This window comes from Amblyomma americanum, chromosome 6 (assembly GCF_052857255.1).
Source record: "Amblyomma americanum isolate KBUSLIRL-KWMA chromosome 6, ASM5285725v1, whole genome shotgun sequence".
Lineage (NCBI taxonomy): Eukaryota > Metazoa > Arthropoda > Arachnida > Ixodida > Ixodidae > Amblyomma > Amblyomma americanum.
Window position 1 is genome coordinate 125,239,186 of NC_135502.1, and position 72,089 is coordinate 125,311,274.

Below are 72,089 nucleotides of genomic sequence, written 5' to 3' on the forward strand. Positions count from 1 at the left end.
CTCCCATTACAGCGCGGTTCAGGTGTTCAACGATAGACGGGACAGATACTGCGCCATTTCTTTTCCCCAAAAATCAATTATTATTATTATTATTATGACGTTCCACGTCACACTACCGGTAATACAGGACGTTCTACGTCCACCGCTACGGACGAGTGGCGCTGGTGAACACTCTCAAAGTTCGCTTGCACCCAAAACATAAATACACACGAGAGCAGCAGGTTTGAGAACCGTCGCCGTAGCTAAGTTGGTAGAGCACCGGACGCGAAAGTTGGAGGCTGTGGGTTCGGATCCCACCGGTGGCATGGTTGTTTTTCCTGCTGCTTTACAGTTAGTTTCCTTTAAGCAACAGAATAATTGAACTGTTATTGTGATATATGTATATATATATATATATATATATATATATATGGTTGTTTTTCGACGAAGAAGGAGTGCCGACCAAAGAAAACAAAAAACAAAAACAGACGTTTCGGCTCCCGTACGGGAGCCTTGTTCACATTGAAATGAAGCAAGCAGCTCAGTAGCATTACATATGCTTGAAAAGGGGGCGCAGGGAGCGTGCGTAGATTGGGTTAAGATTTCCATCTTGCGGTTAGGGTGTGACTAGTAGTTTGGATGATTAATGATTATAAGTGCAGGCGAGAGTATAGCTTCTTTTCCGTTGAAGGCACGTGTGCCCGAACCCAGTCGATGTCATGGCCTGTAGATACTGCGTGCTCGGCGATAGCACTCGAATCCACTTTTTTGTTATGTACATCGTTACTATGTTCTTTTAGCCGCCTCTCGAAATTTCCGGTTTCGCCAATGTATGCGTAGTCACAGTCGGAACAAGGAACCTTGTACACTACGCCAGGATATTTTTCTTTGGGAAGGGGGTCTTTGACATTAACCAACGCATGGCGCAGTTTTCTTGTCGGAACGTGGGCGGTATGAACACCAAAGGTGCGCATGATGCGTGCTAAAGCCTCGCTTAGTCCGGGAGCATAGGGCACGGCAGCACGTTTCAAGGGTGACAGAGGAGTATCGCTTGCTGGGCGACATAACTGTTTTTCCACAGATTGCACAAATGAGGTCGGGTAGTTGTTGCTTGAAAGCTCTTGTCGTACAGTTTGAAAATCAATGGTCTGGTCTTCAAGGGAGCTGCAGACGCGTTGCGATCGTTTGAACAAGGACATAGCGACTGATTTCTTCTGTGTAGCAGGGTGAACCGAATTAAAGTTAAGGTATCTTCCGGTGTGGGTCGGTTTTCTATAAACGCTGAAACTAAGCTTATTGCTGTCCCGCCTTATCAATACATCCAGAAAGGGCAACGCACCATTCGCTTCTTCTTCGGTAGTGAAGTCTATTGCTCGTTCTATAGAATTCAAATGGTGCGAGAAGGCGGCTAAGTCAGAATTACGAATCAGGCAAAAGCAGTCGTCAACATATCTCAGGAAAATTCTCGGAGGTGATGCAAACGTTTCAAGGGCACGGCGCTCGACGGATTCCATACAGAGGTTAGCGACGGTCACTGATATAGGGGCACCCATTGGTGTGCCCTGAAGTTGACGGTAAAAGCGTCCTTGGAAGAAGAAATAAGTATTATCCAGGCAGAACTGCAGGAGTCTACGGAGATCCAGAACTTCAATGGGGGTTCGTTTAGGTAGAGACTTGTCAGCTTCGAGAGCAGCAGAGCAGACTTGTACGGCCAGCTCGACAGGAACGCATGTGAAAAGCGACTTGACGTCAAACGAGACCATGAGCTCGTCATCGTCCGGTGCTATGTCGCTTACCTTCTTGATGAAATCAGTCGAGTTGCGAACGTGCGTTGAGCCAAGGCCGACAAGAGGGGAGAGGATACGATGGAGGTAGCTGGATAGACTGTGAAGAGGGGACCGACTGTAGTCTACGATGGGGCGCATGGGCATACTAGGTTTGTGCACCTTCGGTAGACCATAGAGAGCAGGGGCTGAGCCGTTGGTGCACAGCAGAGTGAAGTAGAGTGGCTTGTAGGTCGGGGGAACGAAACGAAAGACGTCTGAAAGAAGTTACTGCAAGTCGCGCTGAACTTTCGAGGTTGGGTCTTGTCAAGACGGGAGTAGGTGCTTTCATCTTCCAGGAGGCTTTCCATTCTGCTTATGTCGTCAGTCCGGTTCAAGAGAACTGTGCTGTTTCCTTTATCAGCGGGGATTATAACGAGATCTTTGTTGTCTCGCAGGCTCTTCACGGCTTTTTGCTGTTCTGTGGTAAGCGGGGACAGGTGTTGTCCTGGGTGATACTTGGAGAGGACGCTGACTGCGCGAGTCCTTGCTTCATCGCGGCGCGACGCTTCCACCTGATTCACCGCGTTTTCCACAGCACAAACAAGTTTTTTGGGGTCAAGAGTAGGTCTAGTGTTGAAATTAAGGCCAAGGTTTAAAACAGAAATTTCAGCGCGGCTAGGTTTGTACGAGGAGAAGTTTTTGACGACGGTTGGGGGCGTAGCTTTTTCAGTTTTTGGGCATTGCGGAAGAAGGCGATGCAATTTGTTTTTGTGTGCAAGTTCAGCACACCGGGACTGTACAGCTGCTTTGTGATTGGCGTGCAGTTGAATGCTGGCCAATTCTTCAGGGTAGAGTGATTCCAAGCGACGTGGAGTGAAGAATGCCTCGTTTTCTAGAACTCTTAGCTTATCTTTGCATTCCAGCATCCTGGCCTGAAGGAGTGATCGTTCGGCTTTGGCGACAACGCTCAGACCAAAGCGTGTGCAGACTGGACGGATCAAACGGAGGGACCGTTGAATAACAGAAAAAGACTTGCATGTCAGGTTGAACTGAATATGGCCTTTGAACAAAGAGATGCGGGTGATCAGGGACACGTACCGGCGGATGCTTGTGACGATGGGTTGGCCGTACGCCCGGCGAAGATTGATGAAGTCGAGAGTTCGACGAAAACTCGTCTGGTCGGGGACAAACATGTTGACGAAGAAGAAGGAGCGCCGACCAAAAAAAACAAAAAACAAACAGACGTTGGACGTCGACGAGTGGCTGAAGCACTACGGAAGAGTGAGAAAATATAATCGCTGGAACGCTCCTACTAAGGTCTCTAACGTGGTGTTCTTCCTTGCGGCCACTGCCTTCGACCTGTTTGACAATCATGAGGATTCACTACGTACTTGGGCTACCTTTGCAAGCGAGATCAAGAACAATTTTGGGGACGAATCGGCAAAGAAGTGTGCGGAACAGACATTGCTTCACCGGGCGCAAGTACCCGCAGAAACTTGCACTGCATGCATCGAAGCTATATTAAAGTTGTGAGAGCTAGTGAATTACAGTATGCTTGAAGAAGACAAAGTCGGTCACCTCCTAAAAGGAACTGTTGAAGACGTTTATAATTTTCAAAGAGAGCCTTAGCACCACCGGCGACGTTGTAAAACATCGTGGAACATTTCAAGCTCCCAAGCTGCGTCGAATCACTCCTAAATTCAGAACACTGACCAATTTCACCTAAGTAGCCAGTGTTGAAGCCTGTCCTTCACATTCTATGGCCGATATGATACGAGAGATCGTGCGCGAGGAATTTTTCAAATCCAGGGACACCTTCTGTCGTGCATAATATCTCCGGAACAGTTTTACATTGCAGGCAGATGTCGCCGCCCTGCCCACTCCGCGGGCCCAACCTAGCGGCGCTTTGCATATGGATAGTCGGAGTAACTATGCCCAACCTTATGCCCACCAGCCGACGAGAAGGAGGCCTGCCTACCCTGAAGACGTGGTCCGTCAGCAGCGAGAGCTTGGCTACAACCAACGTCGCGAATGTGTTCGTCAGGACTCTTATGGCGATCGCTGGCGCTCTCAATCTTTGTGTTACCGAATTTGTTCGTCAGGACTCTTATGGCGATCACTGGCGCTCTCAATCTTTGTGTTACCGGTGTGGCATTGCATGGCATATGGCTAGATATTCCCGCCGCCGTTTCTCGACTGCTGAAGGCTACCGACCCCCGGCGAATATTCACGGACTACTGCAATCCAAACAGCAGCGACGCCCGACTATGTCCGCTTGGGAGACGTACCATTCGACACCAGATTTTGGAGCATTTCCGGTGGAGTCAAATACTATTGTACCAGCTTTATGTGCAGCATTCGTGTGGGTTTTCTCTATTCGCAATTTGTGCGAACCTTTTGAAGCTAGAGTAGAACCCACGACACTCGCCTGCTCTAAGAAGAGCATCCGCGTGCCACGTTGCGTCGTTCCCGTGGTCAGAGGCCGCACCGAGCTGTGGACAGTCAACCACTCTGAAGAAGCAGCTGTGTTGCTTCGGGGCCTAAAACTCGCCCGTTTCGAGAAAGGAGTGTCAGGTTCCGTCGCGCTGTTAACCAGCTGTGTCATTGAGAAGCCCGTGCAACGAGATATGGAGACCCGAGTTAAGGCGATGATTAATCAGTGTCTTTCTGCAACCGAGCGTCGCATTCTAGTGGAGCTACGTCTGAAGCACGTGATCGTGTTCGACTTTGCCAAGGACGACTCAACAACGTTGCCTACCATTCGTATTCATCACATAATCAACACCGGGTCCACACCTCCGATACGCCAGAAACCGTACCGAGTCTCGGCAACTGAACGTAAATTAATTTGATGACCAAGTTCAAGCGATGCTAAAGCGCGGCATTATTCAAGAATCTTCGAGTCCATGGGCAGCTCCAGTTATCCTTGTGAGGAAAAAAGATGTCACATGGAGGTTTGTGTCGACTACCGTCGCTTAATACAGCCACGAAGAAAGACGTCTACCCGCTTCCACTTATAGATGACGCAATTCACTCTCTGCACTCAGCTTCATACTTTTCTTCTATTGAATTGAGATCAGGCTACAGGAAAAGTCCCATGCACACTGAATATAAAGATAAAACAGCCTTCATAAAACCAGACGGCATTTATAAATTTAACGTTATGTCTTTTGGATTATGTAATGCGCCTGCAACAATAAAGCGGTTCATGGATACAATCCTGCGTGGACTGGAGTGGCAAATTTGGTTATTTTATTCGAACGACGTTGTAATTTTTTTCAAAATATTTCATGAGCACAACAGCCTGCTGGACTTGTCCTGAATTCAAAGATATGTCTTTTTGGGAAACGTGAAACAAATGTTCTTGGTCAGTTGATAAAGAAGGTGTTCGACCAGATTCCAAGAAAATTGAAGCTGTCAAAAGTTTTACTGTGCCCCAATCAGTAAAAGAGCCGGAGAGCTTTTTAGGGCTATGCTCGCACTTTCGAGGCTTTATACTAAGGATTGCTAACATCGCTTACCTACTCACGTGTCTGCTGCATAAAGATGCACCATTCAATTGGACCTGCAAATGTGACGCAGCTTTCCGTCATCTGAAATTTCTTTTGACCTCGGGCGCAATCACACGCCTCTTCCGCCCATCAGCACCAATTGAAGTACACACTGATTCAAGTGGTATCGGTTTCGGCGCGGTACTTGTGCTACGCCATGGCCTTTATCAGCACATGATAGCATATGCCAGCCGCTCGTTGAGTAAAGGCGAAAGGAATTACACGGTTACCGAGCAAGAATGTCTCGCCGTTGTTCTCGCTGTACAGCGCTTCTGCTCCTATCTGTACGGGCATGCTTTCACCGTCGTGACCGACCACCATTCGCTTTGGTGATTCGTGAGTCTTCTTGACCCCTGTGGACGGCTCGCTCGATGGGCTTTGAGGCTACAAGAATTTATTTTACTGTGGTGCATGTAAGCGGCCGTTAAATACTCAGATCCTGACTGTCATTCGCGTTTGCCGCTTCAAACGACTGATAACGACGCAGACAACTTTGATGAATACTTAGCTTCACTTTCACAAGCCTTCCCCGAACTTCAAAGTTTTCGCGCTGAGCAACAGAATAACCTAACATTAACCTCTTTGCTTGATGCCGCATAAGATTCTGTAAAGAAAATTTTTTCATTCGCGATGGATTGCTTTATAAGAAGAATTTCGCTTCAGGGGGAGCCCGCATGCTTCTTATCGTGCCAAGAAGCCTACGCATCACATTTCTTCAAATGGTGCACGACGACGCCACGTCTGATCACTTGGTAGGGGCCCGAACACTGCACCGCACACAGCAATCATTTTTCTGGCCTAAGATGCCTTCAACTATCCAACGCTATGTAACCATGCAGCTGTGTGCAATGCCAGCGCCATTAGCTGCTTCAAGTCCACCGGGGAAACGGCCGCCAGTCACACCTCCAACAGGCCCGTTTGAAAAATAGACATTGACCTTCTTGGACCTTTCCCACGGACCTCCATAGGGAACCGGTGGATTCTTGCGTGCGTAGATTACTTAACCCGTTATTGTGAGACAGCCGCGATATCAGCCGCTACTGCGTCTGAAGTATCTCATTTCCTACTTCGATTCGTCATTCTTCGCCACAGCCCTTCTACAGTTTCCATTAGTGACCCTGGACACCAGTTCACTGCGGACGTTGTCAAAAAATGTTCGCTACTTGACGCCATATCATCCCCAAACGAACGGTGTGGTATAACGCACTAATCCGGCTCTCACCACCATGCTGGCTGTGTACGTCGCTGCAGATCATAAGGGCTGGGATGACATCCTCCCGCTCATTACTCACGCATACAACAGAGCGCAACATGGGGCAACTGGCACAGCCCGTTCAACATGCTCTATGCTCGCTCCCCTCACTGTGGCCTCGACACCATACTTCCATTATTCATTCATGATGACCATTCTCTTCCAACCACACAGTGCAGAGCCGGTGGTGGTGGTGGTGGTAAAAACATTTATTAATTATAGAGAGAGGTGTTGGGGTCCGTGACCTGAAGGGTCACGCCTTACAACCACTAGGTGGGGATGCCTAGTCAGGCACCCCATTGGCGGTTGCCGCAGCCCGGGCACGCTGCGTTAAGGCCCTTTGGGCCTGGAGGGTGCAGCAGCCGGACAGGGTCGCCTCCCAGTCCTCTCGGGTGGGGTTTGGGATAGGGGGTAGGGATGGGGTCTGCTGGCAGGCCCACACCATGTGGTAGGTGTCCGACACCTCCCCACAGTGTGAGCACCGCCCGTCGAATTGAGGATGGAAATGCTTTAGAGTTGCCGGGCACAGCATCGTGTTAGTGAGCAGGCGCAGGAGTACCCGCTAGTTGGCCTTCCCCAGCCCTTTGCAAGGATTGGGAAGAGTTTGGTGGGTGGATTTGTAGTAATCGCATATTTCCTTAAAAGTGTAAATCGGATTGAAATCGGAGTCCTGCTCATCGTCGGGTCCCGAGGGAAACGCCCGGAGAGAGAGCGCGCGGGCGGCGGCGTCGGCTGCTTCGTTTCCGTGGAGGCCTTGGTGACCTGGAGCCCAAATAATAGATCGGTGCGCAGGATTGGAGTCTCTGCTACAATTTTGATAGATGCGATAAGCCAGGGGAGTAGCCCACCCTTGCTCGACGTTTCGACAAGCCCCTCGCGAGTCGGTGATTATGTATTTGGAGGAGGAGTCGGAGGCTGCCAGGGCGATGGCGACCTCTTCTGCGTGAATTGCTGACTGGGCCTTGAAAGTAAGGGCGTCTACTGTTTTGCCCTCGTGGACGACCGTGGCCGTATACCATCCCTTGGGGTCCGGGCCGGAGGCGTCCACGTAGAAGACTCCTGGTTTATTCCCAAAATGGCGGTCCAAGGCTTCCCCCCGCGCCTGGCGCCTGCCATTATGGTCCTCTTTGGACATGTTGGTGGGGAGAGGCCGCACGTGGAGGGCGCGTCTCCAGTGTACGGGAAGGCGGCATCTCTCCTCTGTGAATTGGGTGTGCTGGATGTGAAGTCGGGCTAGAAGGCGGCGACCCGACCCTGTCTTTGTGAGACGAGTGTATTGGTTGGTGAGCTGGGCCTCCCGAAGCTCCCTGAAAGTGTTCACCATCCCCAGTCCCATGAGGTGGCTGGTAGAGGTAGAGACCTGGAGGTCCAGCGCGCGTTTCATAATTTTGCGGAGGATGACCTCGAGAGCATCCTCTTCCTGTTTCCGCAGGTGGAAGTAGGGAGTCGAATACAAGATTCGACTGGTCACGAATGCGTTCGCCAGCCGTAAGGCGTCTTTGCATCGTAACCCACCGCGCTTGTTGGAAACCCGGCGGACCATGCGGCCCACCTGGTCCCCCACCTGCCGGAGCTTGGCGAGTGTTGTGTCGCAACGTCGCTGGTTGTGTATGAAGAGTCCGAGGACTCTGATTTCCTTGGATTCGTTAATGGGGCCGCTTTGCAGGGAGAGATTGATTTGTGTCGAGCATGTGCGCGAGGGGCGCAGATGCACGAATTCCGATTTCTGCGGGGAGCATTGCAGACCACAGTCCCGGGCATAGCGGTTCACTATGCTGGCGGCCGTTTGCAGGCTGGTCTTCATGTCCCCTGGGCATCCTTGCGTATCCCAGAGGGTGATGTCGTCGGCGTACAGCGCGTGCTGGACCCCTTCGACGGCACCCAGCAGGGCAGGTAGGCGCATCATGGCTATGTTGAATAGCAGAGGGGACAGCACCGCGCCTTGTGGAGTCCCCCTCGTGCCGAGCAGGAAAGGTCCATGCTCTTGGCCCTGTACTTTGATGTATGCTAGTCTGTCCGTGAGAAATTGCTTCACGTAATTGAAGGTATTGATGTCGCAGTGAGTTTGACTCAAGTGTGTGAGTATGACCTCGTGAGTTACATTGTCGAACGCTCCTTTCAGGTCGAGCGCGAGGACAATTTTGTCTTTTTGGGGATATGTGATGGGGTTCAAGATTTCGCGGTCGAGTTGGAGCAGGACATCCTGTGCGGATCTGTGTGGGCGAAATCCAAACATGGTGTCCGCGAAGGTGTTGTGTTGTTCGAGGTATTCGGACAGCCGATCCCGTACCATCGTCTCCATCAATTTGCCCACACATGAGGTGAGAGAGATAGGGCGGAGGTTGTCCGTGTCGATTGGTTTCCCGGCCTTTGGGAAGAAGGTGACAAGGGCCGTCTTCCAGTCAATGGGGAGGGGGGTTTCCCGCGTCCAGATCGCATTATGTATTCTAGAAGGCACTGGTACGCGGAATCAGGAAGGTTCGCCAAAAGTTTGACGGTAACCTTGTCCCGGCCCGGCGCGGTGCCCCTCTTCATTCTGGCCAGACTGGCCCGCAGATCGTGAAACTGGAAAGGCTTGTCCAACTCCGAGTTTTCCCTGCCCGCGTAGGAAAAGGCCGATGTGCGGCCGTCCTGAGTTATGCACAGGTAGCGATCCCGGAGTGCCTGTGCCAACTGCGTTGTGTTTCCTTGGAATGAGTGCATGGGTTTGTGTAGTTGCTTGTGCGTTTCTGTGCGGGTCTGCGTTGGGTTGATGAGGGCTCGGAAGAGCCGCCATGTGTTGCGGCTCGACATTTGCCTAGCCGCCGTGCAGAGCTGAAGAAGTTCGTCATCTTGCTCGCGTTCAAATTTTATCTACGCAAGAGCGCTCCAAGAACCGCTACGACGCCCAACGCCAACAAGTTTCTTATATTCATGGTGACATTTTGTGGTTGTGGACACCTCTAGGCAAGCGTGGACTTTGTCAAAAACTGATGTCACACTTTGCTTTACCGTTTGTTGTGTTAGAGTGCATAAGTGACCTTAATTATGTAATAGCATGCCTAACTGCAAGTGGTCGACGGTCACTCCAGTCTTAGGTGGCGCATGTAGTCCGCATCAAGCGATTTCATCCGAGAGGTTCTATTTAACCAGCTCGACGGGCTTCGTCTGGGAGGAGGAAAATGTCACGTGCCTTAATAGAGAATCGACGGAAGAAGATCAACGGTTGACGGATCGGTAGAAGAAAAAATAGAAGGCAAGTCAGAAGGACACTTGTCGGCTTTGTCGCTGTCCTGCACCTTGGTTTGGGGGACGGTTGGCTTCCTTCATAAGTTTCTAAAACTTGCGCCTCATTTTCCCTTCCCTTGTCTGCTTATATATATACGCGTTATTCGGAGGTCGTCGGTTCGGATCCCACCGGCGGCAAGGTTGCTTTTTCTGCTGCTTTATAATTAATTTTTTATACTAAAGATTAATCGAAGCGTTAATAAAAAAAATTGGACAATAGAAACATTCCCCTGTGCACCATGGTTTCGGTGACTGTTGGCTTCCATATATATATATATATATATATATATATATATATATATATATATATATATATATATATATATATATATATATATATATATATATATATATGGAAGCCAGCATATATATTCGCAGAAAAGTTAAGGGGAAAGGACGCCAAGGTTCATAGGGACATGTTTCTTTTTATTATTATTTTGTAATTTGTCGTGCGGAACGATGGGAAAATAAAGTTTCAATTGATCTGTTCCTTAAAGAAATAAAGAAATAATTATAAAGCAGGAGAAAAAACAGCCATTCCGCCGGTGGGATTCGAAGCCACGACCTCCGAATTTCGTGGTTTCGGTGACTTTTGGCTTCCTTTATATATATATATATATATATATATATATATATATATATATATATATATATATATATATATATATATATATATATATATATATATATATATATTAAAAATCACCAAAAATTGAAGAAACATAACAGGATTTAATTCACGATGTTTTGGCTGGAGGACCAGCCTTTATATATATATATACTTTCAAGTGTGTATATTTATATATATGCACACTTGAAGGAAAACCGACGTGGTGAAGAAACACTCTCCTTTCCTTGACGTTTCGGCCGGACACCATCCTTCCTGAGACAAAGGCCGACCCCGGCCGAGAGCCGAAATGTCGAGAAAAGTACAGTGGATCCGAACTCAACACCCGCCGTGAAACCTAAAATCCTAGCGCACTAATTCGCATTTGGCTGAACCACGCAAATCGAGAGTAATGTTTCGTGTTTTCTATATTATAAAAGCTCGGTTTACAGTGATAGTGCTTGTTTAATTGTGAATAGAATTAGGCACTGCATCGATACAGGAAAACTTCTGTTTGTCCTGAATATCACTTTAAAGATATCATGCGTGAAGTTAATTTCGGCACGATGTCTGCATCCCGGAGACAGCGGATGACCCTCGGAGACAAACAGCGCATTCAAGAATGAGGGCACGTTTTTGCACCGTTTAGTACCTCCAGTCATAATCGTGAAAACTTACCAGCAGCAATTCCACGGGGAGGCAGCGACACACCTCTCTCATCCACCTTCACAATTGAGGACCGGTGAGTCCTTCACCACTAACTTTACACTCGGCCAAGGCTGTCACGCTCTTGATGCTCTCATCGTTGGTATAAAAACTGTATTGTGTGGTCGGTATATAGGTTTAACGCCCCAAATTAACACGGACGCCTGTAGTGGAGAGCACCGGAATACTTTTGACCCCTTGGTGTTCTTTAACGTGCAGTAAGATCGCACCGTACCTGGCCGCCTTGCGTTTCGAAATGCAGCGCTGCTGCCCGCTCAAGCCTGCGTCCTCGGGTTCAGCAGTTCAGCGTCCTATCTACTGAGCTTCCAAGGCATGGCTGTTGCTACAAGAGAGACAAGAATTGATGCGTCAGTGCGGGCGTTACGTCGCTTTCCACACAGTAGTGGGTCAGGGTATGGCCCAGTTGCCCTACTCTCGCTTCTAGCAGTCAGCTGGCTATCACTAGGACATGCACTCCAGGGTTAAACGAGAGCTCACTGGCCAGGCCCCCTCCGGTAAACGGCTCCACGTATACTCTTCTGAGCTGAGGTATATCGCTGCTGGTGTGTGGCAGTCAAGTCCCACTGACGGATTTCGCAGCGGTAGCTTAGTGCGCATGCCTGGCAGGTTTCGAAAAGCACGTGAGCTCAGTCAAGCCGTAAACAGCAAAAAGTTCCATAGCCGCTCGACACTGACATAAGGCAGACGCAGCGAAACAGCAGTGGAAAACGCGTTCCTGGGGGACCACATTTCATACGATGCTCGCACGTGGCAAGCATGCAGCTCGCGGAATATCCGGAAGGGAATGCGGAAAGTTCACTTTCGGAAACCATGACGCATATGGAACGGAGAACGCACAAAACTACACAAGAAGTAGCGTTCACAACGAACGAAGTTGATGCTGAACTCAAGCTTGTCTCTGAAAGAATGCATTGAGTTTCCCCGTTACTTTCCAGGTCAGGCGGCAGGGTGAATTTTTCATCGTCTTTTTTTTTGGGGGGGGGGGGAGGGGGGGAGGAGATTGCTTTTAACGCTGTGAAGCATGGAAGCAGTGATTGTTTTAGAGGTAGGCTTGAATATGATGGTCGCGTGAAGTAAACAAATGCGTAGAAGGCTTATTTGCTCTCTCTTGGCGCGTTCTGCTTGACAGAGAGAAAGCATAAACAAAAAGCGCGCTTCTGCGTGCAGTGCTCCACGGGGCATCCGCTGACGTCGAGGAAAAAGTAACTTTCTTCATCTTTTTCACCTGTCAGCCGTGGCGAATTCTTGAAATCTTCCAGGCGGAATTTCGTAAGACGCGCGTCGCCGGGGAGCGTTTTTCTTATGTAAATGCAGAATGCCGTTAACCTCCTAAAAGCCAACGTTAGGCTTTATACCTAGAGCGCGGAATTATGTAAAATGCGGCGCAGGTTTATTCTACGCGTTGAGTTTGGTTTTTCTCAGTTTTGCGATATCACGGGGGAGGAACGGTTTCACTTATACCTTTATTTTCACTTTGAATCTTCTTACCCAAGTTGAGATTGACAACCGCAGTTTCCCATCACAGCGTATTTTTCGGGACTTAAACTGCTTTTTTATCAGCACACTGGGGAAAAAGGGCATGCCGTTTGAATCAACGTGAGAGAATTTTTAAAAAAACAGACGTCGGATTAGAAATCCCTTATTGAAACTTTCTAGCCAATAACAAATTGCCTTACAAAAATCCCAGAAGAGTGACCGTTTAAATGTTTACTAACTAGATAACGAACCTGGCGAGTTATATACCAGGTGCTTCAGGGAAGCTCACCACTAAGTTTTAAAAGTGGGTTTTTTAGGCGATGGAGACGGCTTCTGAGGCTGAATAATGCCAGCGTCGGCGTACATCAGAAAACAGGAGAATAAAGTAACTGCGTAGCCGGTTAACTAATGGCTGATCATTAACGTTTTAATTATAACAGGCAAAAGGTTGCAATTGTAGATTAGTATCCAGTCGTTATTATTACCCATATCCGTTTATAGAATTTAGAATAAGCGAGTGTCCTTGATGCTGTTACATAAAAAATTTTCACTACATCGTGCCGAAATACGTGCGCTTTTGAAGAGCATGCACGCAAAGCAACTCCTTCAGTGAAGGTAACCAGTCGAAAAAGCGAAATAAATTTTCTCGAGCCACAGCGGCAAGGGTAATGAAAGTCCAGCTTTCTCCTGCACAAAGTTTGAAAATTGTAAGACATTGTTACGGAAAGATTAAAGGTAATGGTCCATTATTCTGATATGAATGTATTAAAATCATTGTTATAAAGTGTTTCCAGCGATCGCATCGGACAGTTAAGTCTGCCACGGAAAGCTATTGCGGAATGCTTTGGACGATAGCAAAAAACGGAAATCGAAAAAAATAGTTCACTCTTCGGATATATTTATTGATATAGTGAAATCTTACAAGATATGAAAAAATTGCCTTCATAAACGGTTTCCTGTTCAAAGATGATTTTGTCCAGAATTTCTCGGAATGTGGTTGTTACGGATGACCAGCTACAAATCTCCAATTGCAATTAGGCTGTTGACTGCAATATTTAAATGAAGATAACTGTCAGAAATTAGTTGACTGGCTAAGTAGTTATCTTTATTTAGCTGTTTTCTTACGTTGGCCGGAGGTGGAATTTTTCTGCCGCAGAGTCATCCTCAGACCTTAAAAAAGCCAATTTTTTAAGAATTATAGTGCGGTCTTTTCTGAAACACCTGCTATATCTGGGTACATCAGATTGTTTTTAATGCTCGGGGATGTACGGGCCGTTTAAGAGTTACGTGCAATGCCGACATGACAGCACACAATACAAAGGGTAAATTTACGAATGAATAATAATCAGTTTTTTCTTGAATATCTATTCCTGTGTTTTTCTGCAACAGAATCATGCTTCACAAAAACTTATTAAAAGTCTAGACCGGACTTGCAATTCATGTCTAACTTCAGGCGATTTGCAAAACTAATTTCCGGAAAAGCAATTCTCAAGACTGAGCAGGAGTTGTGAAGTTGCTGCCTTGCCATTTCTGAACAGCTAATTAAAGGCGGAATTGCGTACAACATCCTGCCAGAAACATAAGAAGGACGTCCCTTTTATTTGCAGCTGCTGTCGTCTGCAGTCTGCTGCACACTAGCAAAGTTGTATTCAACTTTATTTGCAGCTAAAATTAAGTATGCATAACAAGTGCAATCTTTACGAAAGAAATCGATGTTATGAGTTTATGAGGAAGGAATGAAGTCTAGCTCACTCATTTTTCTTATCAGCAGACCGCCGGATTAATAATGTGGTAGGGTTCTAACGCAGTTAAACCGATTTGACATGCGAAAGAGTTTGTATGCATGTTTGGCTCATGGCTTTGTTTTGCTGGGTCGTCGGCACGTCTGGCGACGGTATTACATTAGGGTTAAGTTCTGAATGAGGTTAAGGTGAACTGATATTTTCCCGCCGCAGATTGAAGTTGACGACGACGATGGTGTGCAATGCACAGCTCGAGAGTGTGTTTTTCAGCATAACACGAGGTGTGGTCGGCTGCCGCGATAGCATGGTGCTCTCGTGCACAGGCCAGCGAAGCTGATCTGTTCGCGCCGCCTTGGGTTCGCAACCAAGTCGCGGCAATATACATTTTATTTCAGCGCCCTCAAGGTCAGGGACGGCACAATTGAGATTCTTGGTTGGGTGTGACCCCGTGAATTACTGCTTCCGCAACAAAACTGAGGTAACTCGGGCAAAACTCACTGAAGCGATGAAAAACAGAAAATTGGATTATCAAAATCATTTCAGAAAACATATAGATAGCGATAAAGGACTTCATGTTATCAGCTTTGCCGCGGCAAAGAAAACTGACGGCCGCGTGGTCTTCCTCATCATGCTACTTTATGATGCACGTGTGGTGACCTTCGGTTTCGCCCTACACCCCGTGTAGATCCTCTCTCATCCGGACCTGAGAGTTCAATGGAAACTGGAAGGGGAGATATTGGTGACTGCTGTTTGACACTGCGGAAGCCGCACGTTGTGGCTGTGTTCTTTAAAAACTAAATGCGAGAGCATAGATTTAACAAAACTATATTTTTACATTTTTAAAAATTGGGAAGATGCCTAAGTTAGCTTGGGAATTTTGCTGAAATGGTCAATTTTCCTTTTTGCCCACAATCTGTGTGTCTGTATAAATTATGTGCGAATAAAAACAGGCATGGATTCAGTTCAGTTCTAGCTTCATAAATGCAATTTGCGGTGTCATTTTCACCCTTCTGTAGCAGGCTGGCCAGGCTCAAATCTTTGTTCCTATCACCTACTACATGAAGAATGCGACGACAGGAATGATTGAAATCCAAAGTTTTATTTCGATTGGATATGTTCAGGATAGCCGGCCCTGCATCTTTATAGCTTATTTATGTGTCTAAGCTGCAGCCGCACCTCAAGCTGTAGCAGGGGTAGAAGTGAAAAGCACCAGCCGCCCGTGAAAGCAAGGAATACGAGACAAAAATAAAAAAGATGCAAATATAGAGGAAACTGTCACTAGCCTAATAGGCTAAGTCTTGGAAGAAGACGGTTGACAAATGCTTCAGTATAGTTTAAGCAAAGAATGGCCCTGCGGAAAGCCGAGGACTAGAGGGCAACACGCACAATAAAGCGCCAACTTACAACTTAAGTAGCAAGTTGGCGCTCGTGTGTGTGTTATCTTCTCGTCCTCGCTTTTTTGTGCCACGCCAATCTTACTCAACATGTGTCGCCAACTTGCCCAAGTCATTACGTTTCTTCAGCATATTTGTTTCACGTTATTAACATGAACCAGGAAGTGTATTCAAATGTCTTGTTTACGTTGGTTGTACAGCTGTCAATTACATGAATGACGATTGTCTATAACTGCGCCGAAGCGCAGAATTTTTACGTGTTCAAATTCAGGTGATCCAACCGTGCCTTTAATTGGAATGCGAGCCGGAGAAATAAAGATCTTCCAGCGAAACCGATTTTATGAGTTTGTTGACGTGGTTTACGTCACAAAGCGACACTATGAGGGACGTGCATAGATATCACACAGCACACAGGTCTCTAGCATTTCGCCCCCATCGAATTTCGACCGCCGCGGCCGGGACCTAACCTGCGTTTAATGGCTTCAGTCATGTTAAGTTCTCTTTGGCTTTAGGAGGCCAGTGAGTGGAAAAGGGTGTTCGTGATGGCATACTTAACGGAAGCCAACAGTAACCGAAACCGAGGAGCATAGGGGATGTCTTTTTTATAATTTGTGGTTTTGAGCAATGAGAGAAAAATAAAAGCACAATAAAAAATGGCAGTGGCTTAGCTCGGCTATGCCAGGATATATGTAGCGAAAGCAAGTGTGAAACTCCCCGGTTGGCCTTCTTCACATATTCCACAATGTATGAGGCACAGACAGTATGAGGTCCAGTGTGACCTGTAGGTAAATGTTTGATTTCAGCACCGAGGCTATCCAAGGATTGAAGGGGTCGCGTCACTCTTACGCCTATTCTCTAGGCTAACGGCTCGTTGCTCTTCGGTTTCTTGAGCCCGCCGCTGAAGTCTCTTGGTCGCATTCCATCGTTCATCACGGGCCGTCTTCAGGGAAGCAGGACTCAGGTCTCTCCTCCGGCGGCTGTCGCTGCTGCTAGCGGTCGAGACACCGGACGTTAAACGTGCCCGCCTCGCGGTAGCATATTGACGGCGGCGTTTTGCCAGTCGTTCGGCGCGCTGTTCGTCTGTCTGTTTCCTGGGCGATTCGTTTCCTCTTCATCTCGTTCCGACGTCGATTCCAGGCCTCCTCCAGCTTATCAGAATTGTCGCCGTCCATACTGTCGCCTCAACTGTGGTTGCGGCACACGCCAGCTCTCCTTTTCATTCCTGTGGCATCTTATCACGCATGCGACGCAGCTGTCGAAGCTAGCGGCGGCGAGCGCAACGACGAGGAACGCGGTGTCACGTCCTACCAAAGCGGCGCGGAGTGACGTCATGCCAGATGGCTTGGCGAGCGCGCGAAGCACAGTAACTTTCCGCGGCAAGGCGCGCGTAGTGACGTCACGTGCCTCGATGGAGTGCCGTCACGGCGAAATCGCTAGTTTGCGGCCATTAAATCTTTCGCTTTAAAACCGTGAAAGGAGGAGGGTATGGCGATAGCTTATGGATGCGTGATCAAAAGATGTTACCGTGGAAGGAGGAGGGAGAATATGCCGAAAGCGAAGACATGTCGCATGGTTCATCTACGGCGGTGGCTGTGTGTGTTTGTTGTTGCAGGAGGTAGGGAAGAGGGCTGGTAGGGGGATATAGAGTGGATGAGACAGGATGAGGATAGAGAAGAAAGATCGTTGAGTGTTGGCTGGCTGAGGGTGGCTGAGAGGAGGTTTATTGGTGAGTCACGAGGTCGGCGTCTTCGATGGAATGGAGGCTACGGAAGGCAGCAAGATGGTGAGACTTTGGGAATAGAAGGCGTTGTAGGGTGTCAGAATATAGTCCAGGATGACGGAATGTGGTAGTAATTGTTATTCTTTGTCGTGTGAAGGGTGCTCACGTGGATTTGTTCGATGGTTCCTGGATCACGCATCGACTGCAGAGAGGAGAGGGAATTCTGCTGTGACGATATGCTCTTGCCGCTGTAAAGCCTGCCCCGGTTCGCAGGCAGAAGAGGGTTGATCGTTCCCGATGGCTGAGTTTTGCAAGTGGGGTGGGGGTTCCTAGAAGAAAACGTGCCGCTCGAGGAGAGGTTCATTGTTAGCGCCACGCGCCTAGAGCGCCGGAGTGTGGTGGAGAGCCAGTCCGAAAACAAGCGTGCGTGAAAAACTATTAAGAGCGCTCTAAACTATACGGCTATAAAGTCGCTCTCATATTTTATACCTCCACTTGTCCTGCATTAGAAATGACTTAACAGGTATTGCTTGATTCTCGTAACGTAATGATAACCGGCCTGTCGCTTTTTTTTTCGTCCGCCTTTTAAGAGTTTTGCACACCTATGCGAAGCCAGTGTGTCGGATAGAGTAGCACAGTTCTTGCGGGAGTAGAGCTGCTCCCTTTCAGAAAAAAAAATCGCCTATCTCGTTGCCGAAATCATAGCTGTAAGCATGAAAGCCATTGCATAAAAGGCGTAGCGCATTGCTGCGAGATCGACCTACAGGTGGCGCCACCGTCGTTCCACTAGTGTGGGCCGGCAGCCGGCGTCGCCCGCTGAACCCTACGCGCGGCGCTTCGCTGCCAAGTTTACGGAGGGTTTTCTGCCAAAGAAAACATGCCCTCTGCAATGCATGGGTGATATACTTCTTAGAACTTTTTGATTGTGCACGGAAAAGCGGAAAATTGGCAAACGATACGTAGCAGAAGCGCGGACTACAAGAAAACACGGGACTGCTACGCAACCTCATAACCTAGGTTTTGTGATTTCCTCACGTTTTGCCGTGCGTTTTCTTTGGACCTCACTCACGGGCCTGATAAATTTATTGCGGCACACTCTCCTAAAGGAATTTTTGTTTTTTTCTTCTCCTTTTCACCAATCAAATCTGCGCTCCACTGCCTGTGCCACAGAAGTGATACGGTTGTACGTGTGTCTGACAGGCAAATTTAGTGTGACTAACGCCCAGCAGGTGCATTTTACCTTATGAATTGTCACTGTGGCGGGACACTGTGCGTTACTTAGAAATATAAGTGCTATTCGAAACATACCTTTCCCAGCAACGCGCTATGCAAGCGCGGTCCCTATACTAGCTTTCTAAGGCGACGCCGCTGTGCCTGTGTTCCGCGACAGGAGTTTCATTGGTCAGAGACACAACGAACTTGGGGACTGTACACATTAGTTCCTCTGCAAGCATTTTCTGAGCCCACGCAGAGGCACGGCAGGTACTTTCCGCCCTGACCTGCGTAAAAAAAAGACGCGGTCTGTTTCACTATCGTTATTCAGTCGAAGATTAAGCGTATTAAATGCAGGTCGGCAGAGTAGCGCCCGGCAGGTGTGTCCGCAGATGGTGAGCGCACATATCTGGTCTGACTAGACGACACAGCAGTTCTCCGAACTATTTCCCAAAAGTAAATAACGCTGGGATTGCACAAGAATTTTCGCCGCGCACAAAAGCTGACTGTTCACGCGTGTAGCGTGTGCGGAATGTTTCAGCCGAGTGGAGTGAGCCCGCCGAACTTACTGCGCAGCTGTTAATTCTTGCTGCCGAATTGAGAGAAGTTAATCGTGTGACGCTGCGCGAATGACTCTGAACGCGAGTGTCACTCGTTGGAAGCGACAGTTTGGCTGTGTGGAAGGAGTATTCAGTGAACAAATTTTCTTTATTTGTACGTTGGTGTGCAAGCTACGAAATATTCGCTGAGAAGACAGTGCAGATCAGTGTGTGTGGGTCCGGTTAAGCGTGTCATAGGAGTTTTGAGGGAATGAAGATTGCTTTAGCACTGTAATTATAGGCAGCGCCTGTCTTACACAAAGCATAAATTGAGGGATATTTGGAAAAAAGGTACAGTAAGAAATCCTTCCGAATATTAATTCGGTGTTCCGAAAAAACATTATTGTCTTCGTATTCGTGCAACTATCAAATATATTACTCTTCACCAAGTAAACACTGCCACGTATGAAAGCAAAGATAGATAAGCGCATATCAGATGCATTGCTATTATATTCCGCTCCATAGATTGACGTGGTACATATGTTTCTTGTATTCTTCTCTTAATTTTTACTTGTCGGGAGCAATAAGCTTACGCGGGAGAGTACTCACGCGTAGCTGAGTACGATAGTTACTTGGCCGAAAATAGCGCAACTTTATCTAGTTTGACGCGGTAATATTTTCTGTTTCATTTAAGTGCTGGGCATGGTGCAAATCCTCAAATGTTTTCACAGAGTTCTGGGGCAAAACTTTTTCGCTGTTCCGAAGTGGTGGATGCGCGAAGCAGCCTTAAGATTTGACAGTAATAAAGAGTATATAAATGCTTTACGAAACATATTAACAATGCCAGAAGAAAAAACTCAACTTGGTCATGAAGATGAAAGGCATAAAATTACCCGTTAAAACTGCTGACGGCAATGTGCTCGGCTGCAGCATTCGGTTGTATCGACGACAGCGAGATGTTCCTTGTGGTTTGACATGGAACTTAACTTATTGTCGCTGTGCTAAAGACGTCTCGCGGTAAAGAACTTACAGCGCCGAACACCGACGGAGGATGTAACGAATCAGCTTTACGTCCCCCACATAAATAATTCGTTTTTATTGAAGCTTATGAGGCAGACATGTAAATAGAAGCGCACTGAAGCCGCGGAACAAACGAGAGTCACGAGGAATGTCTGCCATACGCGCGCACGTAAGCACTTCTGGGTAGCAGACGACCCGAGCCGGTGTCCACACTATAGAGGGTTCGCTGCTGAGCAGCGATGTGGCTACTCTACTCAATCTCGCGGCCCATAGATGGTTGCAGCCACCAGTGCGTAATAACTAGCTCAATTTGCTGATGGAAGGGCCGCTTACTTCATTAACTTTTTTTTTCGAAGCGCTCTAAGCTTTCAAGAAAAAAAGCTACTTTGTTTATGCCACTTTAGTTTGAACGCCTAGACGCCGCGTTTTGCTGACAGGTTTTGCGTATAGTTGGCTAGAATGGCAGCTAAAAGTACTTAATGATAAAAAAAACCTACGAGACTGAGAAAATCACGGGTGAGAGAAGTGGCGCGCAGAAGTCTTCGTACCCAGATGCACGCCGCTACCAAGGAAGCTTTTGTTTACGAACAGAAGAAAAGCGCCTTTTGATCTTGCGGGGAATGTGGAGTTAGGGATGTATGCATTTTGGAAAGCCTAGCCATCTCATATCGGACCATAATTGAGGTGTTGCGTAATATAATCAAGGCGGAAAGCTGGGCTAGTTGGCGCTCGTCCTGTCTACTTCTTTGTCTGTGTCTCTGTTATATGCGCTAGTCTTTTAATTCATTGCGTAATATAGCCTGCAGATCTCGGCAGATAGCGACCAATTGGAGATGAGCTGTGCACGCAGAGAAAGTTCATTCGGAAGCAATCTGTAGCCTGACCTGAATGTTTGCCCTGCGTGAATAGAAAATGTTCTGTTGCATAAGCGGCGCCGTAAAAAGCGAAGACGGAATCATTAACGGTCCCATCGCGTACCCACATCCCAATGGCAGTGTGCGGTGAAATATGTCAGGCGAAGTATTCCGTGAATCTTAGGCAAGCGTTCGCTCGAGCCCAAACGTCTTTCTTGTTTGCTATTATTCTTCGCTCGCAAACTCGCCTTTTCGTGGTCATGCACGAAAACTCAAATGAATGTCCCGAGATACCTTCCGAAGTAAAGAAATCTTTTGTACATAGTGACGTAATGTCAGTTGTTTCGGATGAAATTGCAGGAGCTAGTAAAAAATTGTGTTAAAGCTCTTTGCAGGCGAATGCTTTTACATAACGGCTCTTACGTTCTTTTCTCGGACACATCCACTCCTGCCTACCACTCAAAAGGCTACCGTTATTGGAAGTAGGGGAAATCAGCTGTTAAGCTGCGGCAGAAATCATTTGTCGCATGCTATGCAAATTATAAAAGTTGATCCGTCCTTCAAATTCATTTGTCCCCAAGAAGAGCTTGAATGGCTCTTTCATTCACTGCCGAAGTAGGAATTTAACAGCATTTAATTTTTTTTTAATTTACGCGCTTGTTCTAGGGCACAAACCGGCTGTAGACAGTAGGACAGCGGAGTCAGGTCTACTGAGTGGCCTCCAGCCTTTGCAGGGCTTATGACACATCAGAAAACACCGACGCATGTTGATGAGACTGCTCTGAACCTTAACCAACTGCAGCAGTAACACTGGAGTGTTGTTGAGTTATGCTTTCTTGTGTTCTACGATTCTTTGTAGAGGCAAATAAATGGCATTGAAGTATTTATGTTCTTCTTTTAATGAAGAAAACCAGCACAAACATAATTGTATGAACAGCAAGCGATCTTTTCGAAATTATAAGCGCTACAAAGACCTTTATTTTTTAAGTCTAATTTTGAATTTTGCACGTCCACCAGTATGTGTATTACCTTGTCGTATAATTGTACTTATATGTGCCGTCTTTCGTTCTGAAAATTTCGTAGCACTGGCTACTGAGCTTCCTGCTGTGTATTTTTGTTGTCGAATCTTCTTTTGAATCTAAACGGTGGTATTGCATCGAAATCCTGGAACAACCTCAAAATGAGGCCAGCAGTATTTTCTAACCGACCCCCCCCCCCCACCCCCCCCAAAAAAAAAATACTGTTCCATACTGCCGGCGTTCTTCTTTTGCTCTGATTATACGCTTCACAGTCGAGCAAGCCAGACCCCACCCGTTTTGAACCTCCTTGCTTGCCCGCATATACACCACATGTGCGTTGTTTTGCCTCAAAGATGTAAGTGTGCTAGACACGGGCGGACAGCCGAATCCGTGCACTTCATTGCCTGGCTCACGCCGTCGACCACTGCAGGCGTTCAGCGAGTACTGCCGCAACGTGACGTACATGACGGGCGTGAGTGCGGCGCTCGAGCTGCTGCTGCTGAGGCGGGCGGGGTTCGATGACCCCAGAAACATCTCGGGCCCTGTGCTCAGCGCTCTGGCGGCCATCGACCAGGCTCTGATAGCGCGCGTCCAGTTCAGCTGGCTGCACTGGGACCTGGTGACCAGGGCCGAGGCATGGTTGGAGAGAGAGCTGGAGGCACGCCGCCGATATTCCCATAAGTATATTGAATACCCGTGGCAATTACTAGCAACTGACACGAGACACAGAGCTTATGCTGAGACCTAGAAGACAGCCTGAGGACGACCACAAAACAGGAACAGCGCAGGTCACATAACAAAGCCGGCGGACCGTGAGAAAGGCAGTGCAAAGCTGTGAGTGTGCGTGTGGGCTGCGTCTGTCCCCTTACCTGTGCGATGCCAGTCTCGAGGGTGAACTACCATGGCCAGCGTTCTAAACATTGCCGAGGAAATTGTGCGTTACGAAGTGAATAAAAGCCGTGATCAATGTGCTTGAGCGCCTCTCTGACTTTCGTGGCCTGATTAGTTGAGTAAGATTACACTAATTCGTTGGCTATTGCTGTAGCGTTAAAGGGTGAATTTCGCGTCACAGTGACGGCGTTTTTTTCCTGCTTTTAGCTTAGTTAAGCTCATAATCAGCATATTTCCCGCGATATGAAGAACTACTCTGGAGGGTGTGCTGCAGTGAAAATATACTGCAATGGATCGGCGGCTCTCCTGAGGTGTCTCTCCTCCGCCAAGCTGTTGTGATCATTGCCGCATTTTCATTGAAGAGGAAGAGTATTATTCTTTTTTTGTGGAGGAGCTGCACAGGCCAGTATTGGCGCCAATGTTTCGTCGCGGCACTGAATAGCAAGAGACCCGTTACTCCAGGTTGTCCCAAAGTATTGGAATAATTGCTGAATTCTCCTCCGTAAAGATTTCATTCCTACGCTCCGGCGCATGCACTATCGACGCGAAGGTTTGTGATAAAAGCTCTCGCTCACCACTTACCTCATCGCTAACAAAATTGTTCCCGCAGCATCTACACCAGGCGTCAGTAGCATGCAACTGATTAGCTGACGTTCAGATTGGTCGGGAGGCCATCAGCTTGCGCCTGAGAGGAGACCTTGTGGTCAGTGTGAGTCTCGCCTGCAGGCTATCCAATGGAAGGGAACGGCCGAGAGTGGCGCGGCGAACGCCGACTACGAGAGCTCGGCCGCCGCGTTCCTTCCGGACATGGGCGCCCAGTTCTTCCCCAACCTGTACGCCGTGCTGGAGAGGACGCACGAGGTGCCTTTCTGGGCGCGCTGCTTCTCAGCCAGGTAAGCGTGAAACAGGCGTAGCGGAAGAACTAGTCGCTTCTTGCACACATGCACAGCCACACACTTAAAAAAACAAAAAATCGCCACATGTACAGCGCTCTCTCCACCAAATGAGATAACAAAGGCGGTTAGGATATGGCCGTGCGAGGCCGATTTAAATCCATTGTGTTTTAATAAGGAAATCCACGACGTGGAGGACAATTTTAACCCTTTTAGTCACGCATAATGTTCTATATAATAGAGAAAACTCGGAATATGCGTGTCCGTATAAGGAATGGCTCGAACACTTTAAGAAATCACGCACGTCGTACATTTCCACGCTCACGGAATTTCAGCCCTCTAAAAAAAGACCTATGGCTAAAAAATAATTTCTTTACCATTTCAAGCATTTTTAAACCAGCAAAAATAAGCTGCAGTGTACAGTAATAGAAGATTGCCACCCGTGAGAGAAGTAAATAGTTACAGCATAAGACAGCACGTCCTAGGCATATAATTTCGCAACCTCTAATCAAACTCCGCGCACATTCCCCAACCCTACCCGGGAGGACTGGGAGGACCTGCCGAGCCAAAAGACCCCGGTCGGGTGCCCCCGAGCAGCAGCTAGAGCAAATGGGCTCCTATAATGAGCAGCCTACCTAGAGTTTGTAAAAAACGGCCCCTTTAGGACCACTCCACTCGCTCCCTGTACATATTTTGAGCATAAAATTTCCAGTCAGTCAGTCGGTCGGTCGGTCGGTCGGTCGGTCGGTCGGTCGGTCGGTCGGTCGGTCGGTCGGTCGGTCGGTCAGACCGCCTTTAGTTTTTTGCTTATGAAAAGGGATCCTTTTTTACGCACGAAATGGCACTATTACTTTGTCCCGCAGAGATTTAGAATCTAGCCGGTATCACTGACTTCTTGAAAACAACGCAAGGCGCTATGAAAAAAGAAGTTCAAAAATCACGTACACAATCGCAGACACCGTGCCGCAAAAGATTACATGCGGGAGAAATTATTTTTTCGAATTATATGAACGTTAATATCTAATAATTAAACAAAAAAATGACGGGTCATCATACCATCTGATGCGAAAAATCTGCGTTACGAATTAGTAGCCTTTACAGTACGGTTTTTCATTTTGGGTTTTAGAACGATCGCCTGCCATTGCGTCTTTGAGTATTGTTTCGCCGTCACTTTTTCGTTCCAGTGCTTCATGGGCTTATGATGGGTGAAGGCACTGTGCAGGATGACGCTCGAGTGGTGAAGGCTCGATTATTACGCCGTTTTTTTCCCCGGCGCTGCTCTCGCATGTGATGCTTTGCTTCTATTAGGCGGTGGGCGTGAAGTGAATCGGTACCTGCTGGTTGAGGGCTTCTTGCTTGGAAATGCACTTTTATCTGTCGGTGCCTGGATGTGCACCCACCGGAAGGTGCTGCAAAAGGGAGAAGGCTTTACACACACACACACACACACACACACACACACACACACACACACACACACACACACACACACACACACACACACACACACACACACACACACACACACACACACACACACACACACACACACACACACACACACACACACACACACACACACACACACACACACACACACACACACACACACACACACACACACACACACACACACACACACACACACACACACACACACACACACACACACACACACACACACACACACACACACACACACACACACACACACACACACACACACACACACACACACACACACACACACACACACACACACACACACACACACACACACACACACACACACACACACACACACACACACACACACACACACACACACACACACACACACACACACACACACACACACACACACACACACACACACACACACACACACACACACACACACACACACACACACACACACACACACACACACACACACACACACACACACACACACACACACACACACACACACACACACACACACACACACACACACACACACACACACACACACACACACACACACACACACACACACACACACACACACACACACACACACACACACACACACACACACACACACACACACACACACACACACACACACACACACACACACACACACACACACACACACACACACACACACACACACACACACACACACACACACACACACACACACACACACACACACACACACACACACGCACGCACGCACGCACGCACGCACGCACGCACGCACGCACGCGCGCGCGCGCGCGGCTTTTTCGCTAAAAGATGACTTATTGCTAACGCAGAATAAGGTGTTTCGCTTCTGCTGCACTGTGGTCACTGCACAGCAGAGTTGGGCATAAATTCAGTTCTGTTTTCTTTCCGTGCTGTTCCCGCTCTACATTCACGCGACAGCGTTGAGGAATTTGTGTCGCAGAAAATCCAGCGTCGTCGTCAGCCCGGTCGTCGTCGGTGCCGCTGGCGTCGTTAACCGTGACCGAAAAATCCACGAAAAATTCGGAGAGGAGCAGCCTAGGAGGCAGGTGGGCCACCTAAGTCACGTAACCTTGTAGCGTCATCACGACCGGCCAACTGGCCCCTCCGGTGGCGTTGCCTGCCATCGCAAGGCAGTGGCGCATCGCTTAACCGCTGCGCCAGTATACATGATCCAGAGATGCAGGAATTTTGCGCGGTGACGCCGACGACGGTGACGCGCTGGGTAGTGCACGTTAACTATTTATAGTGCAATGGTTGTGGTACGACGTAGCAGCGTCTATGCACCACGTCTAGCGTACCAAATAGGATAAACACGGCGCATTTCAGTATGTTGAAACCCCATTATTATGGTATGCACTGCGGGAAAGCCACCCGCAAGAGCGGCTTTTTCTTTCTAAAAATTTTTGTATTCATTCTAACCAGGCACCAATCAAGTAATATTTTTTTCAGAATCGGACGTACATGGAAAAAATTGTCTGTCCATGAAAAAATTTGACGATTATTGTACAGTTTTCGGTGAATAATCTCGCGTTAGAGAGCTGACGCTCCGTAGTTTAAAAGAGGTGAACATTTAATGAAGTGGAAACAGCCTGAATCACTTCTTCCAGGCAGTTATATTTTCCTTCTTTTTTTCCCTTCTTGTTCTGCAGCCGCCGAAAGCAGAATAATTCGCGACTACGGCAAAGAGTCCTAAGACGTAATCAATGACAACCTCTGTAGCTCGCTGGACACATATCTCAGAATTCGGTAAAGATTGAAGCCTATTCTCTTATCAAGTTAAGCAGCTGACCGATGCATATGTATCTGCCAAACGCGTCCGATATAACCCGAAATGATGTTGGTACACTAACGCCTTAGAACGCCTTGCTAATCAACAGAGAAGGCTGCTTCGTTCCGATCAGGTGAAACACGCAAGTAAACGCTGGAAATGATATCACACGGGAAAACAAAAATAACAGAGCTGTGTAGGAAGCTAAAATCTACTTGTTCAGCAACATATTGCAAAGCGCCGTATCGAAAATTGCAGGACGATTTTAGAACATTCTCACCGCCTGTAACGGCGAGATTGTTTTTAATAACGATTCCAGAGAGCATGTTTGGCCCCCAAAATGCACCTCGATATTTAACTTTTTTTTCACACAGACTTCCCTCAAACAGTGAACTCGTAGCAGTTGGTATCCCCTTATGCGGTTTGTTCCCTAGTCTCCGATTGTTTTTCACTCTGTTAGAATCCTAAAATTACTCAATTACTTGAAAAACACATTCAGTGAGTGTGATCGCATTACCTAAAACTAACATTACCAGTCTACTTGGCTTTGCAGTCTTTGCGCACACAATGCAGTCTTTGCGTACAAAAATGCAGTTTTTGTGTGCACATTTTCTATCACCGCAGCGGTGGCCAAGTGGTTGAGCATCCGTCTCGCATGCGGGAGGAGCGGGGTTCGATCCCCAGTGCCGCCGGGTACCCACCGGTGATACAATGGGTACAAGCTTTCCCCTGGTCTGGTGCTCGGCTTATTTAGGGTGAAATGCTTGGGAAATGGGTCTTCGACCCCACCTTGAGAATTTGAAAAAATACCTTGTGCCATGGCGCTCTTTGGCCATAGATGCCCTTGCGCCATAAAAATCCATCATCATCATCAACATTTTCTATCGACCTACCTGAAAGTGTTTCTTATTTCTTGTAAAGCAGAATATTTCATGTTAACCTTTTTCATCATTATAATTAGTGTTATTATTATTTAGTGTTCTCGTCTATGCTGCATTGTAAGGGTTGCCTGGGCCTCGTCAAGCTGTTTGATTACAGCTTTTAGCCCGGGTGACCCACCAGCCTTTCTGGTAAATAAAGATCAAGTTCAAGATACGCAAACTAATTAGCGTTTCACGACGAACGGGGTGCAGGTCCAACTACACACTCATCTCGACAACTGCGACCATGTCTGCATCGTCGCATCGTTATTTAGGCGTACTAATATCAGCTACGTTAGTTTGGACCCTTCATAATAACCATAAAAACAGTAATGCGAATCGTACGTTGGAACGCCTCCGACGAATCATTAGTAAAGCGCCTCTTCCACTAAAATTGCGCCTCTGCAATTATCTTATACGCTTCAAACTGGAGTACTCAGCAGCAGTCTGGTGTTCTGGAAATACACCTATAAATAAATATCTAGAACCTGTCCAGAATAAAGCTGTTAGTCCGTTCTTTCAAACTCTAGCATACAGCAAGCATTACTAAATGAAGGCTTGCGTGTCACCACCCCGTCTGTCACTTCCCAATAAAATTTATGGTCGTGGTCCTTTCATGACATTAATCGTCAGCAGCATTTACAAACCTATCTTATCACAAAATTCAAGCAGGTCACAGCCACACAAACAGATTTTATTGCTCATTCATGTTACCACACATCGGACGAATGGAACCACCTTCATCTCTCATTTTGTCGGAATATACGCTCCTGCCATTTTCCACCAGTCACCGCCTGCATTTTGCATTCTGGGGGTTGCCTTTCGTGTTGCACCTCTAAGAGTTTTGTGCGAGCTTTAAACTTCGCGCTTCCGACGTAGTCAATGATTCACTTCTCCCACCGCCGCCCAGTCCGAGTTTTTAAGTATTTGCGTGTGCAAGTCAGCCCAATAAAGAGTTCATTTTCCAGGTCGATCTGTTCAGGTATCATTATAAGACGTCACTCCAGCGCACAAAAACACACGGACTAAGAGAGTAAACACGACGGACGCCGCACTTCAACTGACGTTTGTTCCACAAACAAGTCTTTTCATGTGCAAAGGGATTACAAATGACCCCTGGGGCTGGAAATTATTTCCGCAACAAGATAATTATTCAAGGCTGCAGAAACCAAAAGTAACATCAAAACAAAAACTTAGACATAAGGGTATCTTGCCACTGACATTCAACAGATCGGCGCGCTTACACATCGCCGACCTTGCTTATTGTCACCCCGCATATGTGAACCCCCCAAGACAATATGCGGCATTTTCTGGCGTCCTAGTATGAGGAGAATGTGGAGAACCCCATGACCACTGATGCCAGCCGCACATTGCGAGCTTGGCCATGGCTTTGGCACGGCATAAAACTGAAAATAAGGCGCCAGTGTGCTTTTACAACAGACGTCTATAGGGCCTGCAATATTAGTCAAATGTATTCAAGGGTTACTCTATAAGCTGAATAAATTTAAGTTAGGCAAGAAACACTCATTACCACCCACATGAGCGCACCTCAACTCAGGATGTCTGCGCAGTGCAGCGAATCCCCATCGTCTTTCCCACTGCTCGTTAACTGCCTATTTACTACATTTACTGTCATTAACTCTGTACAGAAACCTACGTGCTCAAACCAGGCCCGAAGTTGCATATTGTAAGGGAAATAGAACAAGAAGCGGGGGCTCATACCCCATCTTTTATTCCCCATAGATCACGAAGTCAGCCCCTGTCGGTCCGATGTGAGCAACCAATGGAAACCAATGTGGGTTATTCAACAGGGGGCGCACGTTGTCCCCTTCGGGTGGCCTACAGGTCACGCCAATCGGTTCTTTTTCGGAGAGGCGTAGGCAGCCAATCGGGATGCACACATTCAGCCCGCAATGCGCAATGTAGGCGTCCCACTAACCCACCACGCCACCCAACTCCACATACAGCGAACTTTATTCCCCTACACAGGGACGCTTGTAAATCGGAGCGTGCTTTATCGCTTCAAGCCAGTGCATGCGGGCTCCGCCTGGGCAGCTGAATGCATCTAGGGAATGCGCAGAACACCTCGAGCGTTTTTTTAAGTGCACAAGATTCCACTTTTTTCCTGGGCCACCTTAATCATTTCGTCCTCAAAATAAAACGCCTGATGCATCGATAGATTGATAGTACTGAGCCTAATTATTGAACTGCAGTTTGTCGCGTCGCTTGTGGAGAAAACGCGCCTTGTGGAAGAAAAGGTCTCCCGCCACGGTGGCTCAGTGGTTAGGGCGCTCGACTACTGATCCGGAATTCCCGGGTTCGAACCCGACCGCGGCGGCTGCGTTTTTATGGAGGAAAAACGCCAAGGCGCCCGTGTGCTGTGCGATGTCAGTGCACGTTAAAGATCCCCAGGTGGTCGAAATTATTCCGGAGCCCTCCACTACGGCACCTCTCTTCCTTTCTTCTTTCACTCCCTCCTTTATCCCTTCCCTAACGGCGCGGTTCAGGTGTCAAACGATATATGAGACAGATACTGCGCCATTTCCTTTCCCCCCAAAACCAATTATTATTATTATTAAGAAAAGGTGCAGCAAACTAGGCCGCCACTTTCACAAGGCATACTTTGGTAAAATTATTGTTTACAGGCTAGGCACACATTCATCTTATTTAGCGCGAATGACACGACCAACGAAAGGACGAAGATGAACACGGGCTAAATAAGATGAATCTGATGTCATAACACCAAATAGCCAACAGTTAACTTTTTTAGAGAGGCTAGGCGCATGCACAGAAAAAGGTCCATTAAAAAGCATGACGCTGTTGCATTTCTTGACCATAGCAAGGCACCGGTGTTAATCGATTTTGATCGATACCATATTTTTAGGGCATTTACTGCCAAAGGCGAATTAGCTAATAGCTCCTTAGAGTTGCAAGAAAAATAAAACGCTGGTGCGGGTGGCAGGAAGTCATGGTGGCCGCAGGTAGCACAGAACCGGCAAAATCGGAGGTTACTGAGGGAAGCCTGTGTCCTGTAGTGGGCCCGCAGTTACGGAGCATAAGATTACGCGTTTTTTTTTACTGGTTGACAGTTATTGTCACACTGTAAACTGCGCGAAGAGCGAGAGAACAAGGAATACAGACACCACGAGCACTTTCCCCCTTGTTGGTCCGTTCATCGTGTGTTTCAGGCATGACTCCCAACTGAACCAACATAAGACTGCACACAAGTTTAGTACTGTTCGGTAAAGCTCTCAGCCTGTTCTTATTTTACCGTCAGGACAGCGCTGGTTCAAAGTGTAATTGCCGAAAGTTCTCTTTTTTGCGGCTCAAAAAGCACCTATCTGCTGTGAGGTGAAACTACTGTCCTGCAGTAATTTCAGGTAGTAGTTCGTTGCTCCCTGAAAACAGCGAAAGGGCCAACGACTGGGGAAGAAAATAGACGAGTGATCGAACATAGAACCGACAGCGCTTGGCCGTGACGTGTCTTTGCAGAACGGGCCTCATTCGACACGCGGCCAACCCTCGCACGAGCTGCTTCTCCCCGTTGGCGGCGCTCCATCCCGTCTACTACGAGGGTGCCGAGCCGTTCGTCAACTACGGCTCACTCGGTGCACTGCACGGTATGGGCACTCGCGCGCTGGCGATTGTTCGGGGCGTCCGGCAGCAGAAGTCGGACGATTATCGCCGCAACGTGGCCTGCCTGGAGCGCGAGCACGGCTTGCTCGACCCCGGCGCCGCGTACGATGTGCATGGAATCCTGCGCGCAGCACTCTCCGTCAGAGCAGCGCTGCAGGTATGCACGAGTTCATCTCTATACGACCAGGGCAGCAAAGGTTTGGCGTGCTCCTGACGTCTCTATATTTAATAGTTGTTTTTAGTCCAAGTTTTCGTTTGGATCCCAAGAGTGGAATTTGTTAGAAATGTCGTATGTTTTCTGTTGTCGTTCCCTAGGCGCGACTCAGTTTACCCCGACCCCTCTGCTTACGTCCTCAGACCACTGTCCCGGTCTTGTTGCAATTGACCAAGCGCGCTCTGATGCGATCGCCCGCAGCGCCACACAGTTCATGCGTGGCCAAGGCCTGCTGCATCAGTGTCCCAAGTGACGCCGCGCAAACCAGCACGAACCCGCACGTCATGGCTTCGCAACGCAAAAGACTGCCTATAAAGTATTGCATACTGCAAGTACTGCAAAATTTTGTGCCCGTCAAACGAAGTCAAGGCAGGGGAAAACAAAATGCATTGCCTTTTGTTGCAGCCTGCAGTGGTCGTCTTTGGCGACGGCCATCAATTCCAGCTCAAAGAATTCCTTGGATGTTTTCTTCTCGGCAAAAACGCACAAACCGGATATGCCATTCAGGACAATTGTTAGCGAGAAGGGCTCATGGCAACACAACGTCAGCCGATTCTTGCTCAGCAAGCTTAAGCACATTCCTGTTGATGACCCCTTTCTGATAAAAAATTAAGTGACAAGAAGTAGCCGATTTTGTGCAGAATAACGATCGGATAGATTTAGCCTTTTCCATTGATATACAGGACTTGTTTTATTCTTTTCCACAGGCTGAGCTGTCAGCGTCGGTCAGAGAAAGCATTGAAGGCTCGGGGTCTGGGACCTTCCAGAACTGAGCTAGAATCTCTGTAGATAATTTTTTTAAAGTACTAGAATACTACTTGCAGGTAACTTTTATCTCTCATGACAACCAGTTCTTTTCTACAGCGTAAAGGCCGCAGAAAATGAGCCAGTATTGGTTCATGTATAGCTCCCATTTTATGTGACATATTTTTATCTTCAATTGACCGCCTTCTTGCACAGACTTTTCAAGGGGGGCCAGTTTTTAAAGTTTTAGATATGTTGATGACTTTTTTAATCTTTTTATGGTCAGGCAACTTTACATCCCTTCACCATATTGTTTCACTTGTTTTAACTACTTTTAATCAACTCAAGAAAAGTTTAGTTTTTACCCAAGAACTACCTTAAAGTGAGGCGTTGCGTTTTTTAGACCTCAAGCTTATGTTCTGCCGAGACCATCTTTGCTGGATGTACTCCCTCCGACCCAACAAAGAGCTGCTCAGCTATGACTCGGCTCATTCCAAGGTGGTAAAACGAGCTATTGCGTCGCTTTGCCTGGAATCTGCGCTTCAAAAATCTTGCCCTCATAAAATGCGACAGAGTTTGAATGATCAGGTTGCGCGACTTTTAACAGCAGGCTTCCCTGGCCCGGTTATTTCAGCTGTCGCTGAAACCCTCCTTCAGAAGCATAAAAGCGCCCAGAAAAGATCTGAACCCCCTTCTTCAAAGCCGTTGGTGGCCCCTTATGTACACCAACTCTCCCACAACCTGAAAAAAGTGGCTGGCAGGCACCATGTGCACTTTGTGTTCTCAGCACCCAACAAGCTGTCTAATACCCCTGTCACACAGCCAGTTTCAATGGCCATCGAGTCGAGGGCCTTCGAAATTCTCAATCGCCATCGAACTCGAAGGAGTTTTGTCGCTGCTACAGGGCAAATCTCAATGGCCATTGAAATCATTCTCGTGTCTTACGCCAAGCTTGTGTGGCGCCACAATCGCTACTTTGGATTTTGCAAAAATAACAGAAATATTTGATAAATGCATACTAAATGCTGAAATACACGCATGCGCGCATGTCGTTTAAAACCCTTTTAATTGCACTTACACGATGAACAGATGCAGACACTGCTGTAGCCACTCTAATACAAGACGAACCAAAACCAAGCCAGTCCAACTGCGTCAGAGCGCTGCTTCGTCAAGCTTAACACCTGTGAAATTGCCTTGATATCTGGAAAACAAAAGCTATTTGTCTCTTGAGACTTTATGCGAGGGTAAGAATGGGCAAATCAAAAGGCGAATACAACAGCTTAGAACACGATATTGCTTTGAGGGATTTAGCGACGAAGCTGTTATCGCTGTGAAGCGGGCGGACAGGGCGCCGCCATATTGTCAACGCAAAGTACGCTAGCAATGCAAAGACCGCAGCGCAAAATGAATGCGCTTAAAACCAGACTGATACAATTTTAAAATTATGGTACAGACTGCTTGCATTACAGTTTAGGCGAATAATGTTTGCTCATGCTTTTGTACCGCGAATGTATCGTGTACGAAAGTGCGCTAGGCGCCGCTCGAAGCAAAGCTAGCAACCTTGGGCAGCGCTCGAAGGCCCTCGAAATTTCGATGGAGTTCCGCGCTGCTCCGTTGAGTCGATAAACTATTGACCCGATGGCTATTGAAACTGTCCGCGTAGCAGCGCTCGTTCGCCTTTGAGTCGGTAGGCTATCGGTTCGAGGGCCATTTAAATGCCCGTGTGACAGGGGTGTAAGCTATGCCGTCGCATCACTGGTTGTGCCGACAGGGGCTGCAACAAAGAACACTGGTTCGCCTACGCTAAATGCGCAACATGTGGGGTGTACAGCATTCCCCTCTCATGTGGGGCTTCATACGTTGGCCAAACTGACCGCTGTAGTAATGACCGGCTACGGGAGCGTGTCAGAAACGTAGAAAACAAAGGCACTAGTGCTAATCTCGTGCGACACCTTGCTTCGTGCACGTGTAGAGCAAGATTGGAGAAGACCACGATTCTTGGCAAGAGCGGAAATTATAAGGCTAGGCTCGTTTTAGAGGCTTATTATATCAGAAAGCTGTCCTAACGTGGTGTCAGTGACACGTCTGTACCCGTACATTCATCTCAATGTGCTTTTTTAGATTCGTTTTTTGATTAACTTGTGCGCTTGACTGGTGAGGCGAACACTCGAAGATTGCGAGACAAACAAAAAACAAAGGTTATCAAGTGTTCTCACTGTGACTTCGAAGGCGGCGGCCGCGGCGTTTCTTATTTCGAGAGATCTGTGGTTATTGACGGACGCCATTCACACTAGAAATAGCGTATGCGCCGGATATAACTAGGAGGCTGTTATCCTGAAAGAGCGCCGTCAGTTGCATTTTCGCAAGAAGAGATTCATTGTCTCTACCCTAGCAGCGTGACAAGACCTTTTTTTGTGTGTGTTTCTCTGGCAAGCTTCTTCCTGTTTCGTTTTTTTATCTTTTATAATAGTCCTATATATTTTGACCAAACTTTTGAATCTGTTTTAGTTAGAAGTATGCTCGTGTTTGTCGTAATCGCCCATCTGCGTCATTGTCCGTGCTTTATGTCGATAATAAATGGAGTATTTAATTACTCAAGAGCATCAGCGCCGCCGCGGTCAAGGCTTTTTCTTTGTGGCCCTATGGCTCCGCACCGGTGCATGCAATTCATTACTGCCTTGCTTCAAGTCTGCGACTACTTGGGGAATTCGCCAGCCTGGCTGATCAAGCTATATGGTGGATTGTGGTGTGCCGTGAGCGATGTGCTTCCTCCTCTTTTCTTCGTCCTTTTCTTAGAAGTTGCGTTGTGCTGTATTCCCAGCTGTTGGGGATTTCCTCTAAAAGCACTGCAGTCGATATATTCCCCTCTAAGGTCAATAAAATCAGCTTTACAGTACCATCTCACAGCCGTCCTGGCTAGCTTGAGTGGCAGAGCGAGTGCTCCGGACAGGAAGTGGCCTCGGGTTAGATTCCCGATCCGAGCTCAATGTTTTGTTAACACTACGAAGTTCTTGTGAATGCTGTCTACTTTCTTGCCGTATGCCAGCGCTTATGTGTGTGCTTTTGAGCAATCACTCTCTGGTTTTGGTTTAGGGAGTTACTAGTTTGAAAAGAGCTCCAATTGACTTTTTCGTGCGCACTTTTACCGGTAAAATTTCGAACTAGCCATCTGATGCATGGAGCACTTGTAAAGGCTACACCTACGATCGATAGGCCTAACATCCTCCGTTAATGCCGTACAACCTCAACTTCTGTCGCAGTTTTCGTTTATTGTACATTTTTGCAGATTTCGTCAACCATATACTACGAAGTAATGGATCTAATGAATAGTGAAACAATTTGTATCTATATACACTCACCAACTCACCAAGGCACCAATTTAATTCTAATATATCGCAGAACTTTACCGTGAGTCATAAGCACGCTACCGAAATGTTCTGGTGATGACAGCCATTCATTCATAACCTACGAGCTTCGTAACTTATTTGCTGAAAAAATGATCATCCATTATAGCAGCTGTTTCTGTTCCCTACAGTTGGATTATTTGGTTTTTCTTGATTTACTTCGCTTTGTTATTTTCATTCGAACTCAGTACATCTTTTTGTTTTCCTCCTTGAGCCGAGCGTTCAATGTTGCAATGTCATTTACTGTGTATGCAGCTTTATTTGTGCGAACACCGTGGCGGTCTTTCTACCACTAACTTGATTTGCATTTTTTTCTGTATATTACCGAACCTCTATTTTTGTCAGATTTTTCCTTTTCTATTTTTTCATTTTTTTGTTGTTCATAACAGTACAGTCACCTGTTTTCCAGGACGGGAAAACGTACGCGCAAAATCGCTATATTGTAAGCTATGCAGCTTTAGCTAAAAAGTACATCGACGCGGTATTTTTAGTCACCAGTCAAGAGTGAAGACCCAATAGGAATGAACTTACGGCACTTGTGGTGTTGACTAATTGCTGAGAAACGTCTTTGGATGAAAGTGGAACAGGCTCCCTTGAAACTCGAGACTGTTTATTGTGCGCATCCGCACGCAGAAAACTGAAGCAGATTATCTCCAGGATGGCGATACAAGATGCGCGGCCTCTCTACTCTGGTTGAAATTGTGATGGTGGTCTGCTGGAGTGTATTTAAACCTGACTCGCAGCCGCAGACCTCTCTGACGTTGTCGCGAACAACATTATTCGCGTTTATGTGGCGCGCGGTTGTAGGGAGGACTAAAGTTACTGTGACTTTAGGGAGGACGACACATTCATTTAGGTGAATTTAACCTGAAGAAGTCGGGTGCTGGCAGCGATAAGCAGAGAACATAGAGGCAAACAAATGAGTATAAAAGTTCAGAACATCATATTTCAAAAAAGAAATGCGAGATTCTGGAAATAGCGGCGAAAGCGCCGCGCCGGATAAGCCTGCATTGCAATTCTTTTTCATGCGGGTTGTAAATTTAAAGATAAATATTTTTCAACAGAATCAAGGGAAGCCCGTTATTGCGTTCAAAAGAAATCCCATCAGAAATATTGTTAACGCTTTTTAAAGTAACATTGCTTCACGCAACGCGGCGAACGATTGAAGTCTGTCATAAAGTGTGAGGCCCTTCAGCTGCCTGCAAACCTAGGAGATCTGACAGTGTTAGAGATTTCAAAATACTAGCGTCATTCGACACAATCTTACAGAAACGAGGGAATAATGACCAGACAAGATGGAAGCGCGTCAAGGCTATCTCCAAATACAGAATTCTATTGTAACTACCACCTGGCCCATGGGTCGGGCCAAGTTCAATATAAAATTTTAATATCTCCAAATTGCTCTGTGTTGTCTTGAGCTTGCCTGTCTATATTCAATAAGCACGATTATATCATGGTAGAAAGTATTATTTAAATATTTCTTTATTAAAATTGCGAGCAAAATTAGGAAGCAATTTTTTTGGAAAACTCGTTTCGCGTTTCGCCCCACTCCTCTATACCTTTTGATGGGCGTCTCTGATAATTACATTATAGGAGTTTTTTTTTATTAGCTAGATGGCAGCTGCAGGCACGCTATGGAATAACCTACTCTTTTTCGTCTATCCTTCAGCCCTTCCGCAAATTTATCCTTCCAATATATTCGTCTATCTCAGTATTAACCTATCTATTTTAAGAGATAGCTTTACTACGCACTACGAAATTTCTTGAAAATATCGATCCTCTAAAAAATTCAAAATTTTCCACCATAGTCCTTACCATGCAGGCTACCCTCTATTACGCGTGTCTCCAACTTTCATGCTTTTGCACGAGAGAGCGATTGGATGTTTTAAAAACACTTCACAAGACCACAATGAGGGACCCCTTCCTTGCTAGAATACTCCATTTCCTCATTGCCCTGTTCTGAGAATGATACTGTATTTTGTTTCTGACAGAAACGCCAACAGTAAAACCCGGCTTTATATTGCGCTTGTTCTCATTATATACTGCGCTAATTAGTCAAACATGTTTTTTTCTTTCATTTTTGTGCCTAGCTTCTATCCCAACTAATTTGACACGGCAGCTGCGTTGACTTTCGCGTCGTCGTCATTATCGTCCCGTGTGGTTGCCCCTTTTTCCTCAGATTAGGAATTCACTAACATAGGAAGACTCAAAGCAAAATGACAGACTATATGCATAAGCACAAAGCTGCCATTCGGGGGAAAAGCCAGTTTCTCCAGGCGTGCCAACCTGGGGAACCAAATTATAGCCGAAGACTCAAACCAGGAACCTGATTCTGAGCACACTTCCGCTTAGTCATGAATACTCAATTGACTCATAGGCCACTGCGGCTGTTTGTGTTTGCTCGGTGGCACTTAAATGGTAGAGCTGCGTGGCGTATTATTGAGTCAATTGCTTTGCGAACCTCCTAGCCTTGGTCAGCCGTCTTAACGAGAATGTAACCAGTTGCGACTTTTTCCTCTTTTTGTTTCTCGTGTGTACAACGTATGACATACCAATGTATTACTTAAATGAACAAAAACAATACGCACCTCAGCCAGGACATTGGACTCAGGAATAGCTTTCTTGTTCTCTGAGCACAGCTGAGTATTGAAAGCACTCTCAGTCGGCGCGGTGTGTCTTGAAGTCGTTACAAAAGGCAACTTCTTGCGCACTGATCTATGCGCTACGTGCGACGCGCAGGCCGTGCAGGCATCGTCGCAGCCACTGCGGAACCGCTTCGAGCGGCAGACATTCTTCAAGCGCGTCTGCCTCGTAGCGTGCTCGCGGACCCCGGACCAGGCGCCCTCTTCCAGCGAGCTGCCACCGCGGGTGCGGTGCAACATGGCCGTGCGCCACACGCGGCTCTTCCACGCCGCTTTCCGCTGCGACCCGCGGCGGCGCCTTGCACGCGTGGAGGCGTGCCAGCTGGTGTGACCTGGAATTCGCCGTCCACGGGCAATCACAACCTAGCGAGGACGGGGCCGTCCATAACCAGGGGTTTGGCTCTCTCCAGCACTTACCTCGCTTTATGCGTAACGCGATACCGCTTGTGACTGTTCATTTATTTATTCGCATTGATAACGTTAACTCTCCTTCCTGTTGCTCATTCGTACCTAGCATTGCCGGTGTATTAAGGCTACCGTAGGAAAACTTGTGCCAGCCAAGGCTGCACCGCTAGTCGGATGTATAGCGTTTTCCCAGAATGAAGAAATTTAATGTTCTTTTCTTGCAGTAAGTAAAAGTTTTGTCGGTGATTGGTGGATTTAGCCCAATAAAATACTGTTTTGCACCGTCGCAGAAAATTCTGTGGTCGTATTGAGGTGTAGATTGTCTGTATTCATTTTGAGTACAAAGCATGTGCTTGCGTTTACACGGAGCTCCAGTGATGCCAAACACTGTAGTGCTTGCAATGACCGTGATAAAATTACTTCAGTGAGTGAAATGCCCTTTACCGCATAATAAACTGGGCTTCACGACCATCTTTTGAACTGTTTGCGAGTAGTGTATGCAGCAAAAATATGTTCAACAGTACAAACTGTCCATCTTAATAAAGCGTTCTTAGCGAGAACCGTATCGTAACTTCGTTAACCTATTAAGCTCGACAAGTTTGTAATGAGTTTCTTAGCGATTTTTTACAAACGCAGACAATAAAGCAAAATTATCGCACAAAGGACACCTGTAAGGCTTAGTTCAGCTAACCTTTACTGGGCGTATAGATCCCATATATAGCTTTTATTGAGAACACTGTTGTGACCCTGCCTCCATCGGATTGCCTTGGCTCCCGAGGACACAAATCGCGCAATTAGTCCATTTCTGGCAAAGCACGGGTTAACGAAGAAACCCGCTTGTCACCAGCGCCCGGGTGCGTAGTTCAGCAAAAGCCGCCACTAAAGTGCCTTTCCAGACAAAGTGAATCTTCGAGGAGCGCATGGCGTGACGCACAACTTCTGTCTGGTTTGGACGGACGTACCATCTTCCCCTCTTCAGAAGGGGGGGGGGGAGGTTTCATCGAATTACCCATAGCCATCATTCAATAACCATTGGGATGCTGTCGTTCCTAGAGGCTCGAGGCTGATCCAGAAACCGACCTGCGTTCGCGTCTGATTCACGTCGGATGTTCACGAAGGACAAGGAAGAAAGTCCCCCCCCCCCCCCCCCCCCCCACAGCGGCCTTGCGGTCATCCACGCTCAGCGCCACTACCCAAAAGCAGCGCCATCGAAGAGTCCCGTTTCATTGCGGAAAAAGGTTGGAACTAGAAGCACACACGCTATTTAAAAGCACGCCCGAGTGCTTCGTCCAGCGTATTCCCCTCATTATCGTCTTACTCGGTACTCTTTCATACTCTCTAAGATGTAAATAATGTGAATCTATTTCCCTTGTTTTTCGTGAGCCTCACTGTCTCTTCGTCTTTACTCCTGCGCGAAAACCACTGCTAACCCGGCTTGACAGGCAGGTGCCTCGTCATTCACAATGGTTAAAATAAAAGCTATATATGTGATGTATGCGTCCAGTAAAATTTAATTGAAGTGCAGAGGGTGTCCGTTTTGTGATATCTTAGATTTAGTGTTTGTGTTTGAAAAATGCACGCATAAAATGAATCCGCTAAACGAGTGTTAACGTTTACCCTGAGAACGTTTGCATTAAATTGTTATAAAGCAGGCTGCCTCATTGCTTTCATGTCCCAAGCGCCACACCGGAGCACAAGGACCTAAAAGCCAGCTGAACGCACCTCCTAGCACACACGTCTACAGAACACTGCCTCGAACTAGCATTTAAGATGCAGGTAACAAACGTATTGCCTTTTCGACCAAAGAACGAGTTTCCGGGGGCATGAGGCCACACTGCACACTCAAGGGCATTCACCATTCTACTCATGTTGTAGCGGAGCAGCTTGTGCGGAATCCGGTAGGATAACGGGCTTTAATAGCGCGAGTCCGAGACGGCAAACCAAAAACTGCAGGGCAGAGTGGCGACCAAAGCTAACTTTTGCCTCTTCCAGAGAAGTGTACCACACGCATTTTGCGACCACTGCCGAGCACCTATGGTTGGAGACGCGACATTATTCTTTCACTCAGAAAAATCATCGGCCAGATTTTGAGCTAGAAAAGCCAAGTGGAAAGAGTTGACAGACAGATAAGTTAAAAGAACGCTAGCGTATAGCCACCAGAACTGTCATCGCAAAGACTAGACCTTCATGCGTAGACCCTCTGTAATGCGAAAGCTCAGAGGGTAAAACAAATGAAATGAAATAAAATAAATATCTTTAGTTCCTGCCTACGTAAGAAACTTGTGTGTATCCTCTGAACATGTGCTGCGAATACTGCCCCAAACCTAAGTAATGTTCATTTGTGCATGCTTATCTCCAACGTTCTTCGTCAGCTTAATGTTCTGGTATTAAATTTCTTTTTAAGCGTTACATTTTGCGGAGCTAAGAGCAGATGTGATTCATTTCTTTGACGACCCCCGGACCGGTTCGTTGTTTCCGCCGCCACCGAGTTCTTCAATTCCTTGCGGGCGCAAGTCAATGCAATAAACAAGACATCCGCGCCAGTCGGGTCGCCCATTGTACAACGTGTTGTCACAACCACGTGACGATGTGGTGTTGAAGTTTCTCTAGTCGGCAGGAGAGGTTGAGACCAACCTATGGTGCCTTGAAGCTGTCTGTCATGTGATGGCCACTATAAACAGCTGAAAGACGAACAGCCGGCGAGAGGCTGACACGTAACATTGAAACTATCTTTTGAGATAACTCGTGACCCCAAAACAGAGTGACGCGGGAGCGGCGATAGCAGCGAGTGCGCGTGGGGATTGTCTGCGGTTAAATTGGCAATCCTTTCGTGCCGCACTCACTTTAAAGCTTCCAGCGAACTTCCGTGATGAAAGACAGTTGAAATATCTGCAACACCGCAGAATACCCCTTGTTTCACCACAACAATTACAGGCGCTCTGGTTACAATGTCTCGCGCAGTCAGTGAATTGATAAGGCTGCGTGCCGGCGCCGTTAGAAAAAAGACCACAAAAAAAGAAATAGGGTAGGTATAACAACGGTTCCTGCCTGAATAGATGCCTTTTTCAATGTCTCGCCTTTCGCTATTGTCTGAAACGATGCCACCCCTCAACATTCCGCCGATAACCAAGGGGCATGGCGTAACTTCGGCCAATGAACAAGGGCTGGAAAATCGAACATGGCGTAAAAAATTGGTATTAGAATCGTTATATCATACCGGCTCTTGCAGATCTATGTGTGCATTAGCTCTCCATTTTTAGCTTAGAACGAAGAGCAGATGCCATATTACAATCAGCGATTCGTAGCATCAACCTGAATATCCTAAAGAACACAGTGTCTGTCACGATGCAGTCAGAACTCAGCTACGGATTCCAAACGCCCATTAAAACGCGCTTTTCTATTTTGTGTAACAAGAAACTTCCGCCAGATCGTCGATTAGAATGCGCCTTAAGAAAGCAATAGGAAATGCAAAGACGAAAAAGTGGTTCCTCCACTTTGTTGTGTTGAGGTTAGTTCTGTGTTCAAGTAAAATGCGGTAAAGGGCTAGTTTGTTCATTCTCAGAATTCGCTTCAGCACACACAAAGACGACACAATAAAGACAAGAGAGACAGGACGGAGAGCAAATTTGCATTTGTTTTATTCAGAAAAGGAGCACGGCGTTTATAACCAAAAAAGTAAGAAATAATCATAGATCCCACGTGCAGTTCTTTGGCTCAGCTTACTCGAATCGTGTTATTTGGGTCCTCACAAGGCATCGCTGCGAGGCTCGAAATGCATTTTAACGGTCATGGAAGACGATGAACGAGAAGCAACACACACGAATGCTATAAATTATGCACTCACCTGGTTCAGTTTATTAACCAGCCGAATTGGAGGCGTTAACTGAGGATGACTCGTATTTAAGAGCACTGGTTCCGTGCACCACTGTGGTTATAGGGTGCCAGTTGGAACAGTGCCGAACAACTGCCGTAAAGCGAACGAAACAAATAGGAATTTTAGTGATCGAGCAGTGCCGGAAGTTCTTCTCTCACACCTTCGGCATTTTGTTCGGAATGAGCCTACTGATAATGTGTCAGTATAACGCTAAAGCTTTGTGCTGAGCTATTTGGCGTATTCTCAAATGTAGAAAACAGTGCGCTGAAAAATGTTCATGTGAGAAGAACATTTGCTTAATTACCTGCGTATGTTCTCGCTCTTCGGTTATTCATTGTTTTTCAGGGGTGTTTTCATCTGTGCGTCCAAACATAGGTAAGAGATCACGGCTCTGTTTGTCCACTTACTAGGCTCTATATACAATCAAATAATGCGCAAAATAAATGCACATGGGAAGGTCTGGTACCACTGGCTTAAAGACGGCTGTAGGGATGCTGAAAGATGCTCCTTGGAGGCAAAGCCCCTTCCATGGGTAGAGCACTTGTGAACAGCTAGACGTTTTGCACCAAAAAATGTCTCTTATTGGACTCTACAAAGCTAGGAGGTCTTTTAAACATTTACAAAGCGCCGTAGGTATCAAAATGAAAGTCTGTCCAGCAAGGAAATATCAATAGGCTCTAAGCTCTGGGACCTTTGTTCCTTTACCATTTTGTGACTTTGAAGGTTATACAATAAAAAAAATTTTTAAAAAGCAAGAAAGCTATTGTACCGCCGGGAGCTCCAACTAACTGTCTTCGTTTTCAGTCGCAGTCACTCTTCTGTCCTGTTTTCTTTTCTCACGGCCAATAAAACTCTTATTATATGCCCACGGCGCTCGTAACAACTCCATAATTACAGCGCCGATTAGGGAAAGAGGACATATTTTGGACCGCCCTTCCAAGTAACTCATTCTGTTATTAATGAAGCTGCCTACATAACAGACAGGACAATTTTTTCCGAAGGCAGAATTATACGCGAATGCCAGCTTGAAGTTTTGGCCATAAATAAAAAAAAACATATACACTTATCGTTTCTTAACTTCCCGAGTACAATATGCAGGAAGCCTTCGAACAGCAGCCACTATTTTGAGTTGTTAAAGCACTGCGGCTTCACTGCCTCTCCCTAGCCCTCACACATCCTTTGCAGCTAGAACGTTTCTTTCCAGGAATTCACCGCTATCAATCTTCCAACATTCAGTGATATTTTCGCAGAGCTGTTTTCAGGCGACAATGTTTATGCGCATAGGTAACGTGTTTAGCAAACGTAACCAAGTCAGAGGGTTTGTTTATTCAGTGTCTAGAGAATACTATGGGCTCCTTAAGTTCACTTCTTTTCCGAGAAACTCTACTTATGAAATAAAAAAACACGGGTATTGAAATCATTTCAAATTTACTTCAGCTTTTTAGTAACTCTGGCAACACTGTTTTCTCGTCGGCTACTAAACTATAGATTTTCCAGTACGGGCCGCCAAGAGAAAGCATGAACGGCAGAGAGATGTAAGCAACGTCAAAGCGACCTATCATTTACGTGTCCGGTTCTCCTGAAGGGCCCGAAGAAGCAACAGAGTTTTTTGCGAGTTGTCATGTGTCCATTCGTTTTACGCCTCTGATGTCAATGGGCTTTTTCGCATCAGGCAATGGAGCTTGAGCCCTCGATGGGAGTGCTGCCATGAAAACCCTGCCGAGACGCGTCGCATTTGGTGACAGCCCGATTCCCCCGGGCTTTTGATCCTCTGGGCTGCTATGTTCGCTCCTGCGACCCCCTCCGACGCGTGTTTCCCGCAGGCCAGAAACTCAAAAAGCCTTGGTCTTGCTTTCAGCAACGGCTTTTCATATGAAGCATCCACGCCGGATCGTGGCTGCTTTTCGCAGCTTCATTTTTATTGCCTTCCCTGCTCGCAAGCGTTCAAGTCGATGTGCCCTTTGATATATTCAACAGCGCCTCTCGGGGATTCCTCGGTGCAGAAATGCAAGGTGGTGCACAAGCTCTCTCGGTGTAATCTCCTGCGCTTTTCTTGTGGGTACTTTATTATTTGCCCTTGCTGCTGTAAGAGAAGTAATCTTTCCACATTCTACCAAACTATCCTCATATATCTTCAGCGCACGTTTGAAACGTGCTCAAGCAAAGGATGCTTTAAAGCTAAAGCTTTACTGCTCCCTTCTGTAGCTTGTTTTTCATGTGGCCTTGAACCGAGGGGCGGATGTGGTGGCAGAATTCGGAAATACTGCCACCAAAATTTTGAGCAACCATTCATTGTACAGCATTGTGGTGGTGTCATAGCATTTCTCTTCGCATATAATTTACATGTTTTACTCAAGTTGGAGGCTAGCTTGCGACAGAGGTTCGTACCAATGACATATGAACCTTCAGTTACATGTTTTAAGGGGCGGTTGAGCGTTCCACCGAGATGTCGAGATCGTAGAGCTACTGCGTCATTTCCTTTCCTCAAAACACGAGCTTTCGCATTCCTCCACGTAAGCAGCCTTAAGTGCTCTTAGAATTTCTTGCCAGAATGCGAGTGACTCGCATTCTGATATAAATGATCTGAATTTCGTATTGCGGATCAGTTAGGGAGTCCGGAGACATTATTTTTGTACATTTCGGTCGACTGCTGGGAGCGTTTAACACTAATCTGAATCGCAGAGGTTAAAACTTCTAACTTGCCCTTGTCGTGAACAAGACAATTTGCTACTGCATGCGAAGGAGATCGTGATACTTTTGGTTCTAGGACAGTTGTATGATTAGAGAAAAAAACAACGAAACAGTAATGAAAACGTCACGACAAACGAGGACAAAAGTGGAGCACACACGACAGGGCCAGCGCCACTTGGACTTACGTATTTTGCACACGTGCCTGACGTGTCCTGAAGATGGCTCTAAAACGCCGAAGATATAGTGTACTTCAAGCGGCACCAGTTCTCTTCTCAAGCAAAACGACACCACTCGCAGCTGGCAGGTTGAGACGGCTATCAGGATGACACACAAAATGGCGGGAGTCGTGCGGAAACGTTGATGAATGAAAGAGCCCAATATAAAAGAAATGTGCTGGAGTAAAACTTTTGCTTCGGCTAGTTGGGTCATGCTTGAGATGTAATGAAAACGGCGCGATGAACGAGGACATAATTAGAACACACACGACTGGACCAGCGCCACTCGTAGTTGAGTGTTTTGCATATGCGCCATTGGAACATCTTCGGCGTTTTGGAGCCGTCCTCAGGACTCCTCAGGCGCGTATGCAAAATATTAAAGTCCGAGTGGCGCTGGTCCTGTCATGTGTGTTCTACTTCAGTTCTCTTTCGTCGCGCTATTTCAATTACATCTTCAAGCATGAACCAACTAGCCCAAGCAAGAGTTTTACTTAGGCAAAAAAAAAGTCGTAATCGACACTAGATGTATATGGAGTATATGGAGGCTTTTTGATCCTTTTTGACCAGGGTGATGGCCAAGTGCTTTGGTCATCCGCCTCGTATGCGACAGTGGCGGGATTTCATGCCCAGTGCTGCCAGGCAACCGCCTGTTTTCAATAGCTACAAGCGTATTTTTCTGTTCTCTAGAGTGAAACGCTCTTTGGCCACACCTTCTGTAGACAAAAAGAACGTGTGACAATGAGCTCTTTGGCAAAAAGCCGCCCTTCCGTCATTAAAACATCATCATGTCGCCATTTAGTTCATTATAGAAATATTTTAACGCAGTAAAGTACGCTGATGGCTCTACAAAATAACCGTCTGTTGTTACTTATTTTAAGATAGAGTAGGTAGATGCTTTGCGACTAAAAATTATGGCTTTTGATATCGTGTACGTTGAAACACATTTGGTACATAATTCAGTGATTGATGGATGGAAAAAACTTCATTAGACAAAAAATCTTGCAATCGAATCAAAGAAGAACTTGGGAACGCCCTAGGAGCGGGGAGAATATGATAATGGCATTGGACATCAAGGGAGCTTTTGACAATGTAAGCCACGAGGCTATCCTCACGGGCATGAACGACCTGAACAGCGGGAGGAGAGTTTGCGGCTACGTCAAAGCCTTCATTTCCAATAGAACGGCAACTATTGGCCTGGGTGAGCTTCGATCAGAGAAGTTCCTTACTCCAAAGAGACGCCTCAAGGGTCGTTCATATCCCCCGCGGTTTTCAACATAGCTATGATTGGCTTGGCAAAACAGTTAAAAGAAATCGACGGCATACACCATGCCATGTATGCCGACATCACCATCTGGGTCAACACAGGCTCGCTCAGAGAGAAAGAAGAGAAGTTACAAGAGGCAGCCACCTGCGTAGAGGACTACGTCAGAGCAAGAGGGCCTGCGTGCTCCACTGAGAAGTCCGAGCTCCTGAGAGTTTGGAGTGGAAACCAAAACCGCACAGTCCCCACCAGCGACGAGTTAAAGCTCAACGGCGACGAGTTAAAGCTCAACGTCTACCTCGAGGGGAAGCCGATACCGGAAAAGACGCTCATCAGATTCCTGGGGATGTGGATATAATCAAACCAGCGCTGCCCGGACACCCTCGTCCTACTCAAGGCATCCACCCTACAAGTGGCCCGCATGATCATGCGCATCTCACACAGACGCCACGGCATGCGAGAGGAGGACACACTCAAGCTGTTCAGAAGCCTGGTGGTCAGCCGAGTGGCATACAGCCTCCCCTACTACAATCCCATTAAGAGTGAGGTACAACAGGCGGACGCGATTCTACGCAAAGCCTACAAAACCGCACTCCACCCTCCCAACAACACCTCAACCGAAAAGCTCCTAGCCTTAGGACTACACAACACCTTCGAGGAATTGGGAGAGGCGCTCCTAGTCTCCCAACTGCGCAGACTACAGCAGATCCCATCTGGCAGGGAGCTTCTGGAAGAAACAGAAACACAGCAGGAAGCTCAAACTTAAAATAGCAGAAATTACAACGAAAGCACAGGAGTACGCAGTACAGTTGGCGAAAACGAACTGGCAGCAATTCAGTGACTCCTTCAACGAAACTCTGAGCACAGCTAGGACATGGCATATCCTGAAAGCCCTCATCGATCCGACCAAAACCAAAGCAGAAAACAATAAAGCAATATACCGTATAATCCACCAGTTCGAAGGAACCGATGAGGAACTCCTAAACAAAGTGCGCATCAAGTGCTTCGGGGACACAAACCCGAGAACCTATGCAAGAGATTATCGGGGGAAAGAAAATACAAACCTAGATAGACCAATTACACGAGAAGAGGTCTATGCAGCAATTCGAAGCACAACTAGGAACACGGCAGCGGTTGCGGACAAAATCAACAACGCACTCATCCGCAACCGCAGTGACGAGCTAGTCGCAGAATAAACCGATTTCCTCAACAAGCACCGGGCAGCGGAGACCGTTCCCGAGGATTGGAAGCATGCAGAGGTGGTTATGATTCCAAAACCGGGTAAAAAGCTACAAATCGAAACCCTAAGACCAATCTCCCTCACATCGTGCCTCGGCAAGCTGTACGAGAGAGTGGTAACATTAAGGCTACAACAATACATGGAGGATCACGAACTCTATCCCCACAGTATGTTCGGATTCAGGGCGAAGCTGTCGACCCAAGACGTACTTCTACAAATCAAAGAAGGAGTTCTAAGTAACGTCCCCAGGGACGGAGAGAACGTAATAATGGCACTGGATATCAAAGGAGCTTTTGACAACGTAAGCCACGAAGCCATCCTGACAGGCCTGGACGATCTGAACTGCGGCAGGAGGGTCTTCGGTTACGTCAAAGCTTTCCTCTCAGATGAAACAGCGACGATAGGGCTGGGAGAACTCCGCTCGGAGAAGTTCCACACCCCTAACAAGGGAACTCCCCAGGGCTCGGTCATCTCACCTACGCTTTTTAACGTTGCAATGATCAGCCTTGCAAAACATCTTAAGGAAGTCGAAGGAATACACCATGCCATGTATGCCGACGACATCACCATCTGGACAAATACGGGCTCACTAAAAGAAAAGGAAGAAAGACTACAGGAGGCCGCAACCTGCGTAGAGAACTACGTAAAAGCGAGAGGGCTAGAATGCTCCACCGAAAAATCAGAACTTCTCAGAGTCTGGAGAGGGAAACAAAACCGCACACTCCCGAACAGCGACGAGCTTAGGCTCAACGTCTACCTAGAGGGAAAACCCATACCAGAGAAAACACTCATAAGAATCTTGGGCATGTGGATACAATCAAACCAACGGTGTACACATGCACTTGCTCTACTCAAAGCTTCCACCCTACAAGTTGCCCGCATGATCACGCGCGTCTCCCATAAACCCTCGGGCATGCGAGAAGTAGACACGCTAAAGCTGGTCTTGAGCCTGGTGATCAGCCGAGTCACCTACAGTCTCCCATACTACAACCCAATCAAAAGCGAAATCCAACAGATTGATGCGATTATACGCAAAGCATACAAAACAGCACTCCATCTACCGCAATGCACATCCACAGAGAAGCTTTTAGCACTAGGACTTCATAACAACTTTGAAGAACTGAGAGAGGCACAACACGTCGCCCAGTTGCAGAGACTACAGCAGACTCCGTCTGGCAGGGAGCTTCTGTGGAAGTTGGGATGCAACGAACAAATACAAGAAATCCAGCGAACCGCGACTATCCCGGACGGCATACGAGGCACAATTAGAGTGACCCCTATCCCCAAGAACATGGACCCCAACCTACACGAAGAACGCAGAAAGGCGAGAGCCGAGTACGTCCAAAAATCAGTAGCCCGCCACACAACAACGGTGCATGTGGACGCAGGCACATACCCCAGAAGGACGGGACAAAACAACCCCAACGTGGTAGCGGCTGTGATAAACTCGGACATGCGGGAAATCATCAGCGCGTCGCTACGGGATTGCGCGGTAGTCGAGGCTGAAGAAGTGGCCGTCGCTCTAGCGGCAGCGGAGGGCTACCGGACTAAGCGATCTTTAACAATACTAACCGACTCTCAAACGGCATGCCGAAACTTCATGTTAGGCAGAATAGGTCACAAAGCGCTCCGCATACTCCGCTCTGGGGACCGACCCAAAAAAAGCACAGAAGAAGAACCAATAAAACATACGATCCCGATCAAACCGGACGACAGAATTTTTTGTCGCGCATCTGTCGCGCGACACAATTTTGTGTCGCAAGACAAGCTGTCTTGTCGTGCCTTGTGTCGTGCGACAAGCTTCGTGTCATGGGTTCTTTCGCGCGACAAAGTTGTTTGTAGTAGGTTCTGCCGCACGACAGACATCTTTCCTGCATTTTGTCGTGCGAAGAAGGTCCCTGTCGCAGCATTTGTCGCGCGACAGGTTTCTGTCGCAGGTACTGTCGCGCGACAGAGGGAGTAGTGCCGCGCGACAGAGATTGCGTGCCTCAGCAAAGTTGCCTGTCGTGGGTTCAGTCGCGCGACAGACTTCAATCGCGCTTCTTTTCACGCGACAAAAGTACCTGTCGTGCGGCCTGTCGCGCGACACAACAGCTTGTCGTGGGATTTGCCGCGCGACAGATACCTGTCGTGGGATGAGTCGCGCGACAGATACCTATCGTGGATTGTGCCGCGCGATAGATACCTATCGTGGGATGTGTCATACGACTGATTCCTGGTGAGGGTAATTATTTTACTGCAGAATTCTAGAAATACTGTCGTGTGGTCGTGTGACAGCGATAGGATCAAATTGACAAAAGATGCTTCAAAGCGCGTTCACTGTGGCGAGTCGCGAAGAGGATGCGAGGTGCTCTGGTCTGTTGGTGACGGGCACCGAGCGAAATGAAGTGCTCATTCACATTGGCGAATCGAGTTTTCAACTCGCTTCCCGCGACCTGGCTCTCTCACCGAACGAGAATTGGCTTAGAGGAGAGGCACTGCTCGAGCACTCACCTAATTCCCTTCTGTTCCCACATGACAATGTGACGAAAGTAGTGCATGCTCAAGAGTATAATGCGGCTTTGAAAGCCCAAAAAGCTGTATGCACAAGCGACGAAGCCAGCGGTGCCTGCGTATCCGCACGCGCTTGCGGTGGCGGCATGTAGCTGCAGCCACGACAGCGCCTGCACACCAATCGGTGTGCGCAAGTCGAATGACGCTACTGAAAGTCAGTGTCCTCTTGGCTTCTGTGACATGTTCAAGCCATGTAACATAATGTACCGCTACTACGGCATGCGCAGAAAAAACCAAGGACACTTCTATGCGTCGCGGAAAAGAATGTCGTTAATCGTCAATCAGGGAAAATTACTCGCCATAACCATCCGGCTACACAAAGGCAGCATGTGTGTACATGCACGCAGTTCTCTGTATAAATGTTCAAGGCAACCCCGATATCATTTTTTCGCGCGTTTCAGTTTTAAGAGCGTCAGCTCTTACTACTTACGTTTGTCAAGGACACGTCTGTCTGAAGGGAAGGTCAAATTAGCCAAGACAGTTACCACACTATATCACATAGCAACAGCGGGAGCGTAGAGCCTCAGTTGTCACAGATGCCTTCGATTCGTTTTACATATGCCAGTATAGCGGCTATCGAAGTGGAACCCCGGGGACCCCCATTTGCATCAAATTTGGGGGCCGCCCGTTTGACGCATAACGATCGAAGTGGTGTCATTTGACTTCTCATGTTCCTGAGGATAAAATAAATATTTAGCTGAAGCCCAAAATATGTGTGGGATTCGCACCGACGACCTTTTCACCCCCAAACTGTGCATTCCGTGGACTTTCAGACAGCAATAAGGCCTAATCGTTTGTCGCAGAGGGTTCCGGATGCGGTCAAACAATTCATCTTGTTGTAATGCACATCAACCGCGCGCTTTAAAGAGTTTCGCCTGCTTTGACACAGTCTAGCTCCTGTGCACCCGCGCTCGGTCCTCTAAACTACTCTGGTCCCAGTGTGACTGTGTGCTATGACAATCTGAGCGAAAAGGAGGATGTCTGGGGGTTTTGACGTGCACCACGGCTATACAGTTGAGCGACATGATAACGTACGGGCGCGGCATGCCAGCCTGAATACCGGCCGCCAGCGTCAGAAAAATGCGACAGTAATGTTTGTTCAAGTCCATACTAAGCCGTCGGATGGAGTATCGTTGGCCAATATCGAGTCGTTGGTAGAAGCGATAACAGGAATACAAACAAATGTCTCCCCACGGCGCCTTAAATTGCTGCTGCTCAATCGCGGCTTTCCTGGCCTCAGCTGGCTCCGCTCCTGAAGGTGTCGCGGAAACCGAGCATATCTTTGTTTTACTATGAGACGAGGTTCACAGTAAAACGATGACGAGAGCAGCACCTCAGCGCTAGCCAGTTTCGAAGTGCACTCAGCTGCTGCATCGATGCGAAACCGGCTAGGCTTAGCGACGACTAGGGCAGCCAGGGGGTAGCGCGTAGTTCGTTGCCCGGCGCGCCCGCGGGCGGCGTCGTTCCCGAAAGCTCGCCTCGCTCACTCCCGCTGGCTCACTGATTGGCTCAACAGCTTGCGACCTTCACTCGGAAGGCTGGAAAATTGAGAAGCGAGCGACTGGCGCTGCGACTGAGCGATACTTTATGCCCACGTTTGCACTACTGGTGAACAACCGTTAACGCACATATGCTTGGGTTATCGGCTGCTTTGCGGCGAGTCTTAGTTAAGATCGTCCGCGACGCCATCGTCACCGTCCGTGACGCACAGGCTGAGAACTTCAATTCCAGTACGTGCCGAAACAACTCGTATTTATCGTAACGATACGAACTCGAAAACACGCCTGCTTCGATGCGCTAGTGGGCTCTTGCTTGTTAAACTACACGCGATCAGGATGCGGCGAGTGCTAGCCGCTGTTGCATATTAGCTAAAGTGAGACGCAAGTATCGACGTAGTTTCGTAACGCAGTTGATATCAAAGCACTCCGCTTGTACTGGTCACCAATTAAGCTGATAAGTTTCATGATCTCCGGTGAGCGTGCCAGTGTCGCGCAAATTAATGCATAGCAGCTACTCTCCATCGTGCCAATTGCGTTCAACTTATCCACGATATTCGCCAGCTTGAGATACGGCGCTTTTCTTCGCTGTTTTTGTCGTAACTTAGTGATTTTATCTGGCATCAAACGAAATTGCATTCTGTCAACACCGTCGTCTGCTCCGTCGTCTGCTAGGGCATCCGGGTCACTTCAGGGGATCACAGGATCGCAGCTTCTACAAACGACATACCAGAAAAAGTAACTGAAAGCGCTTTAGTAACTTAAATAATCTAAAAATAATTTAAAATAAATGCAATGTCTTTGTTGTGAAAATATTATAAGTATTCATGGTTTCAAAAACAAATTTTTTTGTCGGTTGCAACTTTTCACCGACACGAAAGCGCAGCCGTCGGCGCCATTGCAGCGCAACCGACACGTCGTATTTTGTATTATTTGCCTCTTTGAGGCATTGCTTGAGCAGTTGTACGTCGGACACGTGTGAAGAACTCATTCAATAGGAAGGTGAGCAGGAGTGTGTTTTGGAAGCCAACGACCAGGATTTCGGCCTGTCAACTTTGGCGAGTTTCAACGGGTAAGCCATGAAGAAAGAGTGCTGCGACGTCTTTGCATCTGTTAGGGGAACGAAGACTCCTGCGCAGTTTTACTAAGCCTGGATGAATCGCATGGCCAGTTAGTCCCGCTCTGCGTTTCTTTGCTAATGATCTGTATTCACACGCGCTATTTGTATGCGGCTATATAGGGATGTGAGTGGAGGCAGTCCGCCTGCGGTTGCCGCAGCTATAATGCGGCGCCAAAAAAGCGGGGCCTATATCCTGCATGACAAGTGTTGTTCTCATTGTCTTTATGTGCATTTATTACTCGCGTGCCGTGGTAAATAAAAATGGCACCAGATATCACAACAGAGTTAAACTTTCGCTTGCTGGCGCTTCGACACTCGGTGCAAAAGCATGGATTTGCACTGCGTAGAAGACGATGAGCGAGAAGTGCCGCACGGCGGAGCGCTCGCGCTAGGCCAGCTGCGATCAGACACCGCACTATTTTGCTCAGGGTTAGTACTCATCGGATTAGTGCTTGTGCCTTAATATGCACCATACTAAATTTTAAGACAGTGATCGCATGCGAATGGCTAGTTCATATTCATCGCCTTGTCATTTGTAAACTTGTCTGTGCTTCCACAGTGGAACAGGATTTGAGGCAGTGTTATGCCATAGTTAGATCAATCTTGCGTCTCCTGAGCTGTAAACGTTGATGCTTCCTCTCCTTCTGAGCACTGCAAGCTGACGGAGATGCAACTGCACAATTATTTAGGATTTCTACCTTTTTGCTATATCCCTCGCTTTTGCGGCCCGCATTCAAGTCGATCGCCATTGTCGATGGTTTTCTTGTGACTTATTTTCGCTTTGTTATTTATTCTTGGTTGCGTGCCATCAGCTGTGGTGCCGGCGATTCTCCGAGCTCGGAACTCTTCCCAGGCACGGGATCCTACCCACAGACCTCCCTTCGCCGCACTCACGAGTGTTCTTTGGTCTTTTTTGTTTCTCTTCCCTTTACTTGCATTGCCAGTCGACAAATTTGTGCAGCTTTTAATTGTATGCAGATTTGTTAAATGCGCTAGCAATTTTTCTATGATGCCAAGCTGTGCTGTGAGGTATCAAGTTTCTTGCTAGTGAAGGCATGCTTTTTTCCATTCTCTCTTCTCATTTAACCAAGGCAGACTGGTTGCAACTTTCAATTTAATACCTAGACATTGGTGCAAGGCACCATGATAGGAATTAATGAAAACCTGCACATCCTATATTCAAATTGGTGTGCGGTATTTCAGCCAGCTCATCTTTCAGTGTGGTTATAACAGTCATTGTGACTCTTCTCAAAGAATGTATATGGGTGCATTACATAAAATCTGTTCATTTGTTTTGTCATGGGCTAGCTCAATGGTTTTTTATTTACTTATATTACGTCTAAGTTTAGTTTTTAAAGCAGTAGACGATTTCCTCTCTTGTCATTCGTGACGTGGCTACAGCCACTGACAGCTGTTGCTCTGGATGTATTTATTTGCAGTTGCCAGCGGCCAGCATCTATTGGGCCATGCGTGCTTCCTGCCTTCGGCTGTGTCATCCCTCCTGATCCGTTTATGGTAGTTATTCTTTTTCAGTGATGCATATCTTAGCTGCCTATTTAGAAAAATATTTTCAATATAGGCTTGCAGCTAGGTTTATAAATGCATGAAACTCTACATGCACTTCCCAGCAGTGCCTCAGCTTATAATTACCGGAACTGTAGACTTGTACAAAATATAGTCACTGATGTAGCTCTTGACGCAGCTGCTGTTAACATAAACGTGCTTTGACATTGCACACCTGTTGCCTGGTATGCATATGTGTCCTCGAAAACAACCTATATGTTCATTTATCCCTTTAAAAACATTGTGCTCTACAATGATGGTTTACCAGTATTTCTGATACAGAGACCAAATTGTCATTCAGTAATGTAACATTGCACGATGACACCAATCCTTGTATGATATAGCATCCATGCAATGCACTGGGCAAGCTGCTGTCAGCACAGATTTATTGCTGGTTTATTGCCATAGCATATGGTTATACTGCAGTTTCTACCTCTACCTTCTTAAAGCTGTATACTTGAAAAATTTAAAATTAGTTGAAGGAAAATTCAAAGAAATGTAACCGTAACTGTCTCACATTTTGGTGGACACTTGAACCGTGATATAAGGGAGGGATATAGAAGGGAAGTAATGAAGAGCTGATGCCCATGTTAGATGCCCCTCCTTAGTTAAACATACCTCGCAATTAACACATTTGGTGCAAAACAAACATGGGACTTGCACGTTCACAAGCACCCTCATGTCAGTAAAACAAAGCGCCAATGTTGCCGTACTTTAGAGCTTTGCTCCTAAAAGCGCAGCTGACTGCTGCTCAAAGTTGAGAGCAAAAATATGTCTACTTTTCCTCATGTGCAGTCTGTGGTGCTGGTGCCATTTGCCATGGTGATTGACATTGAGTTGCATGATGCTCAGTCTGTTCCTGGAGTTAGTGATTTTGTCTGTCGTGTGAATGTGCTGTTAAAATTAGTGCAAAACAATGGTTCTCTAGTTCATTTTAGGTAACTGTGTCCTGTGCCACATGCTACCACCCTTTTTCCTCAAATTTCCTAATCTCATTTAGCCATCTGATTGCAACCCATTCATGCATTCACCTACTCTTGGAATCCTCCCAGTGTTTTAGTGTGGTATTGCTTATATCTTCTCTGCATTACACATGCATTGCACTTCCTCTTTTTTTGAATTAGTCAAGAGATCTCTGTTCCTGTTTCTTGCATAAGCATAAGAGGCGACTCAAGTGCACCATCTAGGCTTGTGATGCAATGTGTAGGGCGCTTCGTTTTTGGGTTAATCCTGGTTTCTTCCTACTGTTGCACCAAAAAGGATTCTTAAACATCAGGTTCAACCCAATTTCTGTGCAAATGTGCCTGTAAGAAAGTGTGGTTTGAAGGTGCACAATGGCGAAGAACTGCTGGAGTGTAGTGGATGTCACATAATTCTTCTGACAGATTTTTTAAACAATTCTGGCTATTTTATTTCTCTTTTAATGTTTATTGTTTGTCGGTTGCTTATAATTTTTGGATAAACTGAAAACTACATGTACTGATTGGTATTTCATTCCAATAATTATACCCATTTTTATGAAGCTGTGTTGGAAGGTAGGTGTGCATTTAGTATGCGTGCTTTGAATTTCAGTTATTGTTTCTGCAATGCAAAATGGAGGACAGGTCTCTGCTGTGCGAGTTTTTTGCAATGAAGTGAAAGTAGCTGGAGCAGCATTTGCTACTGTGTCACCCAGCCAAAAGTTCTCCCACAGACCACTGAGCTTCTGAATACCTATGGCTTAAAGCTCGAAGCTCTGGTTGGCCTTTCCGAGGTTTTCTGCATTAACGAGTGCAAGCCCAAGGGCTCAGAGCTAACAAGCATTTGAAACCATAGAGCTATACACAGTAGTGCTGGGACCGTGCAGCAAGTCAGTGTGAATTAGGTCGCGATAAACGTGGTTTACTGTAGAAAGCTAGTGTGAAAAAATAGTTGCGCTCACAGAAACCGCTGTTTCTTTCTTAGTCGGTCATTGAAACAAAGCAATGCATGTAAAATTTTATATCTCACTGATCCCTCAATTTTTTTCCAGCTAAAGACCAAGAGTTGCATGGAAGTTGTGCAAGCCACCAAGTTGCGTGTGATTTCTGCCAAGGACCTGGAGCAGGCTGGGAAATTAGTGGATGGCCGGTGGTATTCACTCAGTAAGGCAAGCTTTTTCTGTAAGTACAGTGTTTGGCATGGCATTGCTTAGGAACGCATGCACTAATCGGACTACTCTATGCCCGCCCATGCTTCAAGAATAATGAAGTATATGAAAAAATTGATTGCCGAAAAAAAATTGCCGCTTCTGTTATGTTTTTTCAGGAAAGTATTTGCCATTTAAAGGGCTGTGAAAACCTTAAAAATTATTATGTGCTTGTTGTGGCTTTTTTTTCAAATTTCTTCCACGTCTATGTTGGCCTGACCTTGTAGCTTGTCTGCATGAGATTGGCTGCTACCTACAGTTTGCTTTTTTGTTGCTCCTTTATTGCCTGTCACAATCTTTACTTTGCGTGGCAGTGTCTTGCAGTTTGGGAAGTAATCTGACCTTATTTCTGCATTGGCCTGTAGTGCAAGCTTTTGCATGTGGGGCAGGTTTATGGTGTCCTTTTGTTTGCTGTAACTGCAGTTTGGCCATGAGGGTTAGAGGCTTAGTCCTTTTTTTATTTTGATGCAGTGTCATATACTTCATGCATAAATTAATGAAGTAAGCACTATTTTTTGTAATCAATGAACATTCATTATAGCTGTGGCCATTATAAGTGCACCTGACTGTAAAATGGCTTTCTTTCGGCCTTCAGTATTACATCTTAAAACCAGCCGGAAGACACAAAACAGGAGAAGAGATGAGCACAAGATGAGGCTGGTCTAACAACTGAAATTTTATGGAAGGAAAGTGGCAAAAGAAGACCTGCAAAGAGATTCAAGCACGCAAGACCCCAAAGCAGTGAGAGGGCAAAAAATAACCGAAAGGCACTGATGTACTAGTAAACCATCTAAAAAACTAATTCCTTACAGTGAAGGTTCACCGACGGTTTAGCCAGGCACTTGTTTTTAGCCTTACTGATGTAGTAAGCCTCAACTATATCAGGACAGATTTATCACTTCCCTAAACCACTGATGTGCCGCAGAAATCAGGCGTGCAAAGAGAAAGGTCGTCCTCCGATTGCATTCACGAGATTGAACGTGCAGTGTCAGGTGAAAATTCGCCTTCCTCTCTATACAGTGAAAGTGCTCTCAGCCAGGCGCACATTCAGATATCTGCTTGTCTGCCCATAGTAGTTTCAGCTACGAGGCAGTGGAATGCAAAAAACCAGTTTACTTTTGCAAGTGGTGAACATTTTTTATCTGCCACTGTGCATAGCGGACGATTACCCGTAGTTGTATCAAGCCTAGTTTGAACGATGAAGCAAAGGGCTCCTACCTTACTTTTAGCGGTCAAGACAACAGCAACATCATACTTTGGTGCAACTTTCTTGAAATGGTGCGAAATAGCGTGGAGGTAAGGTGTAGAGCCCGTCTTTTTGTGCTACTCGACTACGTCAGCATCATGTGAACGGTGTTCCGTTCCCTCGAGAGAGTAAAAACACACTCTGACAGGTGCGCAAGATGGGCAAGTGGGAACCCAGGTGCCATGGGCTTGGAAACCTGCTCCGAGAATGCATTCTAAGCACTGTGATGGCATGACTTTCATAAAGCGGTCGTGATACATGTGATTGCCAACCTGTCCTTCACCAGCCTCGAGTAGTTCAACTCGTAGCTAAGAGGCTTCCTGATCTTGGGCTTTGGCGCCAACATATGTGGTCGTCCACAAAGCGCAGGTCTAAGTCAAGAAGCTACAAACGGTTATGCTTAGTGAAATTCAGACGTAAAAGTTAGGCTTTGACCACATGCCTAAAGATTTCTAAAACGTCTTGTGCCAACTTATCTGAGCCCTCCTTGTGCAAAAAAATTAGGTAGCTATCAACATAACGAAATGCTACTATGCCGAGGCCTTCCAAACAGGGCTTTGATGCGGTATCGACTCTGGACAGAAGAATGTCGCGGAGGAACAGTGCAACCTGGGACCCTCTGCTTATGCCTGATTTCTGATGTAAATACCGCCTTGCCAACTCACAAAAGTGGAGTTCTGTGGAGTTCGTTTCTTGTGGACAGCAACCTGGGCAGGTGCTCTGCAGTGAGCATTGACATGGAGGGCCTGCACTATTCATTGTCACATGATAGACCCCTGAGGCATGTGCAAACGGCATCAGGGTGAACAATGAACATGCTTTTACAGATGATTGCGTGATTTCGGTTGCTGGCTTCTTGGGGCTGTTGTCCTTTTACTGCAAATCCGCATTTGTCAGTTGGCAGGGCGGTATTTACACGCAGGTCGTACCTTTGCTCAGCAACATTTTTTTGTCTAAAGTCGATAAGGCATTAGAGCCCTGTTTGGAAGACCTTGGCATAGTAGCATTTCGTTATGTTCATGACTGTAATTTTTCTGGACATAGAAGGCTCAGATAAGTCGGCACAAGATGTTTTAGGCGTCTTTAAGGCATGCGGTCAAGGCCTGTCTTTTACATCAGAATTGTCTAAGCATAACCGTTAGCAGTTTCTTGATGCAGACTTGCGCTTTGTGGACGAATATGTTTGTCGGGGCTACAGCTAAAGATCGGGGAAGGCTCTTTTTAGCTACGAGTCGGACCACTCGTTGTTGGGAAAGGTTGGTGAAGAGGTGTATTTGTCGCTGGTTAAGGTCAGTAAAGATGGAAACACTTGATGGGTGTGCAATCGTGTGCATGACATCAGCTTTAGATAAGTCATGCCATCACTGCTGAGGACGCATTCTTGTAGCAGGTTTCCAAGCAGCTGGGTTCCCACTTGCCCATCTCAACAACCTGTCATAGTATGTTTTCACTCGCTCGAGGGTAAGGAGCACATACTCCGATGATGCTGATACACCTTACCTCCACAGTATTTCACAGTCTCAAGAAAGTCGCAGGAAAGTGTAATGCTGCTGTTGTCTTAACAGCGAAGTGCAAGACAGGAGGCCTTTGCTCCGCCATTAAAAAGGCTTGATAAAACTGGGTACTTGTCCACAATGGACAGTGTCACAAAAAAAGGTTCACCACTTGCAAAGTAATGGAGTTTATTGCGTTCCACTGCCTTATGGCTGCAACTAATATGAGCAGACAGGCAGATATTTGAATTTTTCACTTGACTGAGCACTTTCACTCTATAGGGGGAAGCAAATTCTAATCTGGCACTGTATGCTCAATCTTGTGAATGCAAATCTGAGGATGACCTGTCTCTATGCACGCCTAATTTCCACGACACATCAGTGGTTTATGGAAGGGATAAATCTGTCGGTAGATAGTTGAGGCTTACTACATCGGTAAGGCTAAGGACACGTGTGGCTAAGCCATCGGAAAACCTTCACCATAAGGAATTTGCTTTTTTAGATGATTCATTAGTATGCCAGTGACCTTTGATTGCACTTCGCCCTTTCACTGCTTTGGGTTATTGTGCGCTTGTATCTCTTCGCGGGTCTTCTTTTGCGGCTTTCCTTCAATGATGCCGTCTCAGTGGTTATGGCGCTCGGCTGCTGTCCCAAAAGACGCAGGTTCGATCCTGGCCGCACCAGTCATATTTCAATGGAGTCGAAATTTTAGAGGCCCGTGTACTGTGCGTTGTCAGTGCACGCTAAAGAACCCCAGGTGGTCGAAATTTCTGGAGCCCTCAACTACGGCGTCCCTCATAGCCCGAGTCACTTTGGGACGTTAAACCCTCACAAATCAAATAATCAAAATCTTCACTTAAATTTTTGTTAGTCCCGCCTCTTGAGCTCATGTCTTCTTGTGTATTCTGGCTGGTTTTAAGGTGAGTCAGTACCAACTCGGCCAGTCATAAGCCTTGTTCAGTATTACAACATTTTGAATAAAGTGAGTTTACTAGGCTATGTTGCCAGGGATCGTGTCCGCAGCAGTTGTGGGCAACTCAGAAGAGATAGCGTCATACGATTGGTTGTGTAATTAGCAGAGGATGATGTGAGGATGCTGCTCGAAAAGAAAAGTTCATAATCGGATAATTATTTGCAGCCGAAAATGCCAAAAAGTGGCTGGGCCAGTAAAAAAGTGCCGCAAATTTTGAAAACGCTGAAAGTAGGTGGAGCTACAGCGTAGTGCCAAGTTTGAAAAACTGGAAGTATGGACAAAGCCAAAGCTTGGCGCCAAGTTTGAAAACTCGAAATGAGCAATCACGTGACTAGTGATAAGTGTCCTATACTTAACCAGGAGATAGGAAAAATAATGATAAATTAGAGGCAATTAGGTAATTATTGAGAAGCGAAAGGCAATGAACGCGTGATTAGACGGGGCAAGTATTCAGTGAGTGGGCAGGAACGATCCATGGAGGAAAATTTGAAAACTCGAAATCGTTGCAGGGATGAAATGAGGGTAAAATAAGAGTTAATTGATAACCAATCAAGTCAACGAGAAAACAACCATGGCGCCAAATTTGAAAGGCGACCAGTGTCGAGGAGGCGTCAACGCTTTCACATTTTTTTTTTTGCGCGGGTAGCAGCGGTGATCTCTATTTTTTGCTTTTTCAGCCAAGACAAAAATCATTTTTTTTTGGCTCTGGGCGATGTATCTAGGAACCTGCGGCCAGGACAACGCTGGACAGCATGCATCAGCAAGCTCGAAAATAAAGCACGAAACAGTAAATAAATGTTGATCATTTTCATTTCAATTCTAGTGGTTTTGTGCACGAATTACTCTGGAATGCACAAAGCTTGTGTTGACAGGCGACCATTAACAAGCTGTGCATTCTTGTGCATAGCCTACTCCAGAACACAAATCCTGTGTTAATTGACAGGTGACAGTAACGACTGTTACACAGTGTACGAGCACTACACAAGACACACTACAGAAGACAAGGCAAACAACAGAAGACAAGACTGACTACAGAAGACAAGACAGACTTCAGAAGACAAGACAGACCACAGAAGTCAAGACAGACTGCAAAAGAGAGGACAAACTACAGAAGACAGACTATAAAAGACAAGACAGACTACAGAAGACAGGACTACAAAAGACAAGACAGACTACAGAAGACAAGATAGACTACATAAGACATGCCCAAAATACGGTAAGACTACAGACTACAGAAATTTTCTGTCTTAGAATCCTGTAGTGCGTTTTGACTGGGATGGTATGGACGCCGGGACACGTGGGAGTGGAAGGCAACCAAGCGGTCGACAGGGTAGCTCGAGGGTACACTTTCTACCGAGCTCCCTCCACAAGCGACCTCGAGGTCCCTAGAGATCAGTCGGCAATCTTAAACCACTACAAGGGCTGCAGGAAACGGTACCCCCACCACATAAACCTCTCTCCAGGGAAGACGCCGTCGCCTGGAGGCTGCTACAGACGGGCTCATACCCGAATCTAAATACACTCAACAAAATACAACCCACACAATACACAGACAAATGCCCATGATGCCATGAAACACCCACGCTCTATCACATAACTTGGGCCTGCCAGAAAATAGAGGTGGCACCAAAAATACCAAACCCGAGTGCGGAGCAATGGGAAGGAATGCTCTCCAGCGACCGTCAGGACGTCCAACTTGGGCTAATCCGGCGAGCACAGCTGGCAGCGGCATCCAGCGGAGCCCTGGACTAAAGGCAGACGACCATTGCTAAGAAGACGGACGACACACCTGACTCCGCCAAATTGCTCACCTACTCTCTAGAGCTCAATAAACGTTTTCCTTCCTTCCTTCCTTTCTTCCTTCCTTCCTTCCTTCCTGAAGAAATTAGGCTGCGCCCATCAACTTCAAGGGATACACAGGACCGGAACATTTCCGGACGAGTATCGCAACACACTAAATGTAGCACCCATACCCAGGAACATGGATCCCAACCTACACAAAGCACTCAGAGAGGCGAGGGCTGAATACCTACAAAAGACACTAGCACCCCAAGAAACGACGGTATGCGTGGACGCAGCCACCGTATATACGCCAGAGCAGCGGGGCAGAGCAACAGCAACGCGGTAGCAACGGTGATTGATTAGAACCTACGCGAGATCACCAGCGCATCACTACAAGACTGTACGATAGCCGAGGCTGAAGAAGCGGCTGTCGCTTTAGCGCAGCGCAGGGCTATCGGTCTAAACGGTCTCTAATAATCTTTAGAAACTCACAAACGGCATGCCGCAACTACCTACGCGGCAGAATAGGGCACGAAGCGCCCCGCATACTCCGCCCCGGAGACCACATAACACAGCGACAACCAAACGAAGAACCAATTAGGCATACGATAGTATGAACGCCGGGATACACGGGACTGGCTGGGAACAAAGAGGCGGACAGGATAGCTCGAGGGTACACTACCGAACATCCAACGTAGGCGACCTCGAGGGGACGGAACCTGTACCCAAAGGCTATTCGGCGATACTAAATTACTACAAGGGCTGCAGAAAGCGGTATCCACCACCGCACAACTCCCTTAGCAGAGAGGACTCTGTCGCGTGGCAGCAGGTACAAACGGGCTCGTACCCGAACCTAAACGTACTCAGTAAAATGTATCCCACGCAATGCAATGACAAATGTCCCTGGTGCCACGAAACACCAACGCTGTATCACATAACGTGGGCATGCGAGAAGATAGACGTGGTACCCGTTATATGAAACCCGAGTGCGGAGCAATGCGAAGGAATGCTCTCCAGCGATCGCCGGGTCGACCAAGAAGGTCTGATTCGGCGAGCACAACTGGCAGCAGCATCCATCGGATCCCTGGACTGAGGGCAAGCGACCGTTCCGCAAGAAGATGGACGAAGCCATCTGAAGACCGCAGAGGACCAGCGAATCTAAAGCCCAATAAAGTTTTTCACTCACACTTCAGGGTGGTCGCATACTTGTCCACGTGTCCACGAGCTTGTGCTTCACATAAAGCCCGATCCACGAGCCATTTCTGGCCGGCAGGCTGAGCAGTCCGTAAAGCAGCCTGCCAGGAAGAATGAGTGGAAGTGGGGAAGGGGGGGAGTACTGTCTCTGGGAAAGGACATTCCCATAGGTAGTGAAAAAGTGTGGATTTGGGCACTCTACATGTGTTACAGTGAGGAGGAAAAGTGGGGTGAAAGCAGGAGTGAGGGTAGGGTTAAATAAAGCAGCCCACCTGTAATTGTCGCCATGTGGCGCTGGATAAGGGTGAGAAGGTACTGTGGGGTGGTTGTAGTGTCATGCGGCTGAGTTTGTAGAATGTTTTGATTTTATGATATGTAGAAAGGGCCGATGTGGCCTCTTGTGCAGGGTTGGGTGCCTGATCGTCGGGGATCCGGGAGGAGAGTTCTTGGGCCAGCGCATGCCCAGGGATCCACGACTGAGTAACCGTTCGGTCGAGAGAAGTGGCTGTGGCAAGAATATGACGTGTGACCGGCGTCGCCACGTCCCTTAGGTGGTGGCGAATGTTCCATGCTCCATGCTTCGAATGTATGTCATAGGTTCTAAAACGCGTGTAGCAGAGGCGTCTTCCGCCGATCGCCGTCAGCGTTGCAGTAGCGCGGCCATCGGTTCTGCCGGGAGAGGGTGACAGCAAAATGACGCGAGTCACGCGACACGAGGCACGTGCTTCGTGGTCTCCAATAAAAAATGGCAGAGGCTTAACTTGGTTAAGCCCGGCAGATGCGAAGCATATTAGCGGTTAATCTTGGTTGGCACCCTCCCTTATATACCGTCGCCGTAGCGTCACGTGGTACCACGTGGTCACCCGGCGCGCAACCGTCGCGACGGCGCAAGATGCGGCTCTGCCTCTCCTCGGTCGTGACGTCATGGTGTCACGTGGTCGCCCGGCGCGCAACCGTCGCGATGACGCAAGATGCGGCTCTGCCTCTCCTCGGTCGTGACGTCATGGTGTCACGTGGTATAGCTCAAGGTCGAAGCCGGCGTGTAACCGTCGCGAGCGCCGAAGTGAAACGCTGATAATATGCTTCGCATAAAAATGAATAACTCTCTTCTTTGATTGGTCAGTACTTTTTGTACGATTCTCCCCAACCGTTGGTGCTGTACAAACGCAGATTAGGCAAATTTTAAGAACACCCCTAGTGTGTTAAATCTTCTGCCTTATGTACGGCTCGACCGCCTTTGTAAATGTCGCTCCTTCTTCTTTTCATAGCGCCGAGTATCCAGAACGCCGACTGTCTTTTAATTGAAAGCAAATGCCACAGGGAAAGGTTGCACCCTTTTTCGACTACAACTGCAATTGCAATAACTAGCTCGTTCGGTTTCCTGCTGACGTTGCTTTTCTTGCGGGCTGCACTATACGCGCACTCATTCACTGCGTCAGCTAAAAATGCTCGATTTTATTTGGTTTATGGAGGTTTATCAATCGCACGAACAGTCGCGGTGGTGGCGTACTATTGATGGTAAAAAAACATTTTCAATCTGAAGTGTTGCATGAATTTTCTTTTGTCCACCCTGATTATGAAGTCCTGTCTCTTGTTATCGAAAGGAAGGTTGTGGCAGTTATCTATCGCCCCCCAAGCGGAAACTTAAAATCCTTTTTTTCCTTTCTCGACTTTTTCTTATCTTTTATAAGCGAAAACAAATACGATGTCATTTTAGGTGGTGATTTCAATATCAACTTCCTTGTAGACAACCCCACGAAAATTGAATTTGAAAATCTATTAAATTCCTTCGCTGTTCAGAACGTGATTTCCAATCCTACACGTGTTACACTGCAGTCTGAATCGCTAATTGACCTATTTATAACCAATACGCACATGCCAGTCCTGAACGCAGGTGTAATAAATACAGATATCAGTGACCACCGCGCCACTTTTATGTGCATTCCGAAAAGTAAATTTCCTAATAGAAAAGTGACAACTAAATTATTTCGGGATATTTCAACAAAAAAACTGAACACTTTCAAAGAGGAAGTTAATAGTCATGATTGGAGTGACGTTCTCAATGAAACAGCTGCCGAAAGGGCTTACGCTTTGTTTTTAACGGCCTTTTTACGCATATACAACAAGTGTTTTCCTTATAAACATGCAGAGAAACGTAAGAACATTAGGAAGCCATGGATTATACCTGAATTGCTGAAGAAAATTCGTAAAAAGGACAAGCTTTATAAAAAGTTTGAAAAAACACGAGACCCTGACATATTTAAAGCGTTTAAAGTGTTTCGAAATAAACTGACGACGGAAATACGGAGAGCGCGCGATAAATATTTTTGTCACAAGTTTTCCTCTATGAATAAGTCAGATGAATTATGGAGGAAACTGAATGCACTTCTGGGCAGGTCTTCAGGTTCAAGCCCAATAACAACAATTCAGAATGGGGGTAAGGAATTGACAGGCATTGACTTAGCTAATGCATTTAACAGCCACTTTACAGATATAACTAGTAATTTCGTCGATTCAAATACTCTTAATACTCGAAACGAGAAATCTATGTTCTTAACGCCAATATCAGAGTCAGAGGTGATATCGGTTTTCATGGGCTTAAATAACAGTAAAAGTGCTGACGCAGACGACATTGTAATAAAACCAGTAAAGTATGTGATAGAAGACATAGCAGGGTGCTTAACTCAATTATATAACCTTTGTTTATCTCAAGGACTATTTCCGAAGCAAATGCAGCGTGCCAAAGTGAGTGTACTGCACAAGAAAGGAAGTAAGAATGAATTTACAAACTTTAGACCCGTGTCAATACTTCCAGTTTTTTCTAAAGGATTTGAAAAAATGATTCTCTCTAGAATAACAAATTTTAGTGAACAATGCAATATTCTTCACGACGCGCAATACGGCTTCAGAAAACACAGATCAACAGAAATGGCACTGCTGGAGCAAAAGGAATTTGTTCTAGAATCTCTCGAAAACAAAGAAGTAGCCCTTGGGGTATACGTCGATTTCACAAAAGCTTTTGATTACTTAAATCACTCTATCCTACTGAAAACACTTGAAATGTACGGCTTCCGTGGAACTGTGCTATCGCTTTTGACATCCTACCTAAATGATCGAAACCAGTACGTATATTTAAATGGCTACTCGTCCCATGTATTGCCCATTTCTGCAGGTGTGCCTCAGGGGAGTATTCTTGGCCCGTTTCTTTTTAATTTGTACCTAAATGACATCATAAGCATCGATCCCACGACGAAATTTGTCATTTACGCGGATGATGTGACACTGTTGTTCACAGCAGCTAGCGCAGATGAGGTCATCACTAGAGCGAACAAAACTCTTGAGAAATTAGACATATGGGCCCAACTGAACAAATTAAAAATAAACGTTAGCAAAACGAAGGCTGTCCTATACCGTGCGAAAAACAAAATTATTAGCATAGACAGAGACATTAAGTTGAACAACTCAAAGATAGAGATAGTAAACACGTTCAAAACACTTGGAGTATATTTCACCGAAAATATGACGTGGGACAATCACGTGAGTCACGTTATCTCAAAACTGTCTTGCATCGTGGGAGTAACGTACGCAAACAGATATACTCTACCTCCAAAGGTTAAACTTTTATTGTACAATGCACTATTCCACTCACACATAAACTATTGCCAACTAGTCTGGGGGAATACAACCAAAGGAAATTTGCAAAAAATTCTGACATTGCAGAAAAAAATGTTAAGAAACACTGAAAACGTCCCCAGAAGTCACCCTTCCCACCTTTTGTTCTCGAAATATTGCATAATGAAAATAAAATAGACAGCCTATACTCGCACGGCTTGTGTTCGCGTTATAGGATTGAAATAAAAAACAACACTCATTGTCTATTACGGTTGGCATCTCTTTGTAAAAGGACACTAGCTTATGAATATAGAAGCACACAGCCTTGGTTAGTAAAAACGTGCAGGACAGATTATGGACGACAAATGATAAACAGATTGCTACCACACTTGTTAAATATCTGTTACAGAAACGGTATCACTCCCGAGTTAACTTCAAAAAGAGAACTGAAATTACTGTTCATAGAAAACAATTCCTTCATATGATGGGGTATTCTAGCATTTTGCATATGTACGCTGTACCTTTCCTTGAGCAACGCTTTTCTGTTCATGCGCATTGTTTTCTCCGTCTCTTTCTTTTACTTATGTAACGTTCTTGTTTTTTTCGGGCTTGTTCCGGCATGTACTTTCGCTTATCACCGATGTATCACACAGTTCAATTAGAATTGTTTTGTTTATTTTCCTTGTACAAGCCGATCTGACTTTCTAAACAAAGCATTTCTGTATTTTGATTTGTGTTGTTATTATGCCGCTCTGCCATTATTTTATTTTATTTTATTTTTTATTTTTTCCTTGTCCTCTCTTTTGTTTCTTGAATTTTTTGTAATCTGGGGAGCTGGGAACTAGTCAAGCTGAATTTTCAGCTTTTTTTCCCGCACTCCCTCACTTCATGAGTGAAATAAAGAATTTATTTATTTATTTATTTATTTAAAGCGACTCAGGTTATCAGGGACGCCGCAGTGAAGGGCTCCGGAAATTTCGACATCCTGGGGTTCTTTAACGTGCACTGACATCGCACAGTACACGGGCCTCTGGAACCGAACCAGCGTCTTTTGGGTCAGCAGCCGAGCACCATAACCACTGAGCCACATCGGCCGCACGTCAGCTAAAAATGATATGCGCGCAGCATGCCAGGAGTAAGCCAGCATTTTGGCTATTTACATTTTCATACCGAGTACCGTGATCTAGTGCCCTAACAAACGTTGTGATTCTCAAGTCAAGCTTTTGATACGAATTTCTGGGACACTAAGATATCCTCCTCGTAACAAGTGCTTGCTGATCCAAATCCATTGTGCCCAAGTGAAAAAGCTGTGGGAAGAAAAAGGGGCGTGAATACGTGTGCCACTACCAGCCAACGTAAAATGACTTCCGATGTCTCGTTCTGTGAAAACTACTGCCGGAAAAAAAGGCAAAGTTTGTTGTAAGACGTCCCTCAGCTTGGGGTTGCGTACGCTGGCTACATTACCATGGAGAGAATCCAGCAGAAAAATATTGTACACAAATCGAAGGGAGGGGGTGCGGGTAAGCGAAAAAAAACGCCAAGCTTGAAGAAACTGCAATCAAGCGAAAAAGAAGAAACAAAAAATACTACATATAACACAAGTGGAAACACATAGAAGGCAAAATCTCTTGAACATTACACGCAACAAAAACCAAATTATTAGTCAGAAACGTACAAAGAAGATTCAAATATTTTCAAGGATGGCTGTAACACTTCAATATTTGTAAGTTCGCTCTGGCACTGTGGCGGTCCTTGAAAAAAACGAGTATTAGAAGAGTAGTGGATGAATAAAACGTACACTCGCCAAAAATGGGTTTTAAAATATGACGTTTCGGGACCACTACGGGTCCCTTGTTCACAATGAAGAAGGACGAAATGGGCCGCTTCTTATAAGCGCACTTGAGAGCGCAGCGCACTTTATCCACTATGTTTCCCCCTCGCCAGACAGGATTCTGTCGAACCCTTGACTACGTATTAGAAGTGTAATGTGTGCGAAAAGAGGTTATTGTTGCCAGATTATGACGCCGCTTTATGGCATATCCGGAAAGAAAAGACATATTATCATAGCCGTCTTTGCAGTGCCCTTTACTTAGAAGATATGAAAATTTAAGACCTGACACATTATTTCTTTGAGATACTGATAATAAACCTGCTCTAATTAATAATGCTCTTATAGATGTTTTGGGGAAGGCGCTGTATGTGAATCAACAGGACGTATTTTGACACTTTCAGTTTTATTGATATTACTTCGCGTGAGCTGGTCCCAAATGCTGGCAGCATAATTTAATGATAGAAGTGCTATGAATTTACATGGAAGTTGAGAGCGCTAGCAGTAGAGAGTTAAGAGGCCCTTCAAAGAAGAATATCGTTTAGTGGTAGCATTAACCATAACATATCCTGCACGTATGTTTTAGTTGTTATTATTCGTAACCAAAAACCCTGAATAATCATATTCGCACACCCCACCCAGTCAATATTTCCTGACGAAAAACTGGAAATCTAAACTACTTTATTGACAGTTATTTTCATTTATGCTGCTTTTAAAAATTTACAGGAGATTCGCCAACTGTCCCGCCAACCGATAACTTTACCGAATGCATGATTTAAAATTACTTGATCAAATTTACTTTCAACTTCAGAATAATTGACACACATCAGCATGCAACTGAATTTTAAATTGAAATGTCTTGCACAGTATAGTAATATATATTGTAAACAAAAGGGGACCAAGCCCTGAGCCTTGGGATATACCAGAGACAACTGAAAGTGCTTCAGAGCGTTCCTTATCGAATACAAACAATTGGTGGCAATCGTGATGGTAGGCTGGTATCCACTTCATGTGTGCAGAACTTCAAGCATTTCATCATCTGAGTAATATAATAGTTTTATATTGAAAGCCTTAGTGAAAACTTTTCATATTTCCGTGAAAATGGTGACTGGTTGGTTACCGTTATTTATGAGCGCATCAAAATCGTGGACGGCTTCCACCAATTGTGTTCGCGTTAAATAGCCTCCCATGTATGCTTGCTAAAATTTAGTAAAAACATAATATTGTGTAAATTTACTAAAACTTGTTAATACATTTTTCACCTAGCATATTACAAACTGTAGAAGTTAGTGGAATAGGACGGTAAGTAACTGAGGTTCTTTTTTTTTTCTTTTCTTATGAAGTGGCTTCACTCTGGCGATATCCCACTAGCTTCAAATTGGGCCCTCGTGCATTAATTTTGTGAAAGGCACATACAGCATCCAATATATAGCAACCAATTATTCACATTTTTTCAATAATGAGTCGGCAATTGTGTCATTACCAGAAGATATTTTAGCAACCATGGTTAAAAGCATTCTTAGTATTCATTGTTCTTTAATTAGAACGTTTGTTATCGGTGTTAAAGGTCCGAAAAAATTGGGTAATATATCATTGCTCTCCCTGAAAACAAATATCATGTAGAGATTGAATGCATTCGCTACGTGCGTGACTACGGACACAGGGTCATTATCAACTACAAAACAGTATAGAAAATCTCCCGCCTGATAATTTTTTTTTCCTCGAGACGAATCAATGTAACTAAAAAATGAGACATAATTTTTTTTCTAGTTTAGTGCCATTAGAGGACATTTTCTTCTTTTTAAATAAAGGTGTTCCTGCTCCTCCTCCTTGAAGCCCGTAGCCGTGGCAGAATTTTTATGGGTATTTATATGAGACCTATTACTATGGTAACTCTTTTTGAGCCGCTATAGTAGCTTTCTTTTTAGCAGCAGTGTACATAGACATATCCGAGGGTTGAAACCGGGTTTTCATCTTAACAGCGATCAGTAGGAAACAGTCAGTGGATATATTCACAACGCTCCTTGAAGGGGCCAACAGGCAATGCACATCCACAGTGCTGCTGTGAAAACAGTCGGAAGTAAATGAAACCATATCAATAATTGATGCGCCATCTTTACGAGAAAACTGGAAAAAGAGATGAATAGCTCTTTTTGTTTAAAGCAAAAGAAACAGCAGACACTTTAGAGTGGCTATGTGCAGAATATCTTGCGGTAGCACTAGTTAAGGTGAGCACTTAAGGTCCGTATGTGCTAAAAGAATTTGACCTAAAGTCACCTACTATGAAGCCCTTAGGCCTTTACACGGAAGGCATTTATCACGAAGACCTTCGTCATAAAAGCCTTTATTATAAGGAATTTACCCTCCATGCCTTTTCGTAAAGACCTGGGTAAAGACCTAAAATCCTTCATCCAAATGAAGGCCTGACAGGTGTACACACGTTGCAGGTTACCCACAACCCGGTGGGCAGGTGGCACGCCTGCCACAAAGCCGGCTGCAGACACCTGCTAAATTACGTACGCTGCCCAAAATCGGAAAATGGGCCTAGTAGGACACTGGCCTTATAGAGCAATGGTAGAGACGTAATTACTTAAATTAATGACTCAGGCGATGAATGGATGGAAGGTAGGAGCGTCCCCTTTGAAA

At 46.4% G+C, this 72,089-nt stretch overlaps 1 protein-coding gene and 1 long non-coding RNA gene across 2 annotated transcripts; both read left to right on the forward strand.

The window, feature by feature from the left end:
• Positions 1-17,516: 17,516 nt before the first annotated feature.
• On the forward strand, positions 17,517-39,113 carry LOC144095499 (uncharacterized). The gene is made up of 5 exons (XM_077629221.1): positions 17,517-17,543; positions 22,555-22,782; positions 23,742-23,908; positions 31,583-31,883; positions 38,828-39,113. Exons 1-5 carry the CDS (start codon positions 17,517-17,519, stop codon positions 39,059-39,061), a joined length of 957 nt encoding a protein of 318 aa, XP_077485347.1. The 3' UTR covers positions 39,062-39,113.
• Positions 39,114-53,589: 14,476 nt separating this feature from the next.
• On the forward strand, positions 53,590-55,103 carry LOC144094976 (uncharacterized). The gene is made up of 3 exons (XR_013306642.1): positions 53,590-53,635; positions 54,398-54,491; positions 55,025-55,103. It is a non-coding gene; the product is annotated as an uncharacterized LOC144094976 (long non-coding RNA).
• Positions 55,104-72,089: the final 16,986 nt, after the last annotated feature.

Coding starts and splice junctions, on each gene's coding strand:
- LOC144095499 (XM_077629221.1), top strand. CDS start 17,517: ATGGAGGCTACGGAAGGCAGCAAGATG. Junction 17,544..22,554: donor CTACGGAAGGCAGCAAGATG/GTGAGACTTTGG, acceptor CGACCACTGCAG/GCGTTCAGCGAGTACTGCCG. Junction 22,783..23,741: donor GGTTGGAGAGAGAGCTGGAG/GCACGCCGCCGA, acceptor TCTCGCCTGCAG/GCTATCCAATGGAAGGGAAC.